Below are 72089 nucleotides of genomic sequence, written 5' to 3' on the forward strand. Positions count from 1 at the left end.
AATAATTTGTGTAACGTGTCAAGTAAACTTTAAAATCATTATGATATTTGCTCTCTTACCCTAACATTGTCTTATGTATTTTTTCATTTATTAATTAGGGCATGCTACTGTAAAAAAGGTGGACATATTACAGACTGTATTGTGAAACAGAAGGTCATTTAAACATTTTCTGCCTTTTCAGTGGGTTGACTTTACAATAAAGTAAGAAGTAGGCTACTGTATAGATTTACATTCCATCTTGTTCTATGTACATGTTTTCAATATCTCCACTTCTTAGTTTAGAAATCCATGCCCATCACATTTATTCAGTGTGTAACAGCATCTGAGAAACAGTCAAGTTGAAAGCACCATGCTATCTAATATAGCATCACCAACTACATTTTCCATTAGACTTTCTGATAAGCATCCACAGGGGTCAGATTTTCTGATTTCAATATATTCAATATATTTACAGCTCAAATAGTGTGGCTTTGTAAATTGATTTTCATAAAGTATTGTAAAATACATATTTAGTCTATCCATATGTGTTAAAAACATGACTTTGAACAATAGCAGCTATCAGCGTAAAAAGAAACAATGGCAACAAAGCAAACAATATCAGCACAATTGAAACACCACAATCTGTACTTACTCTGTAACACAGCGCACGTCTTAGACATTAGTACAGTTTGGAAATTCCCTTGTAATAACTCTTTCCACATTTCTTCCAATTCCTCCTGTAAATATGCAAACAAATAATAAAATAGGCTAAATACAGGGACAGTTAACGACTTTGAAATCACATACACAACTTGCACACAAATGCTCCATAGGCGAAGACGCCCACACTTTATATTTTTGTTTTGAGGACATGATGGTTAAGTATTTGATGTGAACATTTCTGAGAGGGAATCGCCTCATTTACAAACAAATATGTGTTGGAAATGCTGATAATTATTTACATGACCATGATTTTTTTGGGAAAAGCAATTACTGCTCAAACAACTCAAAATTCCATCCGGCTTTCTCTAATCTTCCCACTACGAGATTAAATGGTTTGTATAGGCTGATGTTTAACATTGTTTTACATATAATTACAAATTCATGATCCATGTATTGTGGTTAAAAAGCCGCCCTCTTGTTGAGGGAGCAGGCCCGACAGGAGCAGGGTTGAGTTAACAGTGGAGAGTGGATAAGATGTGAGCGCTGTCACAAGTGGGCTCATTAAGACTGTGCAGACACCGGCTTATTCAGAGGTGACAGTTTCATCTGTGAATTGTGTCAGTACTTTAAATTCAGTGATCTGTTTTCAAAGATGACAACTTTCATATTAACCTGTGTAACTTGTGAGATGGCAATAAAAAACGATAAGCATCCTGTATTCAGTTTAGATGATTTTGAGAAAATAAAAAAAAAGAAAATATGATATATATGTGAAATATACTTGTTTGAGATTTGGAGAAATGGATTTTAAATGGTGCATATTTAAGATTAAAATCTTCAAAGAACGTCTGGTGCATTATTTCACAATCTCTTGTTATACAGTCTAATGACTAAGGTATTACTGTGACAACTATTGATGAAATTAGATTAAATTTATGACAAATATGGTTCTTAGAACTTAAAAAGACATTTAGCATTGTTACAGCTTGTTAAAACATTTACACAAAAGACATGAAAACGGCTGGGGGCATCTTTCTCATCCCCCTTTTAGTCAATGAAAAATGCTGTAATTCACAAAATGTTTTTCAGACACATGCTGTTCATATCATCTAATTTCAATACTAATCTCATTCTAATTTTTAAAAGTGCAACACTGTAGGAAGAGAAAGTCTTCAGAGTGGGTGTTTTCTCCTCTCCTGCCAATGTATTGTGGACAAATCGGGCAACTCCACAAATAAACCAAACAAGTCTCCACATGAAGGAAATACTCTCAAAATGGATAGATGGATCATGGCTAGTCTCACACTGGTGAGTTCATTCTGAAGCAGATTACTTTTACATGTTTTGATTTATCTTACTGTATTCCTAGATCTTATATATATCTGTAAAACTGTCTGAATGGACTGATGCTGGATGCAGTAGATTCAGCTCTGTGAGAGCATTTGTATCCAAGCCAGAAACAGACTGCATGAGACTCACACCAAGCCTCAGAGTAATCATGAAATCTTTTAGCAGCAGGTTGTAAATTCATTTAATCTAGCAAGCCCAAATCAAAGGTCCCATGCTACTCTGCCCTTAGTGAATAAACACTTTCGATGGCAACCAAAAAGGAGTTAATTTGTTTCAGATCAGCAAGGTCTTGGAAAGGTAGAAACAGCTGAGAAATGAAGAATAGCCAAAGTGCTGAGTGACCAGAAAAAAGGCCTGCAGCCCACATGTCTGTGTCAGGAGCACTGCAATGCTACTTTTGTCAAACACAACCCGCTGCCTGCAGGGCCCAAAAAGTTTTCATTTAAAAGACATCACAAAGGATGTCAACCATGGCAATCAAAAAGTTTACTTGTCATCTTTAAGTGATCTCTAAGTGTCTCGTATCTGAACAGTTACTTCATCTGGTTACTGTGCAGCTGCTGCAGCAGCACATGCTTCAGCAATTGCAAAAATACTGCAAATTGCATTGATAACAAAGAGATTGTGGGATTTCTGTTGTGTGGTGGACTTTTCTACAGTAGCCTCTCTCGTAGAAACGTTTACACTGTTTAAATAAGACTGAAACAATGTAATTGCAGTGCACGGCTCATCTAATTAAATTACTGCCACTACAACAAGTACAGTTAAAAAAATGTTCAAAGCGGATCCTCACTGATGCTGTTTTTAGGGCAGTAAAACATTAATGAGCATGTCTGCCCTCAGTATCAGTCTCTGACACCGTGACAATTATCATTTACATCTTGCAGTAACATGCGCCTCAAATCCCAGATAGAGTCCAGATATGAACCATCTGTATTTAATTTACTCTTGGCATTAAAGATTGCATCTCAGCTGTCACACAGGCTTTGAGTTGTAAAATGTATAGATCCTAAAATAGCTGCACTGAAGAACTATACCTACTTAATGATTCTAGGCTGTGGTAAATAGTGAATGTGAAGCCAACTGACCTCTGCTCCTGGCCTCCAGGTCTTTCTCCATCAGTTCTTTCTGAGAGGGAAACTCGCTGAGCTTCACCTTGGACATGTTGTCATTCTGACCCACTGTACTGATCACCTCCGGCTCCTTCTCATGGCTGTCCTCAGTCTGGACATGGATCCAAGGGATTTTCCTAATGGCAAGGAGACTGCTGAGCATCCATGTAATGAGAATTTTCAACACATTACTTACTGCTACTGTCCATGATACTTACTGCTAATGCTAATATACTTTTACTTAAGTAAAATTTTGAATGCAGACTTTTTACTGGAGTATTTGTCCATTATGGTATTGCTACTTTTACTTAAAGGAACAGTTCACCCAAAAATGAAAATTCTATCATCTACTCCCCCTCATGCCAGTTGAAACACAGGTGAAGTTTGTCCATATAACACACAGGGAGGTTGCCAGCACAACGCCATAGCAGCCTTCTCCAAAACAACTGAAGTCAGTGGGGACCAGTTCTTCAGAGTTCCAAAAAGACCTACAGTATATTTACACCATAATTTTGTGCAAATCTTAACTACAGCTGATTGATTTGCAACAAATAATGGTGTATAGGTCTTTCTATTCACAGTGTGATTGTTTGGCTGTTTTTGTTTTGGAACTCTAAAGAACAGGTCCCCACTGGCTTCAGTTGTTTTGGAGAAGGCTGCTACCAAGTTGTGCTGGCAACCTCCCTGTGTGTTATATGGACTAACACATTTCACCTGTGTTTCATTTGGCATGAGGGTGAGTAGATGATGACAGAATTTTCATTTTTGGGTGAACTATTCCTTTAAGTAAAGGATTTGAGTCCTGTACACAGATGCTACAATTTAAGAGTTTTCATTTTGTGAAACTGAATGAAATTGATAACAACACAACATCCTTGACTTGAGTGAAATACCTTTTGAACTTGTAGATGAAGAATGCCGCTAAACCCACAAACACCACAGTGAGCAGCATCAGCATGGCCGACCCGCTGTGGATGGAGTTTGAATCCACAAGCGGTGCTGGAGAAACACAGAGAGACAAGACGCATCAAATAAGTTTCACATTTCAACAATATATATAGGATCACTAAAACAAATGTGTTGAATCTCTTCCTTACTTTCCAAGGCGATTTTTCATATTTGAACAAAGCTACTGTGAGAGATGAATTTCATTACTCTGTATCATGGTATAGTTTGAAGAGCTGCTCCCTGTCTGTCATTCCCTCAAGGCATTAAAAGAAACCTTTAGGAGGTCCTGCTGTCTCTCCCTGGTCTCTCTACATCCTGGTAGTTTATGCTTAGTCATGGCTTTGTAAATGCTGAGGTGCAATATTCAAAGTATTGCCCCTCGCCACCCATCTTTCTCTTCTTTAGTAAGAAGCCTATGAAGTCTATGACCTTTCCGGATCCTTTTAAAGGCACCCCAGACCTTTGTATGCAGACACAAATGAAGACAGATCAGTCGGTGGATGAAAAGGGTAAAGCCATGCCGGGTTGATCGACACGTTTTTGCGATATGCTAATATCCCACTGACCCTGCCGATTTTCCTCAGCGCATACCAAACACCTTCTTTGTCAATCATCTCATCGATCGGCTAATTTCAAAGAGAACTACTGTCAGCCAACAGCCTAAGCTTGTGCGGTACAAAATTGAAGCACTGGGAAAGATATTCAAATTTTGCGATATACAGTATGATTAAATCGCCACCAGGGAATTCTGTTGACTATCTCATGTTTTATCATTTCAGTGTATGGGTAGAAAAGACTGTCAAATCATCCCAAGGAAGACACCTGTCTTATCTTATGCACATCAACAAAGGCAAAGATAAAGCAGAACAAATGCATCAAGGATTTGTGGAGCTAAACTGGAATAAATTACACTTTAGGTCTGTTAGAATGCTTTTTTATAGTTAGCTTTTTTATAGTTATCTGCTCAAGGCTTTTAAATGTAACAGCTATATCGTTCCAACTGAGCAAAAGTAACTGGTTAAGATTGCAAAAACTTACCCAAAGTTTGCTGTGTGATGTACACAATAATGCGAATATCAGCTTTCAACTCAAACTGGATCAAGCCTTGGTTCAGGGCAGTGACGAAAATATCTGATATCTGTTTAAGGTATTTGACAAAAAACATGATACATTATGCCACAGTAAACAATAATATCTAAAAGTTAAAGTGATGTTGAACTTTGGTAATACCTTGGGGTGTGTTAGTTCCTGGACGTGTTACTAAACCAACACACTTTAGGTTTTATAAACATAAAGAAAGCGATTCACGTAAAAAAAATCTGCAGAATGACTAGTTTTTCTATATAGTGTCAGAATCTGCTTTGCTCACATTCGTTTATGTGCTAGACGTGTGATTTTCAGACCTGTTAATGCCATATAATGACAGTGAATGTTGAAAAAAACGCTGCAATTCTCCAATCTCCTCTACCAGAGCCCCGGAGCAACAGATAACAGATAATCACCAATTTTGGGGTTATATCGTGGCCAGGAAACTACACAACCCAAGGCTGTGTAGTACCCAAACCCAACTTACAACCAAAGTTCAACATCAGTTTAAGGTTAAATACCATGACTGAGCTTCTGTGGTTCTTACCCTCTCTAGTGCCTCCTCACTCCTCCTCCTGTGTTCAGACGGAGTTTGTATGTCAGGCAAGATGAAGAGTTCTGCTACAGTTGGAAGCCCAGGATACAGCGACACCAGCAGCTGGTCTTCAGGAAACCCAGACACCTGCAACAACAGGTCAGGAACAACAGACTGTGTAAGTCTAACAGGTACAACAGACTGTGTAAGTCTAACAGGTACAACAGACTGTGTAAGTCTAATACGGAGGTTAAACTTTAGGCTATCCAGAGGTAGATTTCATACATAAATGACATTACATACATTTGACATCAGGTTCAAATCATATAATACCATGTCCAGTTATTCTGTCCTATCCTGTCTTCATAGGCAAATAAAAAACAAAGAACACATTTTTCACATTGACCATGAAACTTCATGAATGCTGAATCACCACTGTAGGCAGACAGCCATGCCATACTGCATGGTATGAAAAAGTAATGGCCTAGAGAGCCCCTGCTGGCCCGCGGTGGCTCCAGGAGACGTCCCAGAGCAAGAGGGACGTCCTGTACCTGTGACAGAGCTGTCCGCACCACGCGCCCCACGTCCTCCCTCCACTCTGGGATGTCAGGGTTGTGCTCGTCAAGAGCCGGTGAGAACGATAACAACAGCGACCTGAAGAACTCTAGGAAAAGATGACATGATGGCTCTTAGAATATGAATGCTTTTACTATTTTCGCTTTTGATTAATCTGATGTGTAGCTTTATGTCTTTTTCCATTTGATAGCAGAACACTTGAAGTTAATTGCACCTCTAGATCGTGTCATTTTATTCATTAGATAAAACGACATCAAAGTGGCAGCGCTTGCAACCTGGACCGAGAGGCATCTTCCTCAAATAGCATATTGCATATTAATGTAACATACATTGTACCAATTAATGTTTTGAAGACCGCCTCCCCCACTCACCTTTAACAGTTATAACTTTTGAATCCTGCATCACGGTGCTCCCAGAAGCAACTTGGACCGTGACCTTGTTTACTCCCTCTCCCAGAAACGTGTACGAGATGCTTCCCTCCAAGGTTATAATGGGCTGGATTTTCAAAAGGAAAAATACAGAGAATTGCACAGAAGAATCCGCATTCTCTCAGCCGTACTACATACGGCCCTTGACATACTGTACAATAATGGGTTCTGCGGTGAACACAATCAACGTGATAAATAAATATGACCAGCCATCCAAGGTGGATCCTCCACCAAAACACGGGGCAGTCACGTGGAGCCGCAGCATTTTACATGATTTGCGTGAAACATTTTTAGATTGTAAACAACACAAGGACATCAAGACAAAAGGGGGATAATAACTGCAGTAAACATGACAAAAAAAGTCTGTGTTGAACAATAGCATGAGAAAAAGGAGAAGAAGGAGGAGGAGGAGGAGGAAGCATCTCACCTCGGAGCTGTTTTCAAACCACCAGAAGAAGGTCAGCGTTCTGGAGAGGCTCGGCCAAACCACTGCAGTGAGATTAGCCTCCTTCCCCCTGATGGCTACAATAGGAGCTGAGAGATATACACGCTCCACCGGACCTGAGGCAGCATCACCATACACCAGCACACACACATTCACGCATGCATGCACACACACACACACACACACGCACACGTGTTCAGACAAATATTTGCATGCACACATGCAAGCACACACACACACAGACAGACATATTTAGCAAATATTAAATAGTTTTGTGATTTCAGCTGCTCTACATTTCGCCCCAGTTGTACGGTTTTGTGTTTTTTGAAGCTAAAATGTAAGTAATGCATGATAGTGATAAAAGGCTAATAGTGACATGAATGAAATCGAATTCCACAGAGCCGGGACACAACTGTCCATAAGAGAGAAGGGTTTCATGCTATATGCACTGTAGCAGGAATGAGTAATGATATTTCTTATTCACATACTAGTGATGTGTAAAAACAGTGAGCTGCTGTCAGATCCCTGGTTGTTTTCGGCATAAGCTGTCACTCGGTAAATCCCAGTAGTTCTGTAGATGTGTTTGATTCCATCATCTGTCCTGCTCAGATTAGAGTATGTGATCTTGATGCCGTCCCCGAAGTCTAGCTGGATATTGGTCCTCAGCGAGTCTCCCTGTGGACAAAAGGTAAGACATGGCATATGTCAAGATGGCTTAAGTCAAGATACTGCTTTGAGACCAAATACAAGGAAGTGCGGTCCACTAACGGGCTTGGGATGAGATGTCCTACTTGTGTAAGTTGTGTCACAAATACTTCACAGGAGAACAGGAGGAGAAGGAGAAAGACGCTCGACGGAGAAAAGATGGGAAAAGTAAAATGTAGAGCTAGACAGGCAGACAGTCGGTGAGAAAGTGCACCTGTCCAAAACTAGAAAGGAGCAGTTCATATTCTGGGGACATCTTGTCATCTGATAAGATCCTCCAAAACAAACAATAAAAGAGCTCATGAAATGGCATTTGAAACAGGATGTTGGGGTGGGATATGATGCAGTGAGAAATCATTCAAAAGTCTAGTCAGGAAGAGAAAGGCAATTTTATTTGATGGGAGGGGTGTGGGATTGCTCAAAAATCTGATGGTTTTATTGGTTAGAAATTTAGATTTATGCCTACTAGTGATACTCTGTTTTCTAGGAAGCAAAAGTAATGTGAGTTCATTTCATGGGGACTTTAAATGCCACCATGAAGCTACTGCTGCTGCTTCCAATAATAACAATGAAGCCAGGTCTTTAGGTGATATGACTCACATCATCCAGATAGACCAGGAAAGTTACATTGCTTCCAACGTTAGCGATGAGCTCTCCTTGACCGGTGGACAAGCGGAGGCCTCGGGGCGGTCTGGGACGACAGGCCTGCCTCCTGGGTGAGTACACGTTCCTCCCTCCCTCCTTGCAGTTGTTGGACAAAACCTTCCGATACCTTCCAACCACAACGAGTCAGTGTAAGCCCTGCTGCTCTAATCAGAAGCTTTTTTTGAACGATGAGGGAGTAAACTACTATTTACTGCATGTGTCCTAGGCTACACAGCAAACAAGCAGGAAATGAACAATATTGTTTTGTGATGGATGGAGCATTGGGGGCCACTTACCCTGTGCTGTTAAGGAAGCTTTGGCTGGTGCTGCAGCTTTTAGCGGCACCATTTGGATTAAACCAAAAAGCAGGGGAGCACTTCCCATCCGCCTGGCGCTCGTACCCATAATCACTGCCAAAACACGACAGTTCATAAAATGATAAACACTACTACTCAAATAATCTCGGCAACAAGCTTTTGTAGTCAGGCAAATACATCACAGCTAGAGCTTCATGACATATTTTAAGGCCATAACGAGAGACATGATTGTCAGACAAGCAGGATCAAACAGAATTTCAGACAGATGGATAAAAGACATTTAAAATTCATTTAGCAATTCATTAATTATTAATTGAATTCTAATAAGTCATTTGACATTATGCTAATTACAGTGGCACTATGAAAAGTTCCTAACTCACATCTACAATTTGCAAACTATAATTCAATTCAATGAATGCATGCATATTGGCTATCCAGTAAATATGGGAATGTAAGATAAGAGTATTAAGGCATATGAAGTTGAGCAAACTGATACTTCTATTTTTGATTACAAACGTCTGCAAACAACTGTAATTTAACACAATTGAATTAGATGTTCAAAGGAGATGGGCTATCTGGTAAACATGTAATGAAAGAAATGAAGGATCGCTGAGGATACACGTGTGAGAAATTCCCTGGTGTGAAAGCTGACAGAAGGAGTCATTACCATTCAAAATCATAGGCTCTGCAGGGGCATGGCTCTGAGGAATAGATCCTGGAGTAATCCTGGGCCAGCATGCAACGGTTGCCTGGCCTGCGCTTCATATAGATCTGTTTCTCACCCATCACACATGGCTCTTCCTATCAAAAACAAACCATAATGCCCTAGTTTGTTAGGAGATCGATGGGAGGGGGAAAGAACAACGGAGAGACAGAAAGAAAGAGGGAAGGAAACAAAGGAAGAAAGAAAGAAAAAGATTCCTGCTTATGCATATGCGAGTGTACTGTGTTTACAGTGACAGTAGCCAAACATGCATCCCTTGATGTTGACAATAAATCAATAGCGTTCAATACGTCTGCTACCTTGTTGTGTAGGTGCCATGTCTGGTAATCTCCATCCATGCATCTCCTATTAAAGATGCCCTTGTAGTCTATCTTGATCAGCTGCCACTCTGACCGATGGCTGAAGTGTCCAAAGAAACTGAGAGAAGATTAGAAAAAATGCAAGATTCATGAGAAACTACCAGGGGATATAGTCATTTGTCTGACATGATAGTGTAACAACAAGACCTGTGATCTTAAGTCTGATATCGATGTTGACAAACAAGATAACATTGCCTCTGATGAGAAGTTTGAACTGGTTTTATTCACTGGGGACCAAACACAAAGCAAAACCAAGTGAACCTTTCTTTGTTTATTCTAACAGTACACCTCATTTCTCAAGCTTGATATTTGTTTTATTCCTCCCAGACTATGTTTTCTCTCTCTACTTACGTGATAATGTGATTTTCTGTCTCTGGCTCCATTAAAACTCCATCCACATACAGAGGTGCCAAGGAGAAACTGTGGCGGTCCCATTTCTTCCCTTCGTCTAGACTGATCCTATACGGCATCAAAAAACAAGCAGTCAGTGCCTGAGGTATGAAAATGCATATCTATCTATCTATCTATCTATCTATCTATCTATCTATCTATCTATCTATCTATCTATCTATCTATCTATCTATCTATCTATCTATCCATCCATCCATCCCTGTTTGTTTGTTTATTTGACTGTTAAAAAAGGTTTATAGTTTGTTATATTTTCATAATGTAGTAGCTAAATATATATTCTGCAGGTATAAACTTAAATAAACATTCACCAGCTAAGCAATGAAAAGCAAAATACAAAGAAACACAATAAAACATTTCATGTCATTTGAAGTATTATCAACAAAATACCCAATATTTCACATGATAATGCTCAGCAGACAGAAACAAAACATTAGCTAATGCCATGGTTGAAAAATGAAGTACCTCAGACTCTTTTTAATGGGAACAATTATCTAGACAACACATTCAACAATATAATAAATGCTCCTCAGGTCCAGGTAAATGTTTAAAGGCGACAAAACCAAAAAAAAAAAACAGCTATGACTCATATCGTAATACATTCGAGAGATTTCAAATCATCTTTCGTAGAGCTTAATCACTTTTGACAGGGCTGTAGTGTGTGGGGACATCAAAGTAGATAGTGTTACAAAGCTCCAACAATATGAGGACTTGGGCCTTCAGAGTCTCATATTTCCACCCTGCTCTGCTCCTCATTTACATAAAAGCACTCAAACCATCATACCCACCAAGAGTACAAAGCAGTAACAGACACTTTTCTGTTGGAAATGATTCAGACAGGTTTGAAGCCATTGTGCCGATACAGTAATCATGCAAACTTATCCCATCTGCATTTCAAAATGCGTGTAATCGCATGCTGCATCACCCCCAAAAAAATAAAACCACAGAGAAATGGATTGTCTGCAGGTAATTTGCCACTACAGATTCACTGCTATGTTTTGCGCACCTAATTATGAAATCAACTATTGCTTGACAGTAGCTACACCTACCATAAGTGTCGAATCGGAGCCGTTGCATGTAAGACTGCCAGCAAAGCACCTCCATTGTCAAGGAACCAAATGTTGTGCTCCTCCTCAAAAATCTGCATTGATAAACATTTTAAAAACATCAAACATATTTGCTCTGCTAATGATAGTACACTTTCAATATGAATGCACATCATCTGTTCAACGCAAACAAAGCCAAGCGTATTATGTCGGCCCAGATGGGTCTCACCTGTCTCCAGCTATTCCCTGCATCAGATGTTATAAACATTCCAAGGTTGGTGGAGGACAGCTCTGTTCCGATATTCCCTGAGCACAAAAACATGAATAATTTCATATATATTTACATAGTAAAGACTCCGCTAACTGGGAAGCTGTAACACACCTGTGCACAAGCATCATCTGATAAAATTCTTATAGCTATTTTGTGAATGTGTGCGTGTCCTCTTTCTCCACCGGAGGACAACTTTGTCGCTGACTGCAGCCAAATCATCTAACCCAAGATATGAGATTTAGGGGTCAAATTTCCAGCTACATTTCAAATTACTATGACAGAAAGAGAGCACAGTGTGATTAGTTTTGTGTATTTTGGTGGTTGCACTGCTATAATACACTTAACCTGGGAAACCAAGGATAGTTCTGGTGATGCAAAATGTATTCACACTTTACCTCAGTTAACTGTTTAAGTCTGATCAATGACATCTGATAAATTTGATCTACAACTTCATGGCCTTTTGATGATTGTACCTGTAGCCACAATGATCCCAGGTACAGAGTCTTTGCTGGAGATGCGTCCAGATGTGTAGGGGTTCTCTGACATCTCCAAATGCAGATGCAGTGAACAAAATGGCTGTCAACAAAATGGAGTCCAATCAAGCACAAGTTGAGACAATACGAATCAGACAGATCTTAACAGATGCAATTATAATTGGCTTTGCCTTCAAACTATTCTCCCTTTTGAAAGAAAAGTGCCAACATTTTCACAGACCGTTTATAAAACAAAGATGCTTTTTTTCCCCCTCATCTCCTCTGCCAGCAAAATGAAAATGGCTGAGAGGACAAGGAGGGCATTTGAATTGTTTCATTCTAAAGCAAACAAGGCATGTAATTAAAATTCCCCAAGATGCACTGATAAATCTGGCATAATTGATTCAAATCATTTTGACTCATCTCTCAGACTCAAGCACTTTGAAAACATCAATAAGGCTTTTCAAACGGCTAAGGTTGGAGGGGGGCAGGAAGCGGGCAAGAGCATAATGGACATTTGTATGACAGTGAAAAAAATCTTGTAACCTACTATTAACTGAGCAACGCAAATTATTTTTGTATTGCTTTGTGCAAACAGTCTCTAAAGAACATGCTGACTGGATTAGCGTAGGTGAATATCAAACATGTCTGCCGCATAACAACATGTGCCACTTACTGCAATTCAGTGTAATCTAACATTCATTAGTCCGATGCTGACAGTGACTACAGGTAGTAAATTGAAATCACTGGGGTTAATGGAAAGTCTGAACCCTTGAAGCTAAACGTGACGACACTCCGTTCCGTACACTAAAGGCATAGAGCTTAAAATAAGAATATTCTAGCCAAGCATTTTCTTGGTCGTTTAGTAAACTAAAAAGGCAAACTGGTGCTGAAGCTGGCACCCGGCCTTGTGCAAATATGGCTCTAAATCAAAGAATATCCAAAGCACAGCCGATGAGGTTTGAAACATTTGATGAATGACATATGTCAAAAGCTTCATTTCCCATGAATAAGAACATTCATTCCGGCCCAAAGGCTCCAGCTCACCAGAATGCAGTGAAGGTTATTTCCAGCTCTATCAGTGGGAGGAGCCGGCAGCAGGGCCCATGTCTGCCCCTTGTTGTACGTGATAAAAGTCTTCACTTGATGATCCACTAGTTTGTTGGCTAGATACATGCCGTTTATCCCCTCAACCTACGAAGGAGAAACAACAGCAAATCAAAGCAGAGACATAATAGCATAAGCCATGATCATTTTAGGCTTTGTATACCATGACAGCTACAAATGTATGCTCGGTAAAAAAACATTGAGTTATTTACAAAACCCAACCACTGGGTTAGTGCTGTTGGGTTATTTTGTTGGGTTAGTGCTGTTGTAGTCTCGCGGGAAGTAGCGTAGTCACGTCTGGCTCAGCGAGACTAGTGCTGTTGGGTTTTTTTGTTTGGGTAATTATTCCAAGCATGAGCGCCAATTAGAACGTCCAAGAAAAAGCTGCTAAAAGTCGTTACTCCAAATCTTCAGCAACATTTGGTATGTAGTTATATTGTTTTATTTAGACATAAACTGTTTTATAATGAATAGCTGTAAAATTAATTAGTCTAGAAATTGCAGCTAATGTTAGAAATGTTAGTCTCTTGGTTGAGACAGTAATGTCACAGTAACATTAGCTGTAACACGGTATCTGTATTAAATGTTACTTTGTGGCTAACTTAATGTCAACGGTTAAATGACGTTAGCGTCAAGCAACGTTAGGCATTAGGTTATTAGTAATCTCGCTCTCAGACCCTTGATATTATATCAAGGGTCTTGGAGCAACGTATCCAGATTCTGTGCAGAGGGGGCGTTGACATAGAAAACCGCCAATCATGGTTGAGGGGGCGATGATTTTAAGCCTCAGCGCCCTTTCAGTGTGGTTGGTGTGCAGCTTGTAAATAGAAACGTAGGGGGCTAATGACTTATAATAGTGTCCTCCATGCACCTGTATCCCTCTTCAGTGCGGAGCTCAACGTCGCCCACACCTGATATATTCGACTTTTCTAATCCTAATCCTAATCCTGTGGGCAAACAAGCCAGAACGTCTTGTCCAGATACTAAAGCTCGCAAACAAAGTTTCTGGAGCGGTTTGAACCACGCCACGGCATGCCATGTTTGCGTTCCACAACAGCGATAAACTTGTTAAAATCCTCCTCACTCCTCGGTCCATTTTGACTGTGTTTGTGGTCTTCTTGTCAGTGACTATTCACTGCAACAACAGCGGAATTATCGGGACTGCCCCGCAGCCTTGTTCTAATTCCTGTACAGGATTTCTATCCGTTGCCCCCAGATGTTCGTGCGATGCTCTCGCTTTGTGTCGTGAGAGCTTCTGGGTTTCTCAGATTAGGTACCCAACTATTGGGTAATTTATAAACACAATGCATTGGGTTAAATCACTAGGCATTAGGTTATTAGGTGCCTTACTATTGGGTTATTTGTTGTGTTATTTTTAACCCAATATATTTTACTGTGTATTTAAAAAAGTGTTTTAATGTCTAAGAAACTTTCCAGGGCAGAATGACTGTAATGATTATAATTGCAGATAATGGCGAGTGCTTTGTGCTTTACTGTGTGTAATAATTTTGCACTAAAAGAGTAGTTAAGTGCACAGTGAAAGGAGAAGCTCATTTTGGCAGGACTGACTGTGCACCTTATAGAAGTCGACCAGCAGGTTGCCTGCGGGTCCTCTGCCAGTTCTCAGATTCTCCAGCGAGAGGGTAAAGTAGACCCCAGGGGAGTCTGAGATGTACAGGCTGTAAGTGTTGTTCTGGTTCCACTCCTGAACCGCCGCAAATACCTGCTTCTCATCCGTGCTGATAATATGCATGTCCTGTAAGAATGTGTGAGTGAGAGACAGCGACGGACACAAAGAGAGAGAGAGAGAAAGAGAGAGAGAGAGAGAGAAGAAAGCAGAAGTAAGCAAACACAAAAGAGACAGAAAAAGAGACTTAAAAGAGAGGCCATCTACTGCTGATGCGGTGTTTAATAAATGGTGACATTTCTGCATAAAAGAACACCGGTTTGCCACAAAGAAAAAAAAAACAAAACTCAAAACCGTTCTGAACAAAAACGAGCTTCATGTTGCTTTGAGATACGTCAACCTGTTATTATCTGAGGGTCATTTAATTCCTTTGGTGCTTACCTTGGGTAGACAGTATTTAGGTAATTTCATCCGCTTGAATGATTCTCTCATGTAGGACACAAAGTAGCTGGCTCGTCCCGACTTGGTCACCTTTCCAATGAAGTCAGAGAGGCTTTATCAAACAGGGAATTGAAAACCTACTGTTCATACAGAAATACAGAAAAGCAGCTTGATTTTCCCCATTTTGGTTAGGTAGAATATAATATTTTACATTTTTATGTTGATTGGTCCCATGTGCATGAAATGATTTCTACACACAAAGGACTACATAGACTGTCAACTATGCTTAAAACAAAACAAAACAAACAAAAAAAGGGATGCAAGGCTTTTGCCGGACATGTGTGAAAGGAATTGCCATCGTCCAAAATGTAATCCTGTTGTAAAAGAGGAAATTAAGCTAAAGCATCTCCTTGAGGAGGAGTGTATTAGTTCACAGCACATGACTGACTAATAAAACGCACTCCACAGTGTAGAAAGCAGAGCAAAATCACAAGCAAAACAAAAATTATGCTCATTATCTCCATTAGCCTAAAGCTAAGAGGCACTGAAAATTGTGTTGGCTTTATCTTCAGTGCGTCTTGAAGATCTTAATGCACTACCACTTTCCCATCCACTTACAGGCATAGCGACACTACTTGATTGCTTATTTTCTAATCAACTAGAAGGATGGTGTTTGTCCCCCAACACACTACATTAGGGCTCTAATGGAATAATCTATCGAAAATCAATGAGCTGCATTTTCCCAGGCCACATTTTTGAGGATGTTGCACTTGGCTGTTCCTTCTCTCCCAAGAGACTTTGGAGGTGTTGAAGACTGCTTATTTCGTTGTAGCCCAATCGATAACCTCATTACTCTTTGTCAAGTTAAATCCAACTGCCCCGAGCAATGAAAGTCACAAGAAAGTCATCTATGCCACCACAGCTCCTTGCAGACACACCAGCTGTGTCCAGTTATTTTCACCAACATCTTCCTCATGCCTGCCTCTGCCCACGGTCAATCTCATCTCCGCTAAATTCAATTTGGACATTTTATTGAATCACCATTTTTTAAATCACACTGTGATATTTTTTTCATGCATTTTCATTCTTACATCGCAAACCATTCCAATCAAGTCTGTGGATTAAGTGTGTTGAAAGTAAAACTGGGTCACCGCTAAAGTATTGCTGCTGCAACATCATATCATATCAAAAGATTAAATCTATGGATAAATAAATTAAAAAACGAACAGCAAAAATTTAAGGACATTTATTCACATCGAAGGAGTGCAGTGTGACTCACGACAAACCTTGCGCCCCAGAAAATATTACGGTTTGATTTTGTTTTTCATCAAACTTATTTGGACTATAAGCCTAACAGAACTGAGCAAATGTATCAAGGCTGACTGATACAGACATAAAATTACTCGGTTGTAGATGAAAATCAATGACAGCAGAGGGCACTTGAAATTAAATCTCTAATAATGATACTGACTGCCACTGTCTAATGGGAGTCAAAGTCGATGTGAATGGTAATAAGGACACCAACCTGTCTATTCACAGTTTCCCTGCCATGCACCCTCACATTTTTCAGGCATGGAGTGTGTCTGTGCCGAGGCTCAAATACAAAGCGTGCCTTGACATGAGCAGGACAAACCATAATCAAAACGCACAGTGGGCAAGCGGGGGGGAACAGGTGTGTTGGGAAAAGCCATTATGCAAGTTTTGATGGAAAAGCATGAATTGGATGCACAAGGGAGAAAACCAGAAAATCAAAGTTCACAGAAACAGCAGCCTTTGTGGGGAAAGATGAAAACACCTGGTCTAATTTGATAAAGTATTGACTCACAAAGCTGAAGGAAAACATAAAGTTATGAGTAGGCAAACCTGTGTGAAAACATATTCATCCTGCACAACCAGGGAGTTGGTGTCGACATGTCCAGGGAAAAGGTACTGCCTGTTGGCTTCTGTACACCGCTGGGCTCGGCACTTTACATACTGGGCGCCTGGAAAAGGGCAACGAGAAATCAATCAGCAGTAAATTACAATCACTTTGCTTTAAAACAGTACTTTGTATGCATTGGAGTCACTCAATATGCAATATACTGTATACCTTAAAGTCACAAGGAAATGAAAATGAATATTAGGTTACACCCCTTTTTTTTTTTTTGCATTTTCTTGCATTTTTATATAAAAATCCCATTACTTTTACTTCCCGGAAAACAGTATATCTTTAGTAGTGACCTCATGCTGTACCAGTAGGCATAAATAAAAACTCCAATAAAACCATCAGAGATTTTTGAACAATCCCGCCCCTCTGCTCCTCCTGTCAAATAAAATTCCCTTTCTCTCCCCAACTGATATCCCATTGGTTTACACTTTTGAACAATCCCTCCCCGCCTTTTGTCCCGCCCCAACATCCTATTTCAACAGGAGATACATCAAATTAAGGAGGCAAGATGCTCTCAAAATGCTGTTTCACTGGGACTTTAAGCTCACAGGTCTGAAATCACTTTAAGGTCGGGTAATAAATAATAAAAAATGAAATGTTGGAGCACTAATGAACAGAACACTCCTTTACAATTCAAATTAGTTTACAAATAGAAGCTCTCATATACCACCATGAGAGACAATAAAGCCGTAGTAAAGAATGTTTTCATCTGAGACCAAATTTGTTTGCATGCTAATTCAGATATAGCTTTTTCTCACCACAAGAGGAATCTAGGTAGGAAAACCCTATAATTGCTTTGACAGAATATAGTCTTCTGTTTTGGAGGAGAGTTGAGGTTCTTCTATGGGACGCGGGGGATAGATTAAGGAGAAGAAACATCGATCAACCCACTATAACTCTCCCTTTTTGTCAGGAGACACCTATTCTGCTTTACAAGACTTCTGGGACCAATCTGAACAGCAGAACAGGTCTCATCTTCCCAGTGACCTCGCTCTAAATGAGAGGCAAGGGGTCCTGTGGGTCTTGCTACTGCGGCGAACTGGAGTACAGAACTCACGGCCTTTTGCAATGCGCGTCTCGATGTGGACCACGTCCGATTCTCTGTCCAGGCCCATTACCGCCCTTGAAAGAGCAGGAGGAGGAGGAGGAGAGGATGGAGAGGAGGAGAAAGATGAGAGGGAGGAGGGGTGGGAAGAGCAAAGGTGAAAAAGAAAGAGGAATAGAGGGAGAGGCAGTTGAGAGAGTGTGAGGATGGGCTTCCCTGCTCTGTGAAGGCCATAACAATAAGTTGTAATCTCTTGTGAATCAGTCAATGTATTGGACATAGAATTTGTGCCACCAGTGGCAATTAATCTCAATTTGTAAAAGCATAAACAAAGGACAAGACAAGGAGAGGGGTGTGGATTTACAAAACAAATGAGATCAGCAATTCCTAAAAAGATCTACTATCTATCTACTGACATTGTTATGAAATTGTACATGTTTTCAATACCATTTTTCTTTTAAATATTTAAAATATTGCATATAAAGAATTGGTTTTCAAGGGCAACTATATTGTGTTTGGGCTGCCGCAATACCAGCCGTGCTGCTCTTGTTTATCAAATGTCTCGCTGTTCATGCATGTGGAGAGGATGTCCTCCAAACAATGTCCTTTCTTTCTCAGCTCAAAACGCACTTGGGCTTGACACATACCATGGCAAACAGGGATAAACGGGCTCACATCAATATTCACTGCCTTGTGCCCAAGCAGCTGAGATTACCAAATGACAGCGACAACAAAAACAGCATGTCATATTTGCGCTATAGAAAAAGGAGCACAATATTCATTCAGGCCTACGTGACATGAATATAATCAGAGCAGCACTTTTATGGTTGATTGTCTTGGGAAGATCTGTTTTTGACAAGAGATCACTGGATCCTTTTGACAGCATAAGGTCATGAATGCTATAATTATGCAAATTACAATCAATCACTGCAGACGCAGAAAACACATTCAGGGATAGAATCCACATAATCATACCAGTAGAATCGCCCTGGCATCACATCGTCATGAACGAGCTGCCATTTTCTCCCAAAGTCCATTGAACTGTACAACTGCAACATAAAACAGCACCGACCATCAGGGGAACATTCAAAGGTCTCAGGGGAGAGATATTGTGAATGAACACCGAGCTTATGATCACATCCAGAGCGGAATGAATTAAAAAAAAATGCAAAACAGAGCAGGTTACATATTTCATCATTTCTAAGTAAAAGATTCACTCCGGATTCACTGAAAATCTCCTGCTACCTTGCTGTCATGACTGTAAGCCAGTATCCAGTTCTCCTGTGCAGGGTGGAAGAGCAGGCTCTGGATATAGAAGTTAATGGGATGCTTCTCAAAGCTTGCCCCTTCATCTGAACTGATGAGAACAGCGCTCTCTATCTCTGGGTCGCTAAGCATCATTATCTAAAGTACAGAGGGCCAGAGGAGAGATACAGTATTAGAGGGAGAGACAGAGAGAGAGAGGTAGAGAGAGCAGAGTGGAGATATGTGCTGTCATTTCACAGCAATTTGAAAATCAGCAATTTGACGTCAGGACTAAGCTTATAAAAGATGAGACAGAGGAATAAAGAAAGAGAGAAATCGCTGACCTTCCGTTTGTTGGTTGGGCAGACGTAGAGGTAACTTAAAACCGTCCTTGAACCCACTTTGTCATTGAGTTTGGAATAGGTGCTTCCATAATCCACAGATCTGGAACCCGCGACAAAAATATTTTACATGTTTGAAGAGCAAATTATGGACATTTTGGTTTGGTTATCCATCCAAGACCTGAGACAAATTTTAATATACCAGCATTCTGAGTGATGAACACATTTTCCTCTTAACTTGTGTTTTTCTATTCTATTGTAACATGTTTTTCTATTTTTAATATAGATTCTTATTTCATTTTAATTCTATATTTATCTTTGTGAGTATATGTTACTATTCTTTTTACACTGAGAGGATCCCGCATACAAGCATTTCATTGCGCCGTTTCCCCTGTGTAGGATGTGTATATGACAAATAAACAGACTTGAACTTGAACTCTGTAATCTTATATCAGGATTACTCTCTATCCACTCTAATAGACGTTTACACACTAAATACAGTCAGGAAGGAATATGAGCACATCCTCTCTTCCAGTGCAGCGGTGAAATCTTTCATGCATGTGTTAAATTAGTGCTAGAGTGTAATTTCGTGCCTATTATTGTCAACAGACTGATTTACAGAGATTTCCTTGCATCCCCTAGTATTCTGTTTCCTTTTCAAACTTCCTTTTTTTTTACCTTCCTTTTCAAGGGGGCAAATGTGAAGCACGCTCTTGCTGTGGTGCAACAAGCTTGCAGTAAAAAGGTGACATTTACAATGGCGACATGCTTAAGGTGAATAATGTTATATTCTCCAAGAAAAAAAAAAAGAAACAAAGAGAGGAAAACAAATGAGGCCCAATTCCTGGCCCTCATTAACTAAATAGCCTTTGTTTGAATAAAATGGGACATTTAGGTCTGCCAGAGCATACTGAATTACCCAGAAGGAAGAAACAAATGAAGAACATGTAAAGACACTTGTTCTTCTAAGCACTCTCTGTCCCCTAGCAGTCCATGCATCCCACGACAAGGGTAGATGTGTCTGCCTCGCCATTCTTCATGCTTATATTTCTCCTCCCCGCAAACAGCCAATCCACTCTCTCAGTTCTACCTGAGTGCCTCCAAATGTAATTTCACTGCATAATTGGATAGATACCCAGAGTCTGCTATCATTGCCTGTGCATTAAGCTGAATCATTCCATTTGCTGTTGACATTGTTTTCAAAGGCTTACCCCTAAACACATTTGTATTTGTGCTTAAGTATTTCTTTCAGTCGACGTATCTCTCTTTGATTGTGGCTATGGAAGAAAGCCCCTCAAATGAAGTTATTTACGGCGTGAAGTTAATTCAGCTGAAAAAAGGCAGTCATCTCAAAACACAAGGGAGCTTGATGCTTGTTAGATAGCTTCTGTAAGTCACCCATTGATCTTCACATTGCATTTTGCCACCAACAGGGGCCTGGGGCTGTAGTCATAAATCATTTATTGTGTTATCACAGAAATCATTTGCTCCCATTTCTTTTCATAATATTCAAATCTCCCCTTTTCTAATATCCATACTAAGAGCCTTCATGCACCCCCTGAGGTACACTCTAATTTACTTGTGGTGCCATTGTTAAGCAGACACCTTGATGATGGAAGACCTCCTGTACACAATATGGGATTTCAAAACGTGTCAAGTCGGGTGTAAATCTTAGCAGCGCCTCTAGTGAAACAGATATTAATTTGAAGCTCTATGCTTGGCGAGCTGATGGTCTCTTTTTCAGGTGTATTTCAAAATGAAATGAGTTTTGTGCAGGCTCTGGGAAAGGTGAGAAAAAAAAGGCGTATCAGAAGCTAGATTGGGCTCCATGGCATAATCCTTAATGAATTCCATTCTTATTTATGATCTGATAGCGCACTGTAACTCACCTCTCAATACATAGTGAATGGTATTACTACAGCTATACAGTAGCAATTGCATGTCAATTGCTTCTGAAACAAAAGGTTAGGGATGACAATCAATCAAAAACTGTGTCAGGAAGTTTCTAGGTCAGGAAAGAACCTGAGACCCAAATAAAGAATACCTTAGATACATCTTCTGGATTATTTTCTAAAAATATAACCTTTTAAAAATTATCCTTGCAGATGATGGACAGGAACCAGTTGTTGCCTTGTCCAAATTATTCTTCCAATCTAAAACTTCTTTTATGTTTGGGAGCATAGGAAACAGAGAGGAGGGTGCTTCACTGTGAGCTATTTCAGATTTCTTTATTAAAACATATTTCATATTTGTTTCCAGTCTAACTTTGTTGTTCACATTCAAGCGAGGGAGAATGCTATAAATCATAGTTACTGTATACTGCATTTCCTATGAATATATTATTTTCCTACTGTATTTAGGGCTCTGCTTTTGCATTTTTACACAATTCGTACAATGGTGGCATAACTTAACTTTTCTATCTAGATGGAGAGGGCAAAATAACAAAAAAACAAAGAAAAAAAAAATCATTTCACCCCTTACCTCCACAGGGAGCTTTCAGTAACGGCCCCCAGGTTGAAGTCATACAGCTTAGTCAAGATCAGAATCACCTAAAACGTAACAGAAATAGACAGATTTAATTACATGCAACGCCAAGGTCTCCATCTCTCAAAGTCTTCAGAAAAATCAAATGCCTCATTAGCATACATTACCTGTCTACACCTAATGACGTGGAATGAATGCGGCCAGTCTGGTACATTAACATAACTATATCATATTAGCTACATATAGTATGTAATTTCAATGACAGGTGATCCTCATGCTGTCAAGAGAAGTCAGTGTGCTGGTGGCAAGATCTGAAAAAAATCCATGTGGGCTGTCAAGAGTCATGTCTGTATCTCATGTGGAACGATACCTACATGACAGCAAAATCTGAAAATTGTTCAGTGAACAACGAAAAGAAATTCAGACAATGGCCTCATCTCTCTCTCTCTCTCTCTCTCTCTCTCTCGATCTCTCTCTCGTTCCCACTTTCTTTTTCTGTTTCTCTATCTCTTTCTCTCACTTTCCAGAGAGTGAAGTCAGTGAGGCCCAAAACACAAACAAACTTTGATTTGAATGGGACGACTTCCTCGTGATGAAAGCTACTCACTGGAGGACTTCCACTTCTGAGTGCTTTTGGCTAAATGCTTTTGTGTTTTCGTTGAGGATAGTAGGGAAATGTGTTTCTGGGGAAACGGAAATTCAGGCCATAAAAAGCCTGCCCAGTCACAGAGGGCAGAGTGAAATGGTGTGCAAACGCATTATTGTCAGTCCAATGGCATTATAAATGACTTCCCATGGGGATGCTCATAACTCAGGATAGAAGGGGGGAGAGGGGGCAGGGCATGGAGGGAGGGAGTGGGAGTGGTAGATAACTATCAAGGAGTGAAAACACGGCATAATATGATGAATAAAAAAAAACAGTCTGAAAGATAGGTCGAAAGCTCAATTACAGTGAGTTTAAACACATTAACCTTATGGGACCCGTAGAACGAGTCATTAAACTGAAAAAGCCACACAAGACTTGGAGGAACAAAGGCATGCCACTAAGTCTGCTTTGAAAATGTTAAAAACCCAATTGACCCACAATTTAGCCATCAAACGGCCACTGTGCATGGCCTGGACTATCTGCATTACAGGTTAATTAACCAATCACGCACAGAGATAAGCATTTGCATAACTAAATGCACCATGTCTGCAAGGTCCAACACCAGAGTCTGAATCAATTTGGAGTGTAGACTTAGTTAAATGGCTGTGATGTTAGGCCTAATTGCCTTCTTTGAAAAATAGATAGGAGGGGAAAACTCTGCCAAACTGTTGATCGTTAGTCTCTTCAGTTTTCTCTTGCCAACGACAATGAGTCAGTGTCATGGGACCTTATAATACTATGTGGAAAATTGAATCTATAACTTATTGGATCAGTGTCAACCTGGTGTAGCTCATTCATTGCCAAAAAGCTTTAAATGCCAAGCATTGCCAAATAAATTGAGTGAATTATATTGAACCAACAGCATGGCTATGGTTTTGCGGATGTTCATTGTTTTACGGGTTACCTTCACGTGTCTGGAATCAAATTTAACCAAATGCCTAAGAATTTGGCTTGGGTTGCATAATGGCCACTAAAAATAACTGAGGATGGCAGCTAGGACATCACTTGAAAGCAAAGCATTTTTCACCACGTTTAAAGTCACAATGAAACCGCATTTTGAGAGCATCTTGCTTCCTTAATGTATAATACTGTATATTTCCCTTTGAAACAGGGGGGCGGGACATAATGTGAAGAGGGATCAATCAAAAGTGTAAACCAATGGGATATCAGTTAGGGAGAGAAAGACTTTGATGGGAAGGGTGCAGGGGCCGGATTGTTCAAAAATCTGTAATGCTTTTACTGGAATTTTTATTTATGCCTCCTGGTACATAATGAAGTCACCACTAACGATTTTCAATTTTCCAGGTAGTAAATATAATGAGATTTGATATAAAAATACAAGAAAGTGGTAATTGTTTTGGCAGAAAGTGTCAAATTGGTGTATGGTATGATAGTTTGAATGAGCTAAAAAGGTGAAAAAGCCATTTTTCATTTCAGTGTGACTTAAAGCTCCCCAAAAAGCAGCGAGTAAAAAGTGAGCGACATCTTTTAAGTGGAGCTATTGGAAAGCTATAATTGCCAATAGAAGCTCTGTCTTAACTGTTGTGTTTGTGTTTGTACCATTGGCTCATTAACAAAAGCTGACCCACTGAAATGGGTCAGCGAAGATCTACCGCAGGGACCAACGGACTAGTGAGGCAGATGACTGTTTGGATGATTTGTCCCTAAGTGGATACACCGAGAGTACATCATGGGAGACAATGTGTCCCCACGCCCCCAATGTTATTGATAGGCAGAGCATCTGTGGCTCAAGTCAATAGAGAGCAACTACTATACATGCAAATGCTGCAAACCAAGAGGAAAAGCACATGGCTTACACACCGGATATGTGACTTACATTATTAGAACCTAAGTTGCATGAGACGCACGCTAAATTCAAAGAGTTTATGGTGCAGTATTGCATTTATGTAAATACTGGAGACAAACAAACAAGAATGGCAGCAGAAATTATTTTGAGCCCTGGAGGTAAATACAATTTTCCATGCATATCATCGCTCACTTGCATACATGAAATTAAGTAAGGACCCTGGAAGGCCAAAAGCAGTGCATTTATTCATGTTTATGTTTTATTGATGTGAGGAAAGAGAGCTTTAGCCCCGGGAAAGTCAACCAATCATTTTTCAGATTGGCTCTCACCCTCTGAGGAGTTTAGTCATCCCTTTATCCTAACATTCTATTCTTGTCTATTCTTTCTTTCTTTCCTTCTTTCTCTCTTTCTATCTTTCTCTCTTTCTTTCTTAATTTCTTTCAGTAGACTCTCCAAGTTCTCCATTTTGCCATGAAACAGTTAGTTCATGAGGAGCCGGCGCATGTAGACAAGACAGAGAACATCAAAGGCGTAGCACAGCTAGGCGCTGTTTGGCCATGCAAAGATTTTGACTCTTTGAGATGGTTGAATAGACGGCCTCCGTGGCAACAGAGGTGTTCCAGTCATAATTTCATTTTGATATATCAGCTGGACACAAATATCCAATCCACACACACACCCTACACACCCCACTTGCACAAGCATACAAGCATTCATGCATGCAGCATAGGCATGTACGGTATACACACACACACACACACACACACACACACACACACACACACACACAGGCAAAGCTTTTTTGACTGAATCAGGTCCTTAGAATTCCATAACAATCCTTTTTTTTTTTTTGAAGGGAAATGCTCAATATTTCAAAGTGCTTCCTTGGCGACGTGCGAGGCATCACAACACCATGTTGGTGGGCAGAAGCGTTTCTACACAGCTCTCAATCTGGGTATAAATTATCACCGTGTGCTGTGCATTATCACTATTAATAAAATGGAAGAAACCGTCACTGCACATCAACACTTGTCACTCATGCAGATTCACTGTGCATTCCAACGCCAAGCCTCACATCTTACCTGCTGCTTATTTTGCCCCCAGTGAAGCATCATTAAGATGGCACCCCTCAAATATTATTTCTCTCTAATTAGGTAGGCAAGGGAGAAAAGGGACCCTTACTCGAAACAGATTACACAGCACACCTCCAGATTTTTTTTTTCTTTTGTCTGCTCAGGAGTTACACATCACGGGAAGCAGAAACAGTGAAACTATTGCCACTTTCATGTATATCTGGCACTGCTTTTGAACCTAACCGGAGGGGACAAATGAAGGATCTAAATTAATTTCCAAGGGACCCCCAAGTTGATATCAGTGAATGATGTGAGGCTCTTTGTAATACCGTGGCTGACGGCTCATGTAACATTTACTCAGAGAAGCATTGACACGTATGTTTATTTTATTTACCTTTGGCATCCAGTGAAAATTTCTCTGTGAAAATGGTACACATTTACATTCTCATGAATACGCATTAGCCTTTATATATCATAGGGCAAACACACATATAGAGTAAGCCATCTCCCGGGAGAAATCCCTGTCAATTTACCTTTCCTCAATCCAGCCCCTCTCAAAATGTATGACAACACATTTTTCCATGCATTGATGTTGAACTCTCCACACCTAGATGTGCCAACAACTAATTCAATCATAAATAACCACATTTTCCAACTTTCCTCAGTCTGTCAGTTGTAAGACTCAGCTGTCTGGAGGTCAGTTTTTGTGTGATTCAATAAACAAAGAGAAAAGATGGGGTTTGAATCCATCAAGTGGTTGCTACCAACATCTCGAAAGTCTAGACTTTGCCCTTCATTTACTTGGGGCTCTGACTCACAACACTGCCGTGTGTGTACGTGTGTGGATGTGTGTGTGCGTGTGTGTGCGCGTACATGTCTGCGTGTGCGTTTGCCTAAAGAACATGCTATGAAGATCATGTGAGAACAACTGGAGAACAACTCTATTATAGGCCTGGTAAAATGGGGGAAGACAGCCATGTCCAGCTTATATAACATTTTTTATACCTGTTATACCTTTTATACCTAGTATAAAATGCCCAAACACTGACCTCCACTACTGCCAGTTTGAACAAGAGGCAGAAGAAATGTTTTTTGGATGAGGAAACAGGATTAAAAACGCCAGCCGTGTGTAACACTGTGGAAAGGGCCAGCTCGACCAGAACATGCAGATCCGTGGGGGCCTCTTAATGCATCTAGACCATTATCAGACACCAAGCTTGCATATAAATGCGAGTGGAGCTAGCTGGGATTGTGTTGTTCATTGCACTGCACTACGCTGCTACTGACTGTGCTGCTGTCCAAGCAGACGCAATCCCGAGGACACAGAAAAAAACCCCGTTTCATTTGCTGTTAAACTCATTACGTTCCGTACTTCATTAAGGGAAGCAAGACAGAAGCCAAGGGCAAGAAAGAAAGAATAATTTGCCAAATACAGTGTTTTCTTTGGATCACCAGTCCAGCTCCGGTATGTTCTAGATCTCCTATCCAGAATACTGAAAACATTTTGTATACTGTCAGTATCACTTTTTAGGTGATACTGACAGTATACAAGGTGCTTTTTAGGTGCTTTGAGGGAAAAAGACCAGCCAACAATGTGACAAGGAACATTATTGTTTTGCGTCCTTTGATAAGCCAAATGTGAAAAACATGGTTTAAATCCAAGTGTACCAGTGTAGATCTGTACATCAGAATGACGGTAATGCAAACAAGCTTAAAACTTAGAGATCACAAACTGCTACAATGAATCCAAACACTGTAGACATAATTTGTAACATTTTTGCATTGCTCATATGATTAAGAATGAATATATTCACGCATCTATTAGAAATGATTTGAAGCAAACACCTGCAGAGAAAAGAAATATTGGTTGCAGATTTGCATACATTTCTTTAAGGCTTGACAGCAGTGAGGGCAAAATAAAAATGCATTGCAAGTGGGTGGAGAGCTGAAAAACACCACATCTTGATTGTGGCTCTGTGAGGACATTTTCAAAGTGCAGCACTTAGCAGGAAAAGACAACCGTCTTTTAAGAGAGACGGTGAGGCTGTGGAAAGGCCTTACTCTGTCCTCATCTTATCTGTGGACTAAATTGATTGTTTGTACTTTTGTGGGTGAAAACATACTCGGGGGATGCTGCTTTCATCAAGAAAACCCCAGTGAAATGTCTCTTGTGCATTAGTCTGCTATCTGTATGTTTGCTTATCCTCTGGACTACTAAGCCCGGGTCATATAGCCCTGATGCTTCAAGCTTGAGAGGTTTCAGCAATCAATTCAGTCCATTTTGGGAGAAAATTAATGAAATGGACTGAATGTAAAAAGGTTTCACTACAAACACAGCGCTATTGTGGAGAGATTGTGGAGGCATGTTATGTCTCCCTGTTGCTAACAACAAAACACAATGAATTTGTCTAAATTGTGCTGCCTGCCATTAGCAGAATAAAAGATTGTGATTGGTCTGCTTCATTTCTTTAAAGAGAGCTTGGGGCAAATAGTCAATGAAATCTGTTCAATGGAGCAGGTATGAAAAGAAGCCCTGCACTTGGTTCATATTTTTCTCTGTGGTAAATTGACATTACAACACCATGCACTGTGGTACATGTTAATTTTGGTAGCAGGTTTGGATTTCATTTAAGTTTTAGTCTTTTGGCGTATATTGTTGTTAGTTTTAGTCACCTTTTAGGCACTTTAAAATGAAATTAAACACTACATCACATTTTCCGAGCTGTAAACTTGTCTGTATGCCTTCAGTATGGTGGTGAAATGTATGTGTAGATCCTGGACATGAGCGCAGAATTTCCGAGACAACATCATACAGATGTTTTTAAGGCAGAAAATCATATTCTTCCTGCCCCCCATCAGATGAAAATAAACACTCTGCTGGACTCAATCTGTGATGTAACACCAAGGCTCTTGAGGTACTGCTGTGTTGAGTTCATAGGAATATGATCTGAGTAGAAAATTGTTGCAGCTCCCAACGAGAGATTGGTGGATCCATCGATACAAGGACGACTATCCCACTAATTTTTTAAACTTGTACCAGCTGTGTGACTGAGCCTGCACTGTTTTTTTATTATTCTACTATTATATTGCCCTTGTTTGTTCATATTAAGTAGCTATAGTTTTTAGAAGTTCAACATAGTGTTGATTATATTTACTTATTAAGGTATTCCAATTATACTGTTCATTGGTAATCTTGTTATTCACCAAGCCACAGTCTACAGCCATGATTGGAATTATGTCAGGATGGACTGTGATCATATATATATATATAAATCCTACGCAAAATAATAAATGTATGATGAGTTTGAAAACCAGTTAGCACTTTAGAAAACTACAGGTCACAACGTAATCCCACTCTGACACTCGTCCCAGTCTCTCCTGCTCCTCCACAGCCTCGGCCCCTAAAGGCTCGTCTTCTGCCCGAGGGCTGGAGCTGCAGCCGGCGGCGCTAGAGGTTCAAAGTGATAAGGCTTCAGACCGCCTCGGTCCTCAGTTTCTGTATCAGATGGAAGAGAGAAGACCTCCACCTCCGCTGACCCCTCAGTGGCCAAAGTGTCATTAGACTCATAGCATATAGGCTAAACCAGTGGGAATCTGAGAATCTGGGGTGCACCCCCCCATCGCAGAGACACGCCCCCTTTCCCTCTCTGTCTCACCTCACTCATTTGCATCTGTCATAATGTGTGGTAGGCAGAGACAGGCTGAAGACACTGTGGTCTTTAAATCCATGTTTAACAAAAGATTTTGACATGTTTGTCACTTTGTCACACCAATATATTGGTTTGTCGATATTTCAGGCCAATATTGGTCTTTTGCTGGCGGATATCGTCCCGCAAATGTCGTCCACGTCCGATATGATGGATATGATTGATGGATATGGTTTGTTTGAATATATATATGTATATATTTTTTTTTTATAAATTATTGATCAATACTACACTGGTTTTCTATGTGGAAGCCTTAACCTGAATTGATTCTAAAGTGACATTTTGGTCAAATGAATTTCTTATTTATTTACTACTTACTACTACTACTTATTTATTATTATTATTATTATTATTATTATCATTATTATTATTGTTGTTATTATTATATTATTATGATGGATTACAAATATAGAGTTTTAGTGTCCCATGGTCTGAATGCTGTTTCAAAAGCTTTTCCACACTGAATACACAGAATACTTAATTATGCTTAATACTTATTATCTTATGTTTTTTTTTCAGAAGCTTTTGGCATGAAAATTGTCAAAATAAAACATATTGAATATTTGCATAAAATGTTGACTATAACTTCAATCCAAAAATACAGATTTCAAACACTGACTTCAAAAACCTATATCGATCAAATCTTATTTGTCACATCCAGTTCAATCTTCTTTTTATCTATTTTTTAGTTTTGTACCATTGCTAATAGCTGCAATAGACCAACTAAATGTTTCCAAAATGTTTCTAGAATATCTCTATACCAGAACGGGACATGCACATGTGTATGTGAGAGCTGGGTGGGCAATGGGAGGCAACAGAGCCTTCTGTTTAAATAAAAACATTACCAAATATAAGATAAATTAAGATGAAACTTCAATCTAACTTTAATTATCCCTGTGTGGAAATTTGGCTATTACAGGAGCAAATAGTATCAGGATACAGCAAAGAAGAATAGAATATAAAAACAGGAATATAGCCAAAGAGGGTCATATAAACATACACAAGTGATAATTTAAGGGTGTGAAAAATAGGATCAGTAGAACTGCTAGAATATAATTTAATGTAAAACAGTAGCTTCAGCAGATTTAAAGTCTTCTAGTCCAACAGATTTAGTATTCAGTCACATTTTTGTTGAAAAGAATGCAGAATCACTTCTGGGCAATCATTGTTAATTCATGCTCTTGATGTCTAGTTTTTGTCAGGTCCTACTTGTGCTAAAGATATTGATGTTTTGTTACAATTTTTGTTAATAACATTAATCCTGCTACCATCAACAAATTGTTCTGTTTTCGATCTGATGTGCAAGAAGTATGGGGCTTAAAATTTTGCTATAGCTCAACTAGTTCCTTAGGACAAAGCAAAATCAACCAATCATTTTAAAGGATTTTGACGGAGTTTAGAAAGCTGTTGTGGAGGACAGGCCTGGAGTGAGTATTCTATTTCCTCAATGTGTCAGCTTGTGTTTGGAAGTTTTCCATCATGTACATTGATTACACAGTGTGTGGTGCTTTAGGTTGGGTCTTTTGTATCTCACGAGATAGGGGAAACCATTTCGCCACAACTAATACATTTCTGTCACTGTAAACTGCCAAGTCAAACCATTATTTAAGTTGACTGCCACCTGAGCGACCCAAGTCATCTTTAAACATGATAGTAACTGCTGTGTTGCTCCAGGCAATGTGCTGCTTCAAGACCCATCGAGCATCATGTCATAATGTTACGATGCCCGTGTCGCTTGTTTTGCCTGATTTTGGGAGAAATGAAACTAAATACTACAAAGTCAGTGGTGCCACAGAAAGCGACACAGTTTTTGTTAACACGGTCTCCATGATACTTAATGCACTAGACTGGAAGTCATCTCCAAGTTTTAATTTTCATTTTATGATTTTCTCAATCAAAAAATGCATAAATTTGTTTTCATAACCTAATCACGGCTATAGTATCTGTCTACATTACCACGCTGTGACAGTTATTAAACTAATTAATCACATGCAAACCTGTCAAATATGATTCTGTGCCTGCTTTATCACTTTGATTAAAATTGCAACATAAAAGTGTGTGTGTGTGTGTGTTTGAAAGAGAGAGAGAGAGTGAGAGCGAGAGAGAGAGAGAGAGACAGATAGAGACACACAGAGAGAGAGAGAAATCAAGAAATTAGAGTGTGCTTGAACATACAACTGATGGCCTTTATTTGGTACTTAAAATGCACTTTGTGAGGAAAAGCTGCAGTCTGAGTGCTGAGGAAGTGCTGAGAGCCCATGTTGATGTGATGCATTATGGTCCCCGAGCACAAATGATTCATGGAAAAAAGGGCACACATGCATGTCATTTTGAGGAGTAAAAACTGGGATTTCACTGAATTATTACTACGGAGAGGAAGCAACTTGTACCCTGTGTGTTAGAAAATAAAGCTAAAACCAAAAACAATGGGAAGCACTGCTTTTCTCTGAGCAAATGTTTGAGAATTGCCCATCGAGCCTCAGAAGCAATAGATTTGCTGTAACTAGTAGCTATAGCGTTCCACCTCTTGTACAGAACACAGGATTGCTGCAGTTTCTATCAGCATCCTACAATCACAGCGCTGGACAGTGCAGCCCTAAAGGCTTGAGCTGCTGGATTAATGAACAGACGTATGGGCCTGACACTCTGGGGGCCAAGCAAGTCGAGGACCGAAATGGCTGCAGCAAAAAAAAACAACTGATGTTGATATTTGTTTTTTGCAATGAAGACCACTAACACACAACCCGTATTAAGTCAAGCTTCATTTTTGTGGAATGTTTATTTACTGTCTGACCCATGTTGGGACCTACTGGTGATACACACAAAAACTCATTGTTGAAATTTGGTGACCAGTTGCAAATGCTGAGGCGTCACTTCAATAACTGGCAGCAAAACACAAAGTGTGCCAAAGGAGTGAAATAATTTGTATTGAAAGCTAGCCACCTGGAGGCTAGAGGATAATGAAAAGTGCATCAATGAAGGTTTAACAAGGTCACATATGAGCACTTTTGACGGAGCATCATGCGGCTTTTCATTAAAGGGATCTTACCCCAAATTATAGCTGCAAAGCCAAACAAAAAGCAACGGTCTGTGTATAATTTAAAATGGAGATGTGATGCGGAAAACAAGCCCCAAAAACACGAAAACACCTTTAAACTTTCGCCTCCTGCTGTATCTGAACACCTTAACGGTGGTCTATCCACAGTTTTTATTTACGCACTGTTCATCATCCGCTGACACCCACAAACTCTGGTCAAACACCTCTGTGAATTGGGAACCCACTCCATTTGATTTTATGGATCAAGGAGTTTCTATGCAACCGGCTCTGGCACGTTAAACGGAATGGCGGTCTATCTAATGAACCGATTTTAAACACAGGTGTCCCTCAGGGCCGTAACACTTCCTCTTTTTTATTGTCTATTTATACCAATGAGATTATGTGCAACAATAACTGCCTCGTTCTGATTAAGTATGCGGACAACACGGCCCAGGAGGCCTGTCTGATTCCCAGTCTCTGGTGGCAAAAAAGACAATGTTACAAAGCTGACAGATCGGTCTGACTCGAGCCACCTCAGACTGAACACAACAAAAACCAAGGATATTTACTCCACAGCCAACAGGAACAGCTGGCCTCATCTAATGTCCAAGCCCCCCCAGATTAGTGACCTGGAGCAAGAAACCAGTTTCAAATACCTGGCCACTGAGACGGACCAGACTCTCTCATTCTCCAGGTACGAGGACACTGTTTACAGCAAGGCACTCTCCGCTGCAGAAGGTTTCTAGTATTGTGCCGGTGCAACAAAACGTTCTTTCTTGGGAAAGGGGTGCTTGTCAAAAAGTCTCAATAACTTTAATAAGATTCTCACTCAGCGAGGACAGCAGCTCCCAAAGACAGACTGCAACATTATGTCTCTTAAAATAGCTCTCGTTGTTGTTAAAAACTGACATGTTTCAACATATTGTTTTTGTCAAAGTCCCCTTTGTCTGCTGCAGAAGCTCAGGGGATTTAATGTCAATAAGGACGCTCATTAAGTGTCCTAAGGTTTAATACAATGTCCTCGTTTGGTCAGTGAGGAGGAAAACCAAGCTTGCAAAAATGGTCAATCAGAGGCCTAAAATCATTGGCTGCCAACAGCTCCCTGGTCACCACACAGTCAGCTGGCTTCCACACTAAGTCTTTTGCCTTCTGGGGGCGGCTCTGCATCCCTTGTGTGGGAGATGAGCTGCATGTGCTCTGTTTTAAAAGATTATTTATCCACATAGTCATATATCAGCTTAGTCTGAGGGACAATTCAGAGATATTGATTTGCCATACAGGATATTATGAGCCTAGTATATTTATATGTATTTTTTTTATGTTTTTACAAAATTTCTATCTCTGCCTGTATTGATGGAGCAGATTTTTTTTTTTAACGTTTTTCTTACGTATATTGTTAGTAACCATCACTGCACATTTGAGGCAGATTAAAGGAGCAAGAAACATACGCAGTGGATTAACTATGTAGATAAAGCCTATATAAGAAGCATGAATTTAAAAAGGAATCCATATATGTTTTCCCATGGTCTTGTCCAATCAATATTTGTCAACATGAACAACTCTCGCTTAAAGTCAGAGACCAAAGACAATCACATTAATGGGTTAATAGTTGGGTGACTGATTTGCAGATGCACAAAATACGTTTATTTTACACCATAAACTGCTTTAGTCCTCAGTATTGTTGTCAAGTCTGAACCCTTAAGATCCCTCCTGGTGCTTTGAACATCACCTTCTCCATTTTTCCCAATTCACTCCGTATGGGTCCGGGATTTACATTTTGATCACATCACAGGTGAAGTTTTAAGATTTGACAAGACTACCGTCGACCACAGGAATAAAATGATTTCCACTTCAAATCTGCCTGTCAGATTGGGTTTAGTACCAGTCATATACATCTAATATAGCTCAAGCTCGAGCCATAAAATGCCATTAATTCACTTTTATAAAGGCTGCAATTTTAATCTTACTTTGGGCCCCTACAAAGGGTCCAGAGTTATATAAATCTTGAAATGTTGACTGGCTGGCCTGAGTGAAAAGCACATCAATGATGATCCAATAGACAGTATAAAGGCCCATGGTTGGACAAGACATCTCAAGCTAACAAAAAAAAATAATATATAGTCATTCAGCTGTCAATTTAGCTACATAGTGTTCAACTATTTCATTTCACAAGTCCAATTTTAAAAGGTGTATCTCTGATTTATCTCTACAGAGACTGTCCACCACCATGCATACACACATTATAGCCAAAGCCCATGACGCCTCTTAAGTGTGTTATATATACAGGCTGCATATCAGAAAATTCAATTGAGAAAAAAGATTTAGAGATTGAAGGATATAACCATCCAATGTGAAATATATCTACATTTACATCAAATATCTGCAATGTTTTTGGGGCAGAAAATGCTTCAGATATAGTCCCAGATAAATGGTGCTGCTACACACCCGTGTGCCCTGCATACTGAGGTGATCTGAATTACCTGAAGTAAAAAGCCAGTAACCCCTCTCTTCTGTACAAGGTTGTTTGTAGTTTTAAGATCTTTGTGTCTGATAAATGCAAGAGATTGCAAGCACCACGTTTGCATGCTGTACCCTATGTAAAGTAAGAGATGCAATCATCATGATACCAAGATGGTAAAATGGTGTGTAGCTGTGTGTGTGTGTGTGTGTGTGTGTGCAGGGGTGGGAGGGGGGGAGGGGGGAGGGGGGCTCTAGGTAGCTGGTGCAACGGCTTGTCATCCATATAAGTTGTTCTCTTTCCTACCAACCCTATTGAAGAGCAAAGCACCATTTGGACAACAAATATATTGCAATGCCATATTCATCCAGGCAATTAGAGCTCTATCAAATATGTGTGAGTCAAATGTCAAAGACAAAGGCAGAGTTCATTTGCCAAAAGGTCAGACTGTGTCTCATCAGTGTCACATTAAGGGCCAGATTTGGCACAATCCCATTTAATTGTAGCTGCTGCACCTTCCTGAGAGACACTACTTGATTATTTCATAAATAATTAATGTGTTTTGATTGCTGCCAACAGTATATTCAAAATGCTTTCACCTTTCCATAGCTCAGTGTCAAATGAATCGACCTGCAAGGTTAACTATCAATTAAAAGTTATGGAGTTTGACACAGTTTGTTGAAAGAAATGATTCTGCTGTTGTTTTGCAAGCCGACAGAGGGAATCCTGCGAGCGCACGGAAAAATCCATAATGCGTCCACACAAACAGACGCGCAATGCGCATGTAGTAATTAGGCTATCCATAAGCAATGACAAAAAATAAAATCGTCCTCGAGAAAAAATGGATAGGTGTTTTTGTTATCAGCAGTTTAATTGATGAGTGTATTGTCCAATTCAAAACTGTGTCTGACTGACTGAAATCAGTTCATTTACAGGGACGGAATCCCTCCATGCGCGCTGGGAGACAGCTGTGCGTAATGATGTGACTGATTAAAAGCTCATGTAAATCTACTTTGACATTATAAAGAATTATCATTTTACAGTGAGAAATTATAACGGGGAGTATAATCACAAGCGTCTGCAGAATTATCGCATTTTGTATTTTGTAAAACCTTTATGAGTGTGTTTGTTTTTTGTGTGTTCTTGTAAAACTGAAACTCACACTGCTGTTGTGTCCAGACCAATGCACCATCGCCTGGTTGTGTGCCGAGTCTCCGGACAGAGCAAAAGTGGATGTGTCCAGATGCGGCTCACTCTGCCTCGGGTTAGACCCTCTGGCATCCTCTCCAGCGCGCCGGTACTCGGCTCTGGAGTTGGGAACACCTTGCGCAGTCTCCACAAACCTCTCTCTTGACTGCGCGTCTCCAGTTGTACTCCTATCCAAAAATTCGGCGTATGTTGTACCCGCACTCCGCGTTGTCCTCTTCCTTATGTCAGGAAATCTGTTTTCTAGTTGTATATTCGATGTTGGACGTCTATAGCTGTCCTCAAAAATGTTGTCATACTTTTTACCGGTTGCCGCGAGACGCTTGGAAGAGTTTGGTGCCGTTTTGGTGCCAATCCGCGCTTCCTTTCCAAGTCCAGTGCGCGAGTCCTTTCGCATTTGCCTGCCGTAGTTCGGATCCATAACACCAACAAAAGCGGTCTGCGTTTTAAAAGCGCTGAAAAAATCTGTGCTATTGCCAACTTTCGGTGAGACTTTGACCCTCGCTGGTTTTCGGGTCGCCCCTGCATCCAGCGGCGTTACCTCCAGGCGGTGAAATCTGTTGTTGGTTTTTAGGGAACTTATTTCCGCTTGTGCCACAAACTTGGGGTGAAAGGGGAACAACAACACGAAAGGCAAAAGAGAAAAACACCAAAATGACCACAATTCGACCATTGTTTTCACCCAACTTGAGACCGGTAGAAAAAAAGGTAACCACTTCAATGTTCCAGGGCCATTCAACTTGTAATATTCAAGGTATCACCGTTACGACCAAGAACCCATTCAGCAGACCTGCTCACGTCCAGGAATTTGTCAAAGTGAGGGACCAGTTGGGGAGGCGCTGCGCATCAGGCAAACGCGCCGACGGAGAGTGACTGCAGGAATGGTTAGAGCTCATTGTTCAAGAGGACTTTAGGAAAAAGAGGATTTAAAATCGCTAAAACCCTCGTAACCATTTAGAAATTATGCCATTTCGTATTCGTCTGAGGCAGGATAGACTGTATTCGGCACCTTATTTATGTAAAACCTTATGCCAGCTAAAGTTACCCCAAGCAGCACATGATTCACTCGGAGCTGCTGACAGCAAAAGTAATTCGTGCTTTGCAGAACAATGTTGTTGTTCCTGCTGTGGCAACATTTTGCCTTTCAAAAGGACAGAAATTAGATAGAGCAAAGGTACAAAATGTTTGCAACATCTGATCAGAATTATGTACACGTCAATTCTCTCTCTCTCTCTCTCTCTCTCTCACACACACACACACACACACACAGACACACACAAACACAAAGAGAGAGGGGGGGGCAGAGCGGGCGTGTGCGTGTGCGCGCGTGTTTGGGGATACATTTCAGTAAATTCACCTGAACACAGCCTGATAAAAACACCGAGATATGATCTAGATATCATTTCCCTATGCAATCTGTTAAATCTGTTACCTAAGAGGAAGAGGTAGACTTTCTACCTTTCTTTTTGGTGACACTAAGATTTTTTAATTAGGCCGCTAATGCAACACACAGTGGCCATAGGCGTTCTATTGAAAAACAGCCTGGAAAACAAGGAGTGCTTTGAAGTCATACTATGATATGCTTGCTGTCATCTACATGATTTCTGGTGCCATACAGGCAAATCTAAGCCTCCAACAAACATGTTTTAATCTTATTTTTTTCATATTTCATATTATTCATTCACATAATTCATTTTTACTGTGAGTGTTTGAAAACTATAGCTTCCTCTGAATCAATATGCCATTTGAAAGGTATTAGTTTCAATTAGTGGAGCCAAGTGAATCCTGAGAGGTAATTCTTATTTCCTGCTGACAGAGCTTTCAGTCGGTTCTTGCAGAAATTGTATAGAAGTCTTTCAAAATAAAAAAAGAAGAGAAAGCATAGCTTTTTGACCCAGAAAGAAAACATATTATGAGGCGTGGTGATAAGGAGATAAACGCATGTTACATTCGCACCAGCTGCCAGACACACCCCAAGGGAGAAGGATGAAGATAAAGATATCCATGTTCTTCAGGGGCGATTAGCACATCTTTGGATCACGGGAACAGGACAAAGAGCCTAGCCAATTATGTCCTTGTAATGTGAGGGCATATGTTACATAGATTAAGTGAGAGCAATTACTCCATTCTGTCGAGGTTAGACCCATCCAGGACCTGTAGGCGCTTGGTGCTAACTTCCACACTTACATGAACATGTCAAGCAGCGCTGGCTGTTGGTTATTTATGAGAAAAACTGTAACAGTGACGTGTGGAATATTACTTGTGCTGTCAACTCTTCTTTCTACTACTTACTCCTTCATAGTGACTACAATAATTTATCACGAAACCAGTCAAACCATGTATCATGTACCATGCACAGGATGCAATGGAAGCCCTGCAGCTTGCCACTGTACTGCGAATGAAGTCTCAGCAGGAAAATCAAACATTTTCACCAATCTACTGAACTGAAAAACAGTGTAGAGGGGGAAAAAAAACTTTCAACGTCCTTGAGAGTTGAACACGGTATGAACCGAGCACAAAACAATCCACTAGGTGGAAAACATTAAAGCAAGGGCTGACATTGAGTCAGTTCATTGCTGAAAACAACACTGTACTGATTTGGCATGCATCCGCAGACAATGCACAGAGCTCAGGAATCAGAAGGCTAGCCAGTGGCAGCGTCCTCAGAGGGCTCACTTCTTGGTCACCGTTTTTGGGCATGGCTGTACAAACAAATTGAGATTCATACAAGTGAGGGCTCCGGGCAGCAGGTGCTACTGTTGCAACTCTGCCCCACGCCAGACAGCTCACTCTCTCCACAGGCCATTCCCGCCAGAACGCCTCTGCAATGAGGGGGTAATTGGACTGATCACACTCTGTTTACCCATTATGCTGCTAAAATGAAGTGGGTTGCTCCCAAACACACTCTGACAGGCCGGGGAGGGAGGAGGAGCCTCCTCCATCAATGACACATCTTTTAATCTGTACTAACCTTGGGCCGGGGGAGCATTGTGTGTGTGTGTGTGTCGGTGTGTTTGTGTCTGTGTGTACATGCGTGTGTATGTGTGAGACGGAGGCAGAGAGGGAGAGACGAGAGAGAACGTCTGTGTTTATGTGTGTAGAAATGTCCGTGGGGGAATCTCTACATGCGCGTGAGTGAGAGATTTTATGTGTGTCTGTGTGTGTGTGTATGTGTTTGCGTGTGCTTGTGTGTGTGTGTCTGTCTGTGTCCCACATCTTGAGTGTGCTTAATCTTAAACTATAACAAGGAATATTGCATATCTTCCTGGGTGGAGCACATCTCAGATTCTGCATAAATCTGAGATTCAGTGAAAGGGAATGCAAGAAAAAAAGGAAATGGAGAGGATGAGACTGAAACTGTGTAGATCGGTGTAGCTCATTCAATTTTATGTGCTCTCCTCCCCAGTGTAGATCATTAGCGAGATTATCAGATCTAATCATCTCATTCTGCTGGTGCATAACTCAGACAATTCAATCTCTGCACCCCCCCCCCCCCACCCCCCATACACACAGACTACTGAAGACAGGGAGCAAACTCAGAAGCTTTCAGGACAAAATCCCATTTGTGCATCCGCTGTCTGCATCCCAAGCTTGTTAGTTCCAACACTTCAGTGATCCCGGCGGAGCGGACGCACAGGCAGTAGCAGGAACCATAATGGCCATCACCCAGACAGCTCGCACTCGCATGCAGGAGATGAACAGCAAGGTGCACTCCCCACTCGGCAATACCCATGCCATTAAAAAGAAAAACTTTCTTTTATTGCAGACGGCAAAACACTTATTTTTTACCTCCTTCATAGTCTAGATAAAAGGAAGGCGTTTTAAAATCACAGTGGGAGGAGCAGTTTAGGACAGTTTGCCACAGCAATGAACTGGCCATGCCGCTGACAACACAGCTCTCCTGATTGGCTAATCACTGTCTTACCATTATCCCTTTAATGTCTTTGTTCTGTAGCCTCTCTTGTACATGGTTGAGGGACAAGCCTGTTGAGATTCTATCCAACTTACTTGATTTCCCACTGCTGTAGTTTGCTTGTAGTGTATCTATTTGCCGTTTGTTTATTTTTTTCAGAAGTGCTGGGTCAATCCTAGTTTTTATCCATGCATGCATCAGCATTATTTACAATAATACATATTAAAAACAGAGTGGCATGGTGATTCAGCGGTTGGCACTGTTGCCTCTCAGCAAGAAGGTTCTTTCTGTGTGGAGTTTGCACGCTCTCCCTGTGTTCACGTGGGTTTCTTCCAGTTTCCTCCCACATGCCAAAGACATGTAAGTCAGGAGGATTGAAGACTCTAAATTGGCCATAGCTGTGAATGTGAGAGTGAGTGATTGTCTGTCTAGCAGTGTTCGCCCTGTGATTGCCTGGCGACCTGTCCAAGGTGTTTCCCTGCCTTGTGCCCAATGCATGCTGGGATAGGCTCCAGCTCCCCATTACCCTGAATAGGAATAAGTGGGTAAAGAAAATGAATGAATGACAAAAAAAAACAAAACACATTACCCTTCTTTCCTCTATTAGACCACTCCCATGAGAAAATTATGTGTGTTGTGGCTCCAAACTAGAGTTTTGAATCCTTCCTCATTTGAATGTGTCACTCCACACTGGGAAGTAATCATGACTAACAGATATAGTAATACAATTATAAAGCAGGCCCGCTCATTTCTAATGAACATGTTTGTTTATTGCCACTGGAGAGCAAACACCATCTGCTATCAAACTGAAATTCTTTGACCCACTTTGAAAATACCAGATAGAGCTTGGCCAGATCTGTCTCTTAAAGGGCAATACCACTGATTTTAATCCACTCATTCCTATGTGCTGGGGCAGTGATTCTCAGCCTTTTTCATATCAAGGACCCTAATTTAATCCACATTAAGGCCACGGACCGCCATTTGATGAGATTTTGTCTCTCGAACCCAAATCTGAGAATATTTTTATTGTCAGATATGATTTTGTTCAGAATTCCATGACTATCTGTGTTGTAGGTAGAGCGATAACAGTGAAAATAATCATTATTCTGCATTCTCTAATTGTGTGAACGTCTTGTAAATGAAATAATGGTAAAGTTTAAGAATTCATCAATTTGCTGGGGACCCCCTGGAACCCCCTCAAGGACCCCTGGTGGGCCCCCGACCCCACGTTGACAACTACTGTGCTAGGGCATCTTCTTGAACACCTTTGATCTTGTACACATGTAAGGTGATTTGGATAAAAGCGTCCACCAAATGGCGCTTATTTTTGCTATCACCCATCGTCAGAAACAAGACAAAAGAGTATACACCTGTTCCTGATCTGTGAAGTCATACCTATGTAAAACTGCATGAAGTGGATGAATAAGATGCAGAATGAATTCATAAAGCGGGAAAGGATAACTGTGGTACCCATGAGGTACAATTTTCTGGCTAAGAACAAATGTCGCTGCTGTAATATAAAGCTCATTTAAATGTTAAAGTTAAGACAACCATTCCCTGAATCCACAAAGTAAGAGTGTCCTTTGTTGTCAGAGGAATAGCTTTAGGCCGAGTATCAGTGCGGCATCGCATTATCGCAATCTTGGTTCTCTGGTTTCTAGCTTTAGGAGATTGTTATTTATTCACAAATGCTGATTGGACTATAGGCCATGTTGCTGAAATAACATATTCATGTGTGGACTTTTAAATTGAGTGGTATTTTCATTCAAGATACGTCTGGCAGCATTTAATGACGAACAGAAACAGGAGCAGATTACACACCATAATAGCGATAATAACGAGCATGACTGCAAGTTCATCCAAATCACGAAGGGCTTCTCTCACTGTTAGCATTGGCATGACGTTGGGGCAGATTTATAGCAGAATAACGGGGCAAATTAAAAGGCAAAAGTACGTGTTTGGAATGGGAATTGATAAAACGCTCATCTCCCCTCCCCCAACATCATAAACAAGTAATGGTTGTATCAGTTTATTGTCGTGTTATATTTTATGCTGACAAGAGAGAAGCCAGAGGAAAGAAATGTCTTCCCCATTATGGATTTTGCCCCACATTTACACATTTACTATAAGGGCTAACTCAGATCTTCAGTGGGTTTCCTTTAGGCTTTCCACACAAACTGAAGGGAAAGTCGATACTTTTTAAAACCCTTGGCAACTTTTCTGAGATTTTTTAAATGAGCACTTTAGAGCTGGGCCAAAGGTGATATGTTCTCTGTGCTCCCTTGGCTTTTGGGTCTATTGGCAAGCAATTGCTTACCACCACCAGCCCCTTTCCTCCCAAAACACATACACACACACATGCAGAGACACACACACACAGACCGACACACACACACTCACAAATGCACACACTACTCCTTTTCTGTCTCCCTCACATTCTTGGTCTCTTGGTCTCTCTGTCTCTCTTTCAAGTCTCTCTTTCCCTCACCCCCCCCCCCCCCCCGCCCCGTCTCTCTATGTGTCTCCCTCTTTCACTTCCCCGCTCCTTTCCCTTCTTACCCCTTTTGAAGTCTGAGACAGCTCAAAATCCAACTCACTTCTTTTGGACAGCCAAGGGGAAATGGCTCAGAGAGAGGGGCTCAAGTTCGATTACAGCTGTTAATCAAAAATCTACACTGCCCAGCATGGCGTGATGTGAAAAATGATTTTGGCTTCAATCTGTCACAGCCGCTATATGTTATATGCACAAGTCTACATGAAGATATATTGTAGCCTTACACACTCCTGCTCTCCACAGAATTAGAAAAATGAAAACTCTATGTGCTATATATTATACTATATATATTTTGTACACTCTGTTTACAAAATACACACCCAGATATGCAAGAGGGGTCAAATGAAACCAAAAAAAATACCATATAGAGACAAATACAAATACCAAATACTCCTAGCCTTCACTGGATCAGCATGTTGCTGCTATTGACTATTGACCAAACATCATCACAGAATCAGGTGACATCACTCATAGACACACTGCAGAGTGCGTCATACTTTGAAAGCCACGCCCACCGTGGGGGAAAACAATATCGCTAAAAAAACAGCAAAAGCGGCAATCGGGAGAAAATCTTTTCCGATATAGACAGCCTGACAAGGTTTTTCCTGTTTTCGAGTAGACAAGTCTGTCAAAGAATTATTTCAGCACACTGCCTCCAACAGAGAGGAGAAGATACACTGAAAAAATGAACTTAATAAAGCTGGATAAATGATCCACAGTGGCCTGAAGTGAAATATTTTGACATTTACCACTACTTAATTTAATCACCAGGTAAGATAATAAGCTGACTTTGAATAATTTCACTTCATATTTAAAAATTGGAAACACAGCTATGCTTTTCAGACTTTATGCGCGACGCTGACGTGACATTGGTTATTAAAGTGGATTGTTGCTAAGTTAACTATCTTACGTTAGCTAACAAGTCAGTGAGATTTCTCATTACTTTTGCACCCTGGACTGGCAGTCAATACAGAGTAAGCTATCCTGAGACCCACATGAACACAACTCATCTGTTGTATAGAGAGGAACTGACTCAGTAATGTTAGCTTAGTAGCAGCCTAATATTAGGACAGCATGGTAGCTTTTAAACACATTTTAACATTCAGGTTATCTTAGAAGAATATAACTAGATAATTACTGGTAAGTTACTGACCAGTGACAAAATACTGGCCACATTATAAGTGTACTTAGTCTCGGGGTCCCAAAGTTTCCCCCCTCTTCTACCATGTACCATTGTCAGCGCCTCTCTCCTTACGGCCTAGATTTCCATTTTTCTTCTCAACGGCTCCCTTGTTTTACTCGGGAGCCCAAAAAACTGTAATTCACGGTTTTTAAGTTTGTTGGCTGCGAAGCCCACCACACAACAGCTTTTAGGCATGTTTAATTTGGGGAATAATGACAATGATGTACATTCAGTCACACAAAGTGAAAGCGGTGCAGCGGTTTCCCCCACGATGGGCGTGGCCTATTTTATGCACTGTCTCTATTCAGCATATTCAGACTGCCGTATGTGATGGATAAGATCCGTACATATCAGCATCAAGATGCATCTTCTTTAAATAGTGCTTTCATATGTCGTTAGCAGGTTACAAACTGCATACATTCTAAAATACAGGTAATGTACCTGTAGCACTATTAAACTGAACTGAGAATAAATAAAGATGTAAGATGATGATTGTTTTTTTCTGCTGTCATGAGAATGAACACTAATAATCCAAGGTGTCTGCATTCATCCACCAGCCACCACCTATACATCATTATCCCATCTGGCATGGTCCAACTAGTGTTCGGAATCCAGTGGACTGATGGCGATGAATTGCATGGCATAAGACCCACTTAATAGTCATAGTTGGATTTTTCACTTATCATTTTGGTATTTGGGATACCAAGCTGTCAAATTTAGATACTGCGCAGTAAATCTCATAATACAATTGTTTAGACAAAGAGTATGAGGAGGATGCATTAAACTCATTCAGTTCTCCCAGCTTTCCCCCAGTGCAAATGTGTTCCTAGCAGTACACCAGACAGCTAATTATGAAGCCTGGGTCAACGTAGGGCAGAATGTGGAGACAAAAGAGGGAGGAGGATGCGAGAGCCAGGAAGACAAAGTTGGAAACAAAAGCTGGATTGAGAGATGCCACAAACAGATATACAAATGTATAATTGATACATATATTTAAGGTTTATGTAAATCATAGACAACGACACTGAATCCTCACTCTCTGTTATCATTTTTAAAAATAACTTTAATTGCCTACACAGTTGGTAATTACAACATGGGAACATGTTAACAGCATCATATTAATAGCATAGGCTACAGATGAAAAAGTTTGCTGTACTTCGATGAAAGTAGATGACAGCATATACATTTCTCCTTGGGGATCAATAAAATGCAATCTTAAACACTGTGAATACTTTACATATACATACTCATTATATACATCTCTAAAACACTCATATCTAAAACACTCTTTGCCTGCAGTTCACTCGCCTTAAGCAACTAAGACAACCTGATTTAGCGGCCTATTTAAATGCATGTCTTTAACATCCCTATGGTATTTAAAACATCTCTCAAACACTAAGTGATGAAAAAAATCATGAATAAATGAAGGAACACTTTTAATTTGGTGTTTCACCAAAGTGCCAACATTGCCAATGTGAAGCTACTGGAGCAAAGAATAATTCATAGTGCAGAGCTTTTTGGGCTGAGAAGACGAACATGGCCTGAGAGTCTGGTGGGCATTCATAATTTCCAAAGTTTAAACTGCCTCCTGTAGGGCCAGAGGCTGAGTCTTATCTGGGGTGACACAAGTTTTACTCTCTGGATCCCCTGACTACTCACTGTTGTTAACTCTAATGCCGTACGTTTTAACACTGCGTTGAGACGAAAACGTACCGGTTTAGCTGCTGCACAATAGCTGCACCAAACAGTACCAGCAAAGAGAGTATCTGCACACCTATTACACAGTCACTCCTCATCACAACAAATCTGATGGAGGCGCTCTGACGGAAGAAAATGGGAGAGGGCAACGTAAGGCTGCAGCACTCCATGCTGTGCTCTCTCTCCCCGGTAAGAAAGAGGCTTAAACCTTTCCTCTGAGACTAAATTAAAGGATCCTCCTCCTGTGCCCCAGCTCCTCTGTGCTCCTCTACCTCCCTGTTGGGTGGCTTCCACCACAATGAGATGGAAATGTGACACAGTTAGCTGGGACTCCTGCCTGGGCCTGTATAGAGGAGTGGAGGTGTGTGTGACACATTTCCAGCGACTCCTAGCTGCTCCCAGAACAGCTGCTGAGGACTGTTATGACAGCTTTCCACTGAGAGCACAGGAATCCATCTTCCCTCCACGACACTTCTATTCCAGTTCAGTCACTCTCATTTTTTACCCCTTTTTCCAGAGTTTTTGCAGTTCTGTCATTCAAGCAGTTTAGATTGGGTTTTGGAGGCTGAGAGGGGTGAAAAGCATTACTTTTTTGAATAACACTTGGCAGATATAATTACTGAGTCACATGAACTTGATATCAGGAAACACAGCTTCTGAATATGTCTTCTTACCACTTACAGACGGATATTAGGAAGATGCTCTTTGATCCACTCAAACCATCTTTTCATGCAACTTCTGACAGCTCTCTCAATTCAAAGGTAATGCCTGTGGACAAGTCTGGGATCAGATGGAGAAAATGAAGGCGAAACAAAAATTCTTTTGTTTCCTTTAATCCATTGGGTTCATGCCATTGTACTGTATTTAATTTGATATGCTGATGAGCAAAAAAAAAACCCACATCTTTTTGTATTTTCTGTGAACTCTGCAGGAGGCACAGTGGTGTGCAGTTCAGTTTTGATTGGTACTAAATAATCACTGACACAGGCACCTGTTTATCCAGGCTTTGCTGTACAAGATGCGAGGAGACAGAAGACCTTCTCAACAGCAGCTTATACATAAACCAGCGCTGCAAGACACAACATTTATGAGCAAAAATTAAAATTATTCCCCCCCAAAAAACCCAAAACAATAGAATAGGATTTCCTCTGTGTTTGCTGTGAGACATTCTGAGGGCGCAAGACAAATTTTTATTTCTTTTTATAATCTCTATGAAACAGATGACATTCATGTTCCCACTGATATTGTCTAGCTCTGGGTAAAAAAGCTGAAATATTCATAGGTTGTTGCATATATATGAGTGCAGATGAGTGAAAAAGTAAAAAGCCAAACAGTCAACCACAGGGTAGTTGGGCAGGCAGGCTCACAGCTAGGCACACGCTTGTGTGTGTGTGTGTGTGTGTGTGTGTGTGCGTGCGTGCGTGTGTGTGTGTGTGCGCGCGTGTGCGTGTGTGTGTGTGTGAAAAGAGTGGGGATTTATTTTCAAGCAATGGAAAAAAACACAAAAAAACAAAGGATGAGACTCCCACAGATCACACACGTCAGTCACAGTGCAAGAATTAAAAGTTCAGAAAATACTGTGCACACAGAAAACAATGATGATGCAGGTGTGAAGAATTATTCACAATCTTTAATTGTGATCTATAAATGACAGTCAACTTTGCTCGAGTCCCAAGTCAGTCTCAAGTCTCGAGGCACAAGTCTCACAAGATTTCCAAGTCAAGTCCATGTCTGTCAAGTCTCAAGTCTAAATGTAGAACACAAAGTAAAGTCAGGACAAATCAAGAGTGCAGTATCAATTTTATATCTTAAAGCTCTATGTGATAACTTGGCACATTAGCAGCTACTCTGGTCAGAATTCGCAACTGCACTCTGTCGATTTTACTGCCATTGCACTTGTAATGACGTCAGACAACAAACAAGTGTGATTATTATTGATCAATTAAATGATAACATGACACTGTAGGGTGCTTGGGATAAAACTATTTGTACACATAAACACTCACAATACTGTAAGATGCTAAACGTTATGTCTGCTGTTGTAGAATACTATTCACAAAAGCTAACAGGCTAATATATAGCTACGATGCTAACGTGGCCACAGTAGTTGGCATTAACGTTAGCGTCTACTAACATAGTACCCGGATGTTACTGTTCCTGTGTGACACTACTATTTCCCGCCAGTTTTCTATCCAGTACACCGCCACTCAGAATTGGCTCTTCCAGAGGGTCTCATGTTGCACTGATGGTTTCGTTAGAGCTTTCTTATGTTTCTTTATATTGTTAAACTTTCCAGTTTGAACAAGTGTAATACTGAAATTCTTCCGACCGGATTTCGATGTTACACTTGTTGGTTTAAAGGTCCCATATTCTACACCTTCCAGTGTTTTATTTTATGTCTTGAGGTCCAGTCAAAGCTGTTTGTGTGGTGTCATGTACCAAAAACACTCTCGATCCATTTTTACACGTTCATGTTCCAGCATCTCTCTGAGCCTTACCAAGAACAGGCTGTTTCTGTTGCTGTGTCTTTAAGGCTCATTAATATTAACGACCCCTCTGTTCTGATTGGCTAACAATCAGAACACTCTTGAAACCACCACAGACACGGCAGCTACAGGCAGCCAATGCTGGGGAAAACTCTCCAGTAATAAACAATGACAACCACTCAACTGCTTTGAAAAAAACATTTTGTTAGCCTATTATTTCTTACAAAAATGATAATGAGTGAACCTTTGTGACACCACCAAACAGCTCATTTAGTTGGCTGCCATGCGTTTTGATACTTTCACAATGTTTACATAGCACATCCCACTTCTTTATAATCAAAGAGGCAAGGGAAATCCTATTTTCCACAATATGGGACCTTTGATAACTTTTTAAAAAAAATTTTTTTTTTACATATTGTCAGAATCTGCTTTGTTCGCGTTAACAACAGATAACAGAGAATCACTGATTTTGGGGTTATATCATGGCCAGGAAACTACACAAACCCCAGGTACTACCAAGGTTCATCATCACTTTAAATACGGATATCAAGAACTCTGATAGTAACTACAGTCCTGAATCAGGGGTCTAGGTTTCAACATATATCATCTCTTGGATACGTTTACCCAAAGTGTCTTATAGAAGCATGAGTATAAACCTTTCCCAGCATGGGATGCCCCAGTGGAATTGTTGGCACCGGACAGAGAGTATACTGGTGTTGTTGGCTCAAGACAGATAAAGGTTACATTGGAGGGCAATTTACGCTTTCAAGAGAACTGAATCAAAATGCGGTTTGGGTGACCTTGCGATCAGGTGAGCACAAGGCAAGACGTATAGTCATCAGATCCAGAATACTGTAGAGCAGATCGAAGTCTGCCTAAAGCCTTTTAAAACTCAGAAGTCTCAAATCACCAGCACTCAACCAGCAGACCACAGTGCGAGACCTCTCTGTCTCTTTCTGGCTTATATATTTCTGCCACTTTGTTCTGAGCCTTTATGCCTCACACCATTAACAAGCCATCTCTCTTTCCCCTCTCTCTCTCTCTCTCTCTCTCTCTCTCTTCCTCCCTCTCTCCCTCCCTCTCTCTCTCTCTCTCTCCATCTCTCTCGTTTTCCTGCACACGCCAGCAGGATTTAGATACCCCATGTATTATGGATGGGAAAAATAAACAGAATGCACCAGCCATTTATATGACACACTCGTGAGATCACAAGACAGGAGAGATTAGAATGGTCAAACAAGAAAAAGGAAAAAAGAGATAGAGAAGGTCCTATAAATCTGGTTCATTTTTCCTGACGCTTCCCTCTGCATGTCGCCTTGTAACCAATTACATTAAGCTACCACTCCCCCCTCTTGCTGGGAGTCTATTAAAATGGGCCATAATCTAATAGAGGGCTTATGTATGTGTTGTTGTGATAATTATTCCTCTCATTGAGGGTGATAGCACCTTCATCAAACACAGCCAGGCTTCGGAGGACCTCCCTTTGCACCACTAAATTAAAATAGCTGTGCACGCTACGTTGTCATGCACTGCGGCTTTATGCTTATGAGAATAATCACTCCCAAGGTTGGGAAGGGGCACTTTTCTATTAAATGGTCCCTAACTTTATGGCTCAGGTTGTACTCTAGGTATCAAAACTCCACACAACATTTGCCCTAATGGTCATGTATACTTTCCAACTTGAAATATAAACGCTACACCAGGTACTACAATAATGCTGCCCAAAAAGAAAAACAGCAATAACTACTTTTTATATCTTATAAAAGCCAATGGTCATGACTAGGGATTAGATTTCATATCATTAGAAATTGTACCTATACTTGCTATTAAATGATATACAGTCCACTTCTGTACCAATGATACTTTTGTCTGACGAGAAGATAAGCTATGAAATCGTCTTTTTCAGTTTCACTTCTCTGGCTTTGTATGGTAGAATGTAATATTTATATTAACACTTATTTTCCTTTTACAAGTTGCCCATGCATTATACAGGTTACAAAATGAACATGATACATGTGGTTTTACTAAATAAGAAGATATTTCCAGATCAGTGATCAGTTCATCTGACTCATTCAAACGTCTATGGAATACTAACATCGATTCAAAAGATTTCTTGGTCTTTCATGATGAGACTATGAGCCAAGTTTCAGGTAATCTATTGTTCCAAAGCTAAACGCACCCCGGCAGAATCGTAATTTCCCACTCTAGAAAGTTAACTCACTAATGATGCGTAGTTGGGAAGTTTGGCAGGTCAACCTATTGCTGCCTAAGGTAATCTTTAATTACATTGTGATGAGCAGCAGACATAAGCGGAATTCAGCACCTGTGAAAGGAGGTTATTTGTAGCTTGCATTAAGTTTCACCCTGCGGGGCAAATAAAGGTCTGTGAATGTGAATCTTCCTATAAACAAGTTGTAGTGAAACATCCTCAAAAATATTGTGGTCAACCCCAAGAATTACCCAGCATACCTCTATCGGAAATATAAGAAACCTTTCATACCATGCTCAAAGTTCGTAACATCAAAGCACCCTCGCCGTCACCGATGATAAGATATCCAGGAGATTCCATGGCCTGGAGAGAAAATTACACATCTAGACAGCAATATCATGGCCAAAATGAAAGTGATAAGTCTGTAACCTAGGTGAAAATAAAGCTATGAATATATCAGTGTGTTAGGCTACAATTTTTATGATTGTCCAAGTGGATCTAAAGCTCATGCTTTATACATTATTGAAACGGATAGAAAAAGGCAGTTATGACCTCTATTTACCAAATATGGTTTGAATGTGATGCATCAAAAAAGCTTACGATATAACAGCAATCAGTAAGACACCACTACTTGTATCTACTCTGGAGAGGCAATCCAATCCTCTCTGTGGATGCCTGGTATTCTTCTGTATCTCAGTAAACACTTCAGCTGGTATCACAGGATGTGTTTTCACTGTGCTGCTTTTCGACTGATTTTAGTGCTATGATTAGGAGAAAACTCTTAAACCGAGGCTGCATCCAACAGTCCTTTTACAGAGGAGTATCAGATAGTTGGCTATTGACTCCAGGTGTTACAGTAAGATAAGTTAAAAAGTACAAATTGTTGCGCTATTATTACTGAAAAATGTTTGGGATTTTTTCTTTCTTCTTTCTCTTTTTTTCCTTTCTTCAGGGAAACCACATCTGGGGGTTTAGCCAGACGAGGCAAGTGGCACTGTTATACAGAGCATTACACACTCTCCTAGGAAAGGATGGTACTTTCTCCCAAATCCATCTCAGATCAACTCAGAGAGGGGATAAAGGGTCCGCAGGAAGTGTAAGCAGACAAATTGTTTCCTCTCTTCCCTTTACTCGGCGTCTCATGGCCACCCAAAGCCAGGATCACGGTCCACATCGCTGTGCAAAACTGTTCCGGTTGGCTCAGGCACTCAGCCCATTTTTAAGTACCAACCGCTGCGCTGCCTGTCAGCTGCATGACAAATAACACTCAGGGGTCCTCAATCGCACCAACTTTCCGAAGTTGGATAAAGATGAATTCAACTTCTCATTTATGCATAATTCATTATCATTATTCTTTCTATCCTGTCACTCGGCAATGTGTTTGAGTTCAAGGGCAAAGATGAAATGATAGTACAAAGGGGTTGGATAACTCACAATGGTAAAATGGTATTATATCTCTTCCTTAATGTTTAATCAACGCTGTCACTGAGCCCACACAAGGCTCAGTCAGACTACTCAATTTCAATGACTCTACTGTGAGTCTGTGTGTGTGTGTGTGTGTGTGTGTGTGTGTCTGTATGTGTGTATGTATGTCTATGTGTGTGTGTGTGTGTGTGTGTGTGTTTGTCTCTGTGTGCATGTCTGTGTATGTGACCAGCTTAGAAGCTAACATTCCTTATAAAATGTCCTAGAAACTTTCTGTTCAGTCAGTGTATTTTTGGTGCAGAATAAGAGCTGAAAATCACCAATTAAAATGTCAAGGCTAGAACCCGCAGTCAGGACAATGACAGACTTTCATCACATTGATGCAGTGTGTTCCACATATATATTTCGTAATTGCTTTACCAATTAATTTAATGAATTCTGTCCTTTGATCCAAAGTAGCTGCGCCAAACCTGGTCATCTCATTCATATGCCCGGCCTTTTCAGAAAGTACTGGACCAGTGAAAGTTTTAATTATTACCAGCTGAAAAGATCTTTTTTTTTTTTTTAAAACAATAAACCATGCAGTGCTGACCACCGTCAATGAGAAAATCTGAAACTGTGACGAGTTGTAAATGATCAGTCTAGCCTTAATTCTTTGCAATTACACATTATAGAAAGTACAGTAAATAATCACTAGGATTGAAATATTTTGACTAATTCCGCCTTTGACAGTTATTTGATTTACACTTTATCTTGGAAAGATAATTGAATTGTAGCTAAATATAAAAATGTAGCTGCGTCTTCAATTGAAAACATTTTCTTTATCTGACGCTTTTATTTTATGTGATGCTGAAATGAAGCTGACAGATGTATACTTGACATTGTTTTGTGATCATGAACACGTTCGTACTGTACGTCTCTACCTTAGTATGTAAATCCTATTTCTGTCCAGGTCTAAAGCTCATCTGAATGCACAATATCCCTCTGTTGTAGACTTTTGAGATGGCCAAATGGAAAGTCATTACATCTGACAAGAAAATATCACTATCATTTCCCTTTCAAAAGCAGTCCCTTGAACACAAAACAAACAAGCCAGGCAAGGCATCACAATATATAAGGCATCATGGGAAGAGAAGATTATGTTCTCTTGACAAGTCCTATTTAGTTGTGTGCACTAGAACACATTAGACTCTTTATTTACTGTCTCTCAAGACATTAGAAACACTTTGTGGCCCAGAGAGCCTGCCAGATCTATGTCTCGCTGATGCGTGTTTAAGATTCCAGGCGGTGAGTGGGTTCAATTTTCATTTCAAATTACATGATTGCCAATTTGAGGATACACGTGTAAACAACATTATCGTGCGTTTTTAGAAGTGCACGTGATCAATAATTCCACATCATATCCCGCCCGATAAAGATAGCTGATTATGAAATGTTAGATTTGTGAGATAAATCGTGCATGAAACTCTCCCACGCTCTTCAAAAAGGGAGGGGGGTGGGGTGGCTGGAGAGAGACGGGGTGGTTATGCACCAGGCGGGTCCCACATTGCTTCTGTTTAATGTCATGTGTCAAGTACATCCATCTGAGTGGAAGCAAATAATCTACTACTACAAGAAGCGCCTCTGGCAGCAGACCACTCTCATGGTAACAGATAGTGCTGGGGTGTGCAATCAGCAGCCAGGAGTGTAATAAGAGTGAAATCCTATCCTGTGCTCTCTTATAGCTTAACTCCTTCCATCACCAACATGGGAGGGAGCCAGGGCCAAAGGTGATTCCGCCTCCCGTGTTATCAGAGCCATGGCGACAGATCTTGGACAGATGTGAGCACGGAATACAAAAATAGCTCGGATTTAATGACTCTGGCACCGTTCCAAAAATGTGTCCCGCTCTCTCTGTCTATGAACTGTGAAAGTTATCTGACTGGGGAAGAGGTGCTCTCCCCTGCACCCCAGTCAATTTGTGTCTGGAGTCAGGGCCTTTACAGATCAAGCTGTTTGATCCGGCTCTGTCAGCGCCGCCGTCTGCCCCGGCGCTTTACTCCGGTGTCCGTGAGCAGCTCTGGCCTATTGACCGAGGCAGCTGTGTCACCTGCACCGGCCCATGCCACGCAATTTCCATTCACTTCATCTCTGAGTTTTTGGGGAACGCTTCAGCTCTGGAAATAAGAACGTGTCAACATTGATTCATGTCAAAAAACTATTGTATCCTTGTCCATGATTGGTGTGTGTGTTTGTATGCTTGTGTGTGTGTGTGTGTGTGTGTGTGTGTGTGTGTGTGTGTGTGTGTGTGTGTGTGTGTGTGTGTGTGTTGTGAATGTGCATGTTTGTGTGTGTGTGTGTGTGTTGGTCCCTTGCATTGATATTCAACCACTTGCTTTTATCAGAGAAGTCAAACATCCACTGGTAATCACAAGCTAAACATCGCTGTAACATTTCCTCACCATTAAGACATTTCCTTACACAATATAATTTGATGTGATAAAACATATGATGACATATTCTTTAAGTGTACAAACAGAATAATCTGTACAGAGAAAATTAGAAAACCGCATTCATGCTGTCACTTCGGATCAACAGCCGATTTTTCTGTAAATATCAACTTTCCTTTTAGAAGTGATTTCTAGAAGTCAGAAAACTTTTATATCAGTCACATTAACTGAGCCGGCAGAGTAAGACTAAGGAAATTGAATTGCTGCGAGTCATGCGTTCCCAAATTGGGGGACATCTGATGCAACAGCAGGCTGGCAGAATGAAGCTAGCACATTGTAAATTAGACAGAGGCATGTTTGAGAAAGGATAATAAGAGATCTCACTGTAATGTGATCGGATCAATTTGAGTTACGCTATTCAAACATTCACACAAACTGAGAACTGAAAAATGTAATATTCAAACAAGGAATTTGAAACAATCAGAGATGTATCACAGAAGCAAAGCTGTCTTCATCCCTTCAAAAAAAAAAAAAAAATAATATAATGCCTTAGGGAGGGCAAGAGCAAATTCCATAGAAGAATTTAGTCAATAACATTTTGTACACCACAGATTACACATGGACTGGAGATAATAGAACATGTCAATCACGATACATAACGATGAAAAAATAGCTATAGTATAATTATATTGGTTGTCATTATATTGTAATTATACAAATTACTCGTCATCTACATTTCATTATTTCAATTTAGCACTTCAGTCAGCCACTGCTGTTTTTGGGATGCTAATTGTTTCCGTAACAATACGGTGTTCCGGTGGGTTCGAATACGTTTGCACTCTCACAAGATGACAAGTGGTAATAAATGCAAATAATTGTCTTTCAAACAGTCAAGTAGTAACCCCATCCATAAAGACCAAGTGAAATGAGTTTCAGAGAGTAGAGACCATTTTGATCTCAGCAAATATTGGAGGGAGAGAGAGAGACAGAGAGAGAGAGAGAGAGAGAGAGGGAGGGAGTTTGTGTTTGTGGGATGCATTGTAGGAAGGCCTTGGCATACACTGAACTTTATTTGAATGCGAGATGATCAAAAGATAGAACGCTAAATAATGTGGTTTTTTATACGCCGCTTGAGCATTCAGGGTGTTTCCACTTATTAACATCATGCTACTAATCAGCAGACAATGAACTGCCTCGCATATTTTGCTGATGCGCATAATTTTGACACTAAAAGACACAAAAGATCTCAGAGAACTGAGAGTCAGGATCTGAGAAAAGTCTTCTGCGCTACATCGCCTGCCACACATACAGTCGTTCCAGACAGAGAACATCGAACAGGTATCCCTTGGCTATTATTGAAAGACACTTTTTGGAAAACAGATGCTCAGTGTACTTAATTTAAATTAACCATATACCCAAGCTAATAAAGCCTCCAGGGAATTTGTTTCAGAGCCATTTTTCATGGGTAGCAGTGTGGGTGTCAGTGTGTATATGTAAGTGTGTGTGTGTGTGTGTGTGTGTGTGTGTGTGTGTGTTAAATGTGTTAATTAATTTAAGTTCCATTAATTCCTTTGAAAAAGTTATCCAACATGCACACGTGTTTTATTCTCCTATTCAATACAGTCAGATCATGCTTGAGGAAATAGGCCTACAGTAGGCTTTGCTATGAGTAGATATGAGAAGAATGAAATTGTCTAAAAAATGGAGGCAATACTCATCTGCTCAGAGATTGCTGGGCAGACTGACATTTTGATTTCTTCCCTGCAAGTTTGATGTTAATGATTTGGCTTTGGATGGGGGACCTTCATGGAGTCTGAGCCGTATGAGTGCAATTTCCGTCCTGGGGATGAAAGCACATCGATTGCCCTCTGATGGTTTTTATGGGGGGCTGCTTTCATCCAGACCGAGACATTATTGAACTGCGTTCGCTATTAATGCTGGGCTGATTCTGTGTAACTATATCAACAGGAGTCCAGCAAACATTCAATATGCTATACTAGTATGATGCAGCTACTAGAGTATAGGAAACCTTATTGTTTTTGAGTAAATATGCAAATATTGAAGTGCAGTGGGATGATTTCATTTTCATAAACTGGGGCACAAATCATTAAATATGATCCAGTGAATATAGGCTACAGGAAGTCAGCACACCAGGCACACTTGGTAGGCGTAAAAATGAACTTGTTATTCTCTGTAATTGATTAATATTGCAATTAGACTTTGCAATCGGAAAGCCCCTCTGTATTCACATTAGGAAATTTCAGCCCTGCTGGTCTCCAGCAGGAAGGATGCTGTTGGAAGCCTGTCTGCCTTTATGAATCCTCTCTCAGTGTCTGGTTGGATTAAGGAATCATCCGCAGCTGCCTCTATTGCACTGATGGGGTTTATGCTCGGGTTAAACACTGAAATGTGCTCAACTGATTCCCTTAAAGTCCAGACCTTACTGAACTGACCCAAAAGACACGGAGGAATGCAACTGTCTAAATGGATATGTCTAGACAAAAGCTACTTGCAAATGCATCACACACATGCTATAAAGTAGCCTGTATTTAGTTTGTGTGGTTTAGCAGCTACCGAACAGATTAAATTTAATCTAAAATGGACATACTGTATGTAGTTTTCAGGTTGCAGAAAGATATTTGGGTGTAGTAGTAGTATTGCAGATAATAGATCATATATTCCGTCCCAGTGTGCATCGATTATCATCTATTTTTGATGCAACTTTTATAGAAATAGTGCTCCAGGGAACATACTTTACCTCTAACATGACATATGACAATATGATATGGCAAAGTCCAAGGTGCCTCATTACAAGTATCAAGTACCCACAGAATACAGTAAAACAAAAATCTCAAGGGTATTATGGCTTTTAAACAGTGGTTACTAATTCATGTGTGCTGTCTTAAGTCGTTTTCAACAAAGATTACATTCATGACTAATGACAAGATAAAGAGTTCCCAGGTTAATGCTAGTTATCTGTGTAAGAACCCATTCATGAAGCATAGATAAGTGTGCTTTTCTGCCTCTTAAAGCATGAAGAAACGTTTAATCTATTTCCCACTGACTGGCTGAGTAATAAGCGATGTTGTTGTCCTTAATCATTTCTAATTTCTGTCTTAAAGCTGAAAATTCCCAGTTTGACTCAAATTCAAGCCGGTAACAGGAACACTTGGTGATATTTAGCACACAACACACAACTGCAGAGTCTGCACTTTTGTCTGGGGGGGAAGGCATTGACCTCTGCTCTTTGTACTTCATTTACTGTCAAAATATAAATATGGAACACAGAAGACTCACCTTTGCGCTCTAAATTGACACAGCAAGAGGTGAGTTAAAGGGCAGGGGTGATTTGAGAAGTCAGACATGTTTGCATTACACTGGTATAAACATAAGCCCATATGCATGTCAAGAGGTCCAATTAAGTCCTTCATTACAATACACAGCTGTATACAAAATGGGCTCCACTGATTTAGAAGGCACTGCTTTTCCAAGACAATAACCAAGAATCAGAATTCAACACTGCCCACAAACAATCTAGCAAATTAATTTAGATGCTGCTTTTCTGATGTGAGATCAGCTTAACCCTCCTCTATCCTATCTCTAATGGTCTGGAGTTAGGGAAGCAAAACTGATTCTAGATCAGACCAGCTTCACAATCTAACACACCCACAAGACACTTGCATCTCATCCAATCCAATTTGCAGTTTTGTTCTTTTGCCTGTTCAATTCTCTCTTTGTGTTTTCTTTTTTCTCTCAACTAAGACCCACAATCGCTTCAGATCTCAAGAGGCTTAATCAGTGTCTGTGTCAGACTACTTCACAGCAGCCTTTGGCCACAGCGGATATTATCCATCTTTTCCGTCTAACAAATCTGTCAATCCACTCAACGGGAAATGAAACTTCTAGTTTTGCAGGCAAGCAAACAGTTTGTCTGAAACAACAGACTGGCAAAACTGAGGAAGCCGAACAACATGAAATTCAACGTTAAATAGGCGACCAGGAGAGAGGTGATCTGAAAGTGGTGAAGTCTACACAAAGGGGAATATCAGGAAAAATATCGGGCTCCAACTCACACTGTATGCAAAGAGGAAACCAACCAAGGGAAAGCTTGCTTTGATTTGACTCAATTTGCATAAACCCTCCCAACTATGCTTTTAATAAGTGATCTTCACCCAGGGAGTTGCCGGTGCATGGAAGATTAGCATATTCCAGACAACATAACCATTGGCTGGTTTAAAAAAAAAAAAAAAAAAGTGGTACGAGGGCGAATTGGAGGAATAGCAGGGGAGAATGAGAGGAAAGTGTACCAAACAGACCTGTTTGTTTTGAATTTCATTTTGAGTAACACAGCAACAAACAGTTACTGCTGGAAAACCACCCTTTATGACTCCCTTGCTAATTTGCTAATGGCTGTGCTGTTTCATAGTGCCCCCTAGTGGTGCAAAACAGTCCAGCCTTGTCATGCTGGTGGACTAGGTAGATGTGAAAAGCAAATTGATACAAGTGCAGAATAACACCAGCAAAAGCTTTTCTGCTGAAGACAGATATTTGACTAGTGGGGGGATAGCAGGCCAAAATTTCATCAAGAGGCAGCCTGGTATTACAATGTAATTGTATTTGTTGTTCCTTTTACTGTGGAAGGAGGAGCTATTCGCTGTAGTCTTCAATACCTGTTATAAATGCAGTAAGATTTGAATACTTTACTAAAACAGGCCGATATTAAATGCATGAAGGTTGTATGCAAAGAAGCCTTTTGAGGCAGAGGTCTCCTACACTGCAGTTCATAATAATTCACTTTCACACTAGGGGGGGCTAGATCATTGGAAGCAAGCTAACTGCAGACTGATTATAATTATAAACAGAGCATTGGCCATATCTCTTTTATCCCATTATTTATAACCTCTGCTTGATAGAACTCATAAAATATTAACTAACTAATAGCAGTTCTCTCTCTTTCTCTCTCTTCCTCCCTCTCTCTCTCTCTCTCTCTCTCTCTGTCTCTTCATTCATTATCAGAACAGCAGAGAGAGACACGTTTCTAATTTCTTACAGCCAAATGTAACAGATAAACAGCTAAATCAGTGTCAGCTACATCAGATATTACCAGTGCAGGTCAGATTAATCCCTTCCCGTCATATTACCCTTGAGAATGAACCCGACTTCTGCTGGAGGATGAAACAATGAGAGAATAAAAGATATAAGGCAGTGGGTCCACACTTCAATGCCTGGGATTAGCTGGAAAGCCAGTTAATTTGCTGCAACTTTAATTTGCATGATTTTGAAAAGACAGAAACTAATTGGTATTAGATGGTTGTGTGTTGATAGTAGGACTGTCAGAATATTGGCAGGAGCAGGAACACTGCAGTTCCTTGTTTGATTGCCTTCAGAGGAGAGCAAACTTTCATTAATTGGCAGAGTGGACTACGATTTCACAATAAAATCCACATTTAATCTAAAAAGCTAGCCTCTATGAAATTATTTTCAGATCACTATGAATAAATATTTTTGCAAAGATCCAGTGTGAAAATTGAATTAGATCCAGAAAACGGCAAATTCCATCATGAGGAACTTCTAATAAAGCTTACTGTGATGTGAGTTTACTTCATATCATTCTCTGTTGCAGTCTCTTTCACAGATACACAGTGTGTCCTCTGTGTCTGTGAACACACACACACACACACACACACACACACACACACACACACACACACACACACACACACCTTATTCTACCAGACTCTCAACTACCAGTATCTGAACTGACTGTTTTATGCTAGGAGCATCACAGCTACAGCAGTTTTCAGAAGTACTGAGAATGTTTCCCACAGATTTTGAAATAGTGTCATTAGTTAATTGTAACCTCATATTGAAATGATTTTCATCTGAGCAGAACATTTTGTCACATGCTTGCTTCCAGAAGAAAATGTCCAACATGTCAGACTTCTAGTTTTAAGAAATAATTTTACCTGATTTCAGTTGACAAAATCAAGCATAGAAGAAAAACCACACCTATGGATTTGTGCCAAAAGGAATACAACTGTTACCACATTCATTTACCTGTTGAAAATCTTTTTTCAGTGATTCATGCATATAACTTGCAACATTTCATGTGTTTCTAGAAAGCTTTTGACAAGGAAAATATGTTCCAAGGTATCATAAGTATGTTTAGGATTTCTTTGAATTGCAGTTTAATTGTAACTCTGAAAAAAAGGCTAGGCATAGAAGAGCTACAGGAAATAAATACAAAGTAATATACATTATCATACATATTCACAGTCAATATTCAATAGGTGAACAGGTGAAGGTGTAATAAATTCTAAATCTACAAAACCTGTTAAGCATCTGGATCAACTTCCAGGTCTGCAAATCCACAGCAGGCCAAAAGCAAATTATAGAAGCCACAATCTCCCATGCATGATTCTGGCAGAGACACATTTTTCCACTACGGTTTGGAGTAACGTCTCTGCTGATGTTAAAAAGTCACAAATTCATAATGTAAAACATCAAAATCATTGTTCCTCATGTAAAATTTACCTGTAGCCTTGAGTGCAACTACACAGAGTGTATGCACAAATAAAAATGGGTGGGAATTTAAACGATCCTGTCGATAAATAATAAACTGAATGGAGAAACAGAATGAGGTTTTATGCTTTTGAAGTGGGGCTTTCTATGTATTGAATGCAACTGATGGTTTTGGTCAGAGGTTTAGAGTGAGCTTCCAAGGCCACCAGGCCTATTCAGACCCGTTTCCTTGACAACAGGAGTATGACACCTCAACCATTTCCTCAATGGTATCCTTGGTGATTAACTCTCGCTGTTTTTAGTGTGATTTATGTGGAGTGAGAAAGGTATTCTATTTGCCTGCAGGCTGAAACACAGAGGCAGTGCTTTTTTGCCTATTTTCCACTGACCTTCATTGGACAGTAGAACTGCTTTGGGGCTGCTTCCTGGATTCTGTCAGTTGTTTCAAACAGATGCCTGTTGTTGATTTTGATTTATTTACCCTTCCCCCCACAAGTGTCTAGAGGGCCTGTGTGTGTTTGGGGGGTGGGGGGGTGGGGGGGGTACATGGGTGTGCATGTGTGGAGATGATGTCAGTTTTACAGTGTGAGTAAAGACAGATGTGCTGAAGATGGAGTCTGTCATGAATATGGACACAGTCGAGGGAAACACTGTACTGTGCTGCACAATAGCCTCCTCAGTTTGCGTTTACATGCACAGTCCCTGCAAAATACCATAAACATTCATAATTCAATGTGTTTTAGGGGTTTTTGTTTCATAAATGGCAGTGTCAAATTACAATCAAAATCAGCCAAACTGACGCTGCCTTTTAAAATCACTTATTCCAGAAAGAGATGATCTACAGCCTCAATATTTAAAGCACTCTAACAATTTGGCGTTGAAATTGTTGAAATCCATTTTACGCATCGCTGAGCAGATGCACAATATCATCTGCCATCAAGCTGCCACAGTCTCTTTCCTCCTGAATGCAAAACACACACAAACAGCGCAAGAGGAAAATGGAGGTTGGTCTATCTTAGGATAACGCTCAATAGGTGGGATGGGACGGCTTGTCCCGGGGTCGTGGCCTTCCCAGAAAAGCAGCTGATTCATGTTTGTGTGACTCCCATGAGGACAAATCGGTTCAAGGCTTACCAGGGGACACTCAGAAACACTGCAGCATGGAAGAGTCTCACTGGTAAAGTCTAACCAAGCCGACCCACGCAGGCTCTCATATTTCATACAGCTTCTGGCCTGTCTTATATTGGCAGGGGAGTTGATCTACAAAGGCCCCAAAAAAACATAGTGACTGACTGAAGTTCACAAGTATTACTTTAAGAAGACTAGATAAGAGGACATTTTGAAAAATGGCACTGAGGTCTCATAAGACTTCATATGTGATTAATGTTGTGCAATGCTGCTTTTTTTTTTTTTGGGATTGGGATCAGTGTGAAAAAACATACTCATCTTAGGTTTACTGACAGGCTGGACTTCAGATCATCTGCAATGTATTTCCAAATAGGGAGCTGCATCATGGGACATGCAAAAAGACCATGGAGACACGCAGACACAAGCAAACAAACACATACGCACACACACACACATTCATCATGCAAGGCTATCGTGAATGACAGCTCATACATTGCATTTCTTTGAATGGAGGCCATGGAGTGACAGTGCGTAACTCCCAGTGCTCAGCCAAGTATAAAGAGATTTGATGGAGCATCTGTTTGGAGAACGCAGAAACAACAGGCGGAACAAGAGTGGAAATCTGGACTAGACCGTCTGCACATTGTCATGCAGCTTCAAATTATAACCCACAACAGACACAACAACGGAAAATTAAGGTAACACAAACAACAGACTTATAGAGTTAGAATCAACAAATAATTCATTATGGTTCCTTAATGCATCTTATATTAATAACATTAATAATAATAAAATTGATTCATAATGAAATTGAAATGAGTTGGAACATCTGTTGTCTGTTGGAACATCTGAATGTGTATGGTGTTTGTCTGTCTGTTTGTCTGTGTGTGTGTGTGTGGGTGGGTGTGTGTGTGTGTGAGGAAGAGATATACAGAAAAGTAAACTCATTTGTACCTTGCAGAGCAGAGCTGCCAATCAGTTATAACATGGCCTTCACCTTGTTGTCAGCATAATTTGATTGCGAGTCACAGCCAATGACAAAGCATCCGTTTCTGACACAGAGAAATCAATACTCCCAAGTGAAGCATAGTCTATCTTGTTATACACTGACTTTGAAAATAAATGCTCTGATTCATCCTGAGTGCAGGGAAGAGGATAATGTTCAGCACAAAAGGAACACTCCAATACTACCTCTCTCCTGATTTATACACTGATATTTACATCTTTAACATTTTCATCATTGTGTCTCTATGTAAATGTGCTGCCTGGTACAGTGAGTTCAATATTGTTTCACAGTGTGGCAAAAAAAAAACATATCAATACAATTATTATTAAGTTAATATTGCTTTCCCATTAGGAGCAATTATGTCATTACAGTAATCAATGGCACTAAGGGTAGCTACAAAATTGTAAGTGTGGAATAATGCAAGGCTTGAAAGGTGTAATGGAGCATAGAATTTGAACTAGTGATAAAACTTTAATCACAGGATCGAAAACAAAACAAAAAGAACTCAGCCCCTGCGTTATGACCTCTGCGGTGATCAAATTACACTACTACTACTACTATTACTACTACTGCTACTGCTGCTACTACTACTACTACTACTACTACTGTTACTACTACTACTCCTACTAGTGCTATTGCTACTACTACTACTACTACTACTACTACTACTACTAATATTAATAATAATACTACTATATGAGAAGGCTAATAGCACTTGTCTTAGGGGGATTCAAAATGATGCTATATTTAATAAGAGGCAGGGCCTGTTTTCCATTATGTTTATCTTACTTAATAACTACATTAATGCAGTCTGGCGACTCTATTAGTTAAGCTATTCCCAAGTAATTGTGCAGCACCCAGAAAAAGAAAAAAAAACACAGTAAAAAAAATATGCAAAGTTCCAAAAGTTGTTCTTTGGTTTGTAATCATTAGGTAATCATCTTAGATGAATATTGAGAAATACTGAACATCTGTTTTCACTGTTTTCACAATATTCAACTGTATGCAATCGATCATGCACAGTCCCCGCAGTGTCCAAATTTGCAAAGCAAAAATCTATTCTTTAACTGATTTTTTTTAATGATCTTGGACACTTCAGTCTAGATTTTGTGAAAATGTACAAGACTTGCCTGAAAGTGGAAAAAGCTGCATCAGAGGAGAATTCAAATATGTGATTTCATCAAGAAGCACCTTATAAAGAATTTCCATTGGCAATGAATGGGAGAACAATTTTGAGGAAACAGTGACAGTGCCAAGCGATGTCGACATATTTTCTGGTTCAGAACTGCAAATACAGTAAACTCTTTTTCAGTGTATTCCCTAAGTAACAACAACATCAAAGTCTGAGTTCATAAAGTCAGTTTCCAATTCATTGTCCAGCCAGTGTGTGAAAAAAGTGAGATAGTTTGTATACTGGACACCTCTTAAACCTGTCGGAGTGATATCGGTGCATGACAGGTTGTGCTACTTGCTCCATTAGCCTCTCTTTCATGCCTCTCTCTCCTTGCTTTGCCTTTTCTGCCGGTGATTTATGTAGGAACGGAAAGATTGCAGTGTCACAAGCTGTGTCCTCTGTATATGTCACCCGAGTCCTCCCAGTATTTAAGCTGTCAGTAAGAGAAGACACTAATGCCGGTACTTTAAAAAAAGCAGAGATCCATACAGTATGTTTACAGTAAGCAGGTTGGCAACCTCCAACCCTTGACTTATGTAATTACTGTATATCACAATATCAAGTAGATTTTGAATGTTGTTATATATGTAGATGTAAACAGTATGAGTGGTGCTGTACTGAAGTACACTACATATCCTTTCCCCACATGCAAAGATATAGAGGAAAGTGATTTTCTATTTAATTTAGATATAAAGGTATAGGTCTCTTTCATTGTTCTTTGTATAGTGATGACACAATGAATATGAAGATGTTCAAAAATGACACTGTAATGACCTGGGACTTGGCACAGGCCGGCATTACTTAAGGTTCATTATATTTTAAGTGCAGCTGCTGACACTGCCAGAACTTTGCTCTGGGTGTGGCCTGAAATTAGTTTGTGGTAAAGGATTATCCTGCTGTCATTGAATGTTTTTATTATTTTTTTCTCTCATTTTCAATAGCTAGTATAAACTTGCTGAGCTACACTCAGCCACTTTAGTTCCAATCATTGTCTTCTCAGCAGTTTATAATTGAATCCCAATTTATCTAAACTAAACACCCATGGATTAATATTTTTGTTTATATTCTTGGTTTGTTATTATAAGGTTCGGTCTGCATTCAAAATGCTTTTGGCATATGGAGTGTTGGCTTTCACCTTACAGATGGGAAAACTAATAGTTAAGGTAATTAACTTGCATAGATCACCCAAGCCAACATCCTAATGGTACTTTAAGTGTAGAGAATACAAATTCTTGGACATTTTGAAATGAGACATAGTGGTCTAATCTCACATAGAGGTTTGTAATTTTGAAATAATCTGGCACAGCACTGTGATAATACCTTAGATTTGATTTGATATAAATTTTCTAACTAACTAAAACTGTGTGCATTGATGGGCTGCTTGATCATTTGATTGACAAACTAGATTTGTTTATCAGTTAGATCAAAGATCAGAAAGATTCCCTAAATTAATCAAATTCATTTTCTTAACCATGCTCAACTTGTCAGATTTGTTGGTTGTTGTTTTTTTCACCTCTAAACAAATTAAAAGTAATTTTGATTTGGAGCGTTCCTCAACATATGTGATTGGACTCAGATGGAATGTTACAATCCCAAGATAAAGTGGGAAATAGAGCTTTTTCTTATTAGGTTTTATTCTTCTTTCAAACTTTAATATACATTTTCAAAAATCAAATTTCATGTGCTGTTGAAGACATGTCTGTACTATAACCAACCAGTCAATTTTTGACCAAAATGTCAGAAGAAACCTAATAGTTCCAAGTTTGTGTAATGTGCGAATCAAACTAAAGGACACCACCCTTGTTTTAACCACGATCAAAGGACATCTCATACTAAGATGAGGGTTTCCCAGGCGCCGCCCTAAAATAATCACAACAAACACTTTGATGCCTCAGGGTGTCTTCTGCTTCACTATGTTATCTATTGTGACAATTATGTTGTCACTCCTGCATCAAATACTTATTTACAGAATCAGAATTTGGATGTAGGACAAAAACACACCCTCTCTTAACCCCTTACCTTTCAGCCTGAATAATGTGTTCAGCTAGAACCTGATCATTATTACTTATCCTTATCAGCTAGTAACCATGGCCTCTCACTTGTAACCACAGTGTGAATGACAATGTTCACATGATACTGAAAATAAAAGTATTTAAAATGATGGAATACCCATGTAGACATAAACTGAGGAGGCAATGAAATCCACAAGGTAAGCATATCCTGATACTACTAATATTGACTTTTAAATGGCCTGAAATGGTAAACAGTATGGGCTAATGTAAAACAATAGACAAATATTTGACATATTTGACATGAAGAAAAATAATTGTCATGGCAACATTGCCCTGGAATCTCCAAGGAGCCACTAGACCCACAGTACTGCTCTCTTATTCATTGAAAGCCCCTTAAAGCCCCAATCCAGAATTTATTTGGCCACATAAAATTTATGTATAGCTTCATAAAGTAATAACCAGCAACTTTTTCATATAAATAAATGCCTGTTTTGCTACTCTCTATCACCATACAATAGTGATTCAACCTGTACGCAGTTCATGACCACAACCTAGTGGGGCAAAAGTGTTTTAATAGAAGGTGCCACAGAGCAACTATGGTTTGGGGCTTTAAATTACATGATGAAAGATCTATTTGATTTCTAATCATCAGGTGAATTGTTTAATAATCGTGTTTTATTTAGTTGTATGTAAGTCCCCAATGTAAGAAATATAGGCTAAGGTGTGGGTGAAGGAACGAGTGACTCATTGGTTACATCTAGTGAGCAAATGAGACACTCAAGTTTGTTTTGTGTGCTTTATCGTCCCTACAACATTATGAGTTTATGTAAAGTGCTTTAATTATGCATTAGGCCAAGGCTGAAGGGACCACCTTAAATATTTATTGATTGTAAACGTCATATTTCATTATAAACATGCTTCATTCATGCTTGGTTTACTCTTTGCGTCAGTTAATATTCCGACATGTTTGCAGTCAGTCTCTATTCCAGCAATGCTTTACAGGCTCTATATTGGTGAAGGTTTAAACAGTTTATAATACAGTGCTAACAAGGGTAGAAAGATTGTAAACAGGAGTACTGCACTACAGCATGTTCCCTTTCTTCACAGCATGTTTAGTAGAAAAGATGCACTGCAGAATTTGGGTTTGTGGACAAGTGTGTCTTCATTTCTCACACTGGTCATGCCGTACCAAACCAGACTATTATTAAGTAACTAAAACTACAAGTTTATTTGTAAGCTGCAATGCAAATCGACACTGTTACATATTAAAACCATGAAACAGATGTATTGCATATCAATTGCGACCCTCGTCCTTGGTTAGGTTTTTAAGTTTAAAAGATAAACACTACATCATTAAAGCATAGTAATTATGTGAAGAAAAAATACAAAGTGGTAAAAAAAAATACACAGTATTTTACAATAATTTACATAATGAGTTATGAGAGTTTGTCAAATCGTTATCAGAAACTGCATTATGCTTTTGGTTAGGCTTATTGGAGAAGGCTTGCAGTTTTTTGGCCTTCATTTCCTATTAATGTTTATTCAATTCCTGCTCAGCTGAATAGATGTGACTGCTGCTTGAAGAAAAAATATGCTGTACTGAATTCATCTGGTGTGTTGTGTTGCATCAGATGAACTCCGTTCTCTGAACAGATGGGAACATCTGTGGAATGGATGGTGCCTGATCTGAACTCCAGCTAAGTGCAGTGATCCTAGGATGTGAACATACAATAGCCTCACGCTTGCAAAGATTCCCTGAAAAATGTATCACTTCATTAATTAACTCTTATTTTGCACACAATTATACAGCCGTTTCAATTTCACTGTCTGCTGAAATGCAAACCTATTAGCCTAGACAAATTAATTCTTCTAGGTCAAGAGACAATATCTACCACAAGAAAACAAGTCCATATTGTTCTTTTTTTTGTGGGGAAAAAAGTATGTTGAATTTCACAAAGGATATGTTCGGAATAAAGAAAATCTCAGTGCATATTAATGATGGTTCTGTGATGAGGAAAATGCTTTTTCTGGCATGGATTGTGTCCTGTCTGGAGGGAAGATCAACGACAGTCACTAATAACAATAATGAGAGATGATCTGAGAACGCTCCAGTACGATTGTATCTGGTTACTGAGAAGGCACATGATGGCATGCAACGTTTGGGTTGTGACTTGTTCCTTGTTGATACGGGTGCTGTCATCCTGAAACTTAGGCTGAACACAAAAAAAGAAATGCAGATCAGATGATCCCTCAGATTCACTGTCAGTAGTTATAGTAATATTCCTCTAAGAGGCCTCTGGAATTAAGCTACAGCAACAAATGTGCCCCACATACAATAGAGAATTGCTATAATTCTTCACTGTAAGGTTATTTATGCTGCCTCACAAAGCCAAACAGCAGTAAGTACATGAGTAGTAGAACAGAGAAAAATGTCTTCAAACTTTATCTCCTGTCCTGACCAAAGAATTGTTAGTACCCAAGTGGATAGTATATCATTTAGTAGTATTTATGGATATAATTTTTGTTGATGTCAAATCTAAACCCTGGATATGGCCTTGGAACACACAAAATGTAGTTTCTGCTGTTTGCCTTTGTACGTTTTTTTTGCATGTAGGTGTCTTTTATTTTGACTAAACCCATAGATATAAATATTCTCCATTTTTAAATGAGGTGGATTAAAATATGCATAGAAAAGGAAAAATGAATCAAAACATTTGTTTAAAATTTTTAGTCACTCATCTTCCTTGGAAGATAATTTGATATTTATGTTGCTTTTAATATGACATTGTTCTATTTAAATCATTGAAAACAGCCTGTTCTTCAAGGCAGTAAGTGCACTACTCACCACCACATATACTAATACATTTCTGAGAACCGGCTGAATCCATGGGCCAGTGTGCATCAAAAGGTAGATGTATGCAGTTGCTACTTTTATATTTAAGTAAACGTACATGAAGGACAGTGAGGGAGACTCAACTGGGGAGCATCTCAAATTGCATTTCCGCAACTAAGCTAGTGCGGCAGTATGAATTTCACATAAACATAGTTCTATCTAAGTATAGGCGAGGTCTATCCCCTAGTACGCTACAGCATAAAGGTCTTACTCTGAACTTGGCACATATGGACCATCCAATATATATAAGTGCAATATAAACACAGTCACAATCAAGCTGTTTACCTGCAACTATAGATAAATTACTAATAAAGGAATAGTTAACTCAAAATTGAAAATCACTCATTACTCATCCCCATATCAGTCAAAACTCCACTAGGGACCACCAAACACAAACTTCCATCTCAGACTTCTCCCAAACTATTGAAGTCAATCTTTTTTACAGGAAAAAAAAAAACTATGTAAAATGCCCATCAAATTTCTCCAAATACCTCATTATCTCCCATATTTTCCCCACTGACAAAGCTGTGGTCGTGTGGTGCGGTGGACTGTTGGTGAACAGTCTAGAACAAAGCATTTTCAGTGAGGGAAATATAGGAGATAATGAGGTAAATATTGGATGTTTTAACCTGCAGTGCAATCATTTGGCTACAAAACACCTGGATGATATTGCATGAGCTATTTGGAGAAACTTGATGGACGTTTTATGCTCGTTTTGGAGCTATAAAAAGATGGCCCCATTAACTTCAGTAGTTTGGGGAAAAGGCTGAGATGGAGCAATGGGAGCTAACTCGCTGTGTGTTTGGTGGCCGTACAAAGTTAATTCGGATGAGTACATAATTAATTAATTTTCATTTTGGGGTGAACTACTCCTTTAAAGTAGATAATTAATGATGAATGAAGGCATAACATGAATGAATAAGAGTGTTACATTATATCACACTATTACGAGGAGGTGACCAAAAGAGTTGAGACTATTGATATGTTGTTGAGTGTAGCAGACCTACTGCAAATCACCACAGTGTCCCAGGTGCTGACATCCACTCAGACACAAGCATCTCACATAACTGGACATACTGTACTGTAGCTGCTGTATCAACTGAACACCATATTCACCAGTAAAGAGTTTTACTCACTGAGAGCAGCACAAAACAGAGTGAAATCGAAACCACGTGGTGAATGTGTACAATAAGCTACAGTCCTACACATATAAAGATCGATGTTAAAAATAATGTCTTTGCATGAAAGTAGAGCGCCACGCATAACGGCAAACACACACCACATATAAGACCTAGAGTCATCACACAGACAACATGAAAATTCAAAGTTTATTTGTAAATTACACATTATGATAGTTTCTGCCGATCCTATCAAATGTGCCACTAAGGCCTAAAAATGATCCACCATATTGCTTTTACTTCTGCACAGACTGAAAACTGTGTTGACAATCAAATATATTCACTCTAAATATTTTGACGCTGCTACCTACATCTAGCCTGTTCTCCTGGCTCCCAGTTACCCTACATGGAATGCATTTGTCCTGGCCCAGAAGTCAGAGTCAAATTGTGTTGTTAGGCGCGTTTATCCATCTTGGTCACATGTCAACTGGAATAACCCATCTGGCAACTGTGCTCTACACAGCAGGCTATGCAGTAAAAGTGAAGGGTTTTTACAACTCAAAGTAGCTTTTTAGGCTGCCGTTTAGCTTGGTTATTAATTGATAAGACCACAATATATAAACACTACAGATAACAGTCCCTCTCTTTAAGTACACTTGAGAAAATCTGCAACCGAATTTAACTAACCAGTGTTCCTGAACGTTGCTCCAGTTGGTCTGATAGGATACAGAGAGATGCTTTGCTTCCTGGTGAGTCACTCCAGTCCTTCAGTTCATTAAACACATCATCATTCCAGTGATGATCCTTCGATCCCACATTCTCTGGACTACTGCACACCATTGAACGCCAAGCTAAATAAAGTCTAAATGGAGCTTATGAAGCTATTATGCTCCTCAGGTTAGACCCACAATCCTTTGCTCAAAAATATCTGAGGCATTTGGACAACTGTGTATCAAAGTGGGAAACCAAATGGGATCCATGTGATGAAAACTCTACATAAGCCCGCTTGTGAAATGCAATGAAACAGAAGAATGCATCAATATGATACCAATTTTAATAACAGTGAATGATGTGAGAGTCTATTCCAATGTGTGATAATGCAGCCTTACATCTGCAGTGTGCCTGAGGACAATCTCATGATCAGTAAACTTTTCCCTGGTAACCCAAGTCTGAGCTTGTGACTCTCTCTACTGACAACATTTATGCCATGCTTTGCTGTGTCGCTGTCACTTTCCAATGCTACGTGTCAACTTGTTTTTTCTCACCCGTTTTCGCCTCTTAATTCGCCTGCTGGGCGCGGTTGATATCCGACTGTCGCCCCCTGTCGAGGATCATATGATGCTCTTGTGTTGCTTTGTAATGTTTTGCACATGGCCCCGGGGCGAGGGTCCAAACTCTGAGTTGAATGGTGTTTTTGTTTGACATGGATCCTCCCGACGAGAACAAGCGCACACACGGCTGCCTCAAACAAGGCTGTCAAGATGTCCGCGGGAGGCCCCACGCCAGCACACCCCACCAGGCAGCTGCTGCCTGCCAGGCGCCCATCTACAAATAATCTACTGTGGGAGGAGGTGTCAACCTGTTCTGTCAGGACTACATTGTATATATCCAACCCTATGTATGTGAAAGGAAAGTTCCAGCCCCTTCCAAAACTAAGTAATAATAATAATTAGAATAGTAATCATAATATACTAGTATTATATGTGAATTACAGCTATTTTTACACTGCCAAATTACATTAGAAGTTGTTTTTATAACTTTTCCCCTGCTATGTGACTTCCATGAGATTGCTATGAAGATTATGTATAACTCTTAATATTGTAAAGTGTGATGCACTTGGCTAGTTTTCTTTGTGGTGGCATGATATGCACTATGGGGACACTCATGCCAGTTTTTGTGTGTTCCAGTTTTTCTGCTGGTGTGCAACAGTGCAATGGCACATTCGTAACTGAGTTAGTTATTTCTCTTTTTCATCAATATTTGACAATTGTTAAATATTTGGCAGCCCACTTCAGTACCATACATGATTAATAGCATGCCGTTTTGGGAATATTATAAAACGCAAGGCATCATGTTTTATCATTTCACACTGAGCATCACTTCTCCTTGTATTACAGA

At 40.0% G+C, this 72089-nt stretch overlaps 1 protein-coding gene across 1 annotated transcript; it reads right to left on the reverse strand.

Moving 5' to 3' along the window:
• Window positions 1–408: 408 nt before the first annotated feature.
• On the reverse strand, window positions 409–36894 carry sorcs3b (sortilin related VPS10 domain containing receptor 3b). The gene is made up of 27 exons (XM_071523380.1): window positions 36178–36894; window positions 22285–22352; window positions 19807–19906; window positions 19463–19621; window positions 19193–19266; window positions 18230–18294; window positions 17109–17227; window positions 15246–15335; window positions 14754–14933; window positions 13118–13264; window positions 12071–12173; window positions 11556–11632; window positions 11330–11421; window positions 10224–10331; window positions 9813–9930; window positions 9457–9590; window positions 8769–8882; window positions 8428–8599; window positions 7611–7797; window positions 7105–7238; window positions 6621–6744; window positions 6225–6337; window positions 5686–5820; window positions 5091–5190; window positions 3998–4103; window positions 3081–3241; window positions 409–716 (listed from the first exon to the last, which is right to left on the reverse strand). The coding sequence occupies exons 1-27, from the start codon at window positions 36892–36894 to the stop codon at window positions 652–654; spliced, it is 3762 nt and encodes a 1253-aa protein (XP_071379481.1). The 3' UTR covers window positions 409–651.
• Window positions 36895–72089: the final 35195 nt, after the last annotated feature.

The sequence above is a fragment of the Centroberyx affinis genome, unplaced genomic scaffold, assembly GCF_046629955.1.
Source record: "Centroberyx affinis isolate AG114_WGS23_722 - 3 ecotype Tasmania unplaced genomic scaffold, CSIRO-AGI_Caff_v1 ptg001083l_1, whole genome shotgun sequence".
Lineage (NCBI taxonomy): Eukaryota > Metazoa > Chordata > Actinopteri > Beryciformes > Berycidae > Centroberyx > Centroberyx affinis.

What these genes read in the sequence shown, in the direction of transcription:
- sorcs3b (XM_071523380.1), bottom strand. Translation starts at nt 36,894, where the DNA reads ATGGTCGAATTGTGGTCATTTTGGTGTTTTTCTCTTTTGCCTTTCGTG. An exon ending in ACTGAAAGCTCCCTGTGGAG is followed by an intron (nt 19,907 to 22,284) that starts GTAAGGGGTGAA and finishes CGCGGGTTCCAG; the next exon opens with ATCTGTGGATTATGGAAGCA. An exon ending in TTCATCTACAAGTTCAAAAG is followed by an intron (nt 3,242 to 3,997) that starts GTATTTCACTCA and finishes CCTTGCCATTAG; the next exon opens with GAAAATCCCTTGGATCCATG.